This window comes from Marmota monax, unplaced genomic scaffold (genome assembly GCF_021218885.2).
Source record: "Marmota monax isolate L192 unplaced genomic scaffold, Marmota_monax_Labrador192_F-V1.1 WCK01_AAM20220418_F8-fsc00001, whole genome shotgun sequence".
NCBI lineage: Eukaryota > Metazoa > Chordata > Mammalia > Rodentia > Sciuridae > Marmota > Marmota monax.
The window spans coordinates 52251717-52323805 of NW_026693777.1; the positions used below are offsets into that span (position 1 = coordinate 52251717).

The following is a 72089-nucleotide window of genomic DNA, read 5'->3' on the forward strand; positions in this document are numbered from 1 at the left end:
TGTCCCTACATGTCCCCTGGGTGTCCTCAGCACCTCTGCCCTGTATTCCTGCCTCTTCTGCTTGGGAGTTACAACTCCTAACACCACACTGCATCACACCTACTACTTGCTCAGTATTTTGTCTGGTAAAGTCACTGACATCATGTGTATAGAGGTCCATTTCACAAGCTGGTCACCCACAGTATAAATGTGACTGCCAAGCAGAAGGGATTTATGAGGCAGTGGCTGCAGCACAGGGATGGAGCAGTCTGTTCCCAGCAATCTGTGGACACAGCCTTAGATGCCCTCCTTAGCACACTGTGAGGGGCACAGTTCTTTTCATTTCAAAGCACCCAGATCATAGATACTGGCCAAGTGTCAAAAGAAAAACCACAGGAGAGATATCTAGGGACATGGCCAGCACCCTCAGAAGGAAACAATCAACTGTCCTGAAGAAATAGAAGTACTGGTTGCACTATAATGAGAACCCCAAAATTCTTTTATATTAATAAGTTTTATTGTTTATAGTGTGCAGTAACTTTAGATTCTTGGAAATAATTAAAATAGAATATTCTAGAAATGTATAAAGTAATAGGATCGTAGGAAATACCTATGTCAATTCAGGCGTAGGTAAAACAACTAGTGGAAACTATGTGAAGCAAATATTTGGGGAAAATATAAATGCATTTGTTTCAAAATCTGAGATCTCTGAGGATACCTGGATAATGCCCTAAATTTATTTACTATTATAAATAGATAATGCCATTTTTCTGTCATTGATTATGCTGGAACACCCTTAGAGTTTAGGTTCTAACTTCTACACGTCTGTCATGCAGAAGACCCATTGTTCTAGAAGTCCTGGCCATCATTCCAAGTCTCAGGCACATAGTGCTCCAGAGCATCCCCAGGGTTAATATACTTAAGCACTTCCTTGTCCCTTCTCCAATCCATCATGTGACCCATTCTTCCTCCATCACTTCCCCTTATACAATGTGTTCTCTAGGTTCATTATCCCAACACTCCAGTTTTATTAAGTTAGTTTCCCTCCTCCAATGGCCATTCCATAGCTGCTGCCCCATCTAAGTCATGGGAAGAACCCAATCTGTAGGAGAGATGAGAGACAACTGAGGCACTGATCACAGATCCAGGACCTGGTGGCAGAGGGGGTGACCCAGTGAGTAGAGGTACCAGAGACATGGAATCTGAGTTGGTCACTTGGAACAAGGTCCTCCTTTCACTTTGTAACTTGCTGGTTGCTCTGTACTATGCTTGTCAGGGCCTGTATATTTGCAGTTCATCTGGGTTTGTGGCAAAGTTCAGGGCACTTTTTCCTAACCCATCTGTCAATTACAGGAGAACATCCTCAACTGTTTGCTCCACTTCCTCTTTATAGATGAAGTCTCCATATTGTGCACTGAAAAAGTATTATGAATTATTTAAGACCAATACATAAAAGGTTTTAGCCACATGGATGACATAATTACTTTGCTAATGTATTTTATTTTCCATGAAAATTATACATGTTTATATGATTTTCAAGCCCGAGTTGAATCTCCAGGACCAGTTGGTTGGATGAATGAGACAGAGAGAGGTCACATTGTCAGTCTGAGGAATTCAGCTAAGGAGGGTGCTAACTGGCTGTAAGGGAGATTTCATCACCAGCTTCTCCTGGCACTATCCAGCTGCTCTGCTCGGCCTGGCTACCTGTTTATCCTGAGGAGTGGGATGCATAGGGAAAAGGAAAGGGAAGGAGTAATAAAGATAAAGATGGGAGGTCCCCTGGGGCAGGCAAAGCAACCCTTCAAAGAAGGCACTTTCCTCTATCTGCCTTCTGTTTTGCCTCATGGTCTGATGTTTTATTCGCTTTTCTGCTCAATGCTTTCGGTAATATCTTTTCAACAGCCATGGAAAGATGCCACTTTTGAAGAATGTGTGTGAGAGTTAATCTCTTCCTCACTTCCCACCCCTCTGTGTGTGGGGTAACTCTGAGATCAGAGGGCAGGAAACCATAAGTGTGAAAGTGGAGAGCAAGAATCTACGAAAGGAGTAAGGTGCAGGGGGAACCAGAGCACCCACCCGTCAGAGCTCTGCTGAATGTCAGAGATTTAAAGCTCATGCTGGTAGAGACTAATGTTTAAATCTGACAGGTCAACCAGAGGGAAAGTCTGGTTTTTTGTTTCATTTGAATTCCATAGGCCAGATACAAATTTTGAGAGAATTCCCCATCTGACTCCTCTGCTTAGAAGAACAAGCCTAGACACAGAATTGAGGTGAGGGGATTAATCCAATTGGAGATTATAAATTGGTTCTCAACCATCTTACACCCATCAGAATAGCTGCTATCAAAACAAACAGAAAATGACAAGTGTTGGAGAGATGTGGAGCAATTGGAAGCCTGCGCTCTATTGGAGGGAATGTAAATTGGTTCAGCCATTTTCAAAAAACTAGAATTCAAATCCCACTTCTGGGTGTATGACTAAAAGATTTGAAAGCAAGACCTTGAATAGGTAGTTGTATATGCCCCGTGTTCATGGGGGCATTATTTACAATGACCAAAAGGTAAAAGCAATCTAAATGCCCATCGCTGGATTGGGGTCTGCAAAGTTGGGTTTGAGTCTCTCCTATTGAGCCCCCTGGCCTCCACTCCCATCCCCCAAGAACCATTTATCCATACAGCAGCCAGCCATATTGAACAGAACATAAGCCAAGCCATGTCCTCCTCCCGCTCAAACCCTCCAATGACTTTCAATCGCGCTTAATTTGCACATATATTAGTGGTGTTCTGGGAAATATTTAACAACTGGCTATCCTGGAGGGCAATCTAGAAGAAAGGAAAAGAGCCCGAGTTTGTATTAATTGCCAATTTTCATGGTATAAATACTTCTACAAACTACCCACTTGACATTAACCATTTCACAGAACTCCTGATTTTTTTTACCAAGTGGCTCTTGAGAGTTAGAATGACCTAGACCCAGTATATCCCTCCTACTTAAAATTCAGCTTCTTTCTATGGCCCTTGAGGCCCAGAGAGGTCTTCCCATCTTGCCAATGTCATCTTGTTTTATGTTCTCTTTGATAATGTCACTGCAGTCACACTGTGTATATAATCAGAGACTCCATGACTGGTCCCATGTGAGGGCTTCTCACTTGCTGTTCCCCCTACCTGGAGCTTTGTTCTCCAGGTTTTGACTGGTTGATTATTCTTTGCCCTTTTGGCTTTAACTTCACTATTTCAGAGAAACCATGCTTGGGCATTCAATTCTGAAACAGAGCCCCTCCCACATTACTATCTCATCATTCCCTTTATTTCCTTCATAGCCCTTAGACTACCTAAAATAATCTTGTTTATTATTTGTTTCCTTAGTTATTTTGTTTTGACATGTAAGGTGCAAAGGAACAGGCAGTTAGGGCAGGGCCTGCTGTGTAATATGTGTTCAATAAATGTTTGTTGGAGAAATAAGTGATTAATAGGACAAGAATAAATTACTTCTGTTGTAAGTTGGAGGTTGTTTAAGCATAGGAAGAAGTGCCACACTATTCTGGAGATTTATAAAATTGGTTTTAGATTTTTTTTAAGTTAACATAGTTTTATTTTGATGTGGCAATATGTATATATAGACCTCTTAAGGGGCAGTATTTTCTTCAAAATGAACTATTTGAAAGACCTCTAAGTCAGGAGGAGAGAGGAGGAGAAAGAAAAAGAAAAGATGTTCATTCATTTTCCTAAGGGCCACCAGAGCAGAAAGGACATTCAGCACCTTTGCTGTCCTAATATGCTGTATTCTTAATGATTTATAGTAATTCTTTCCTTGTCACTTGCCTCAAGGACCATGCGCAAAGATGCACGGGCCATTCCTGCATTGTCATGGGTAGAATTTCTCCAGAGTGAGAGTTCATTTCTCTTTGCCTGCTTGCTAGACCTGCATGAGTGGTAAAAGTAGTGACTGCATTTTGGGAAGGTGATAAACATGCCAGAAGGGTTGCTCTTGCCCAAATAGAGTGCAAATCTTAGCAGTGAAAGGAGATACTATTGAGATCTTAGTGATTCAATTAGTCTGGATATGAAACCACTCAGAAAAAGAGATTATTTCCAAATACATTGGCTTACTCAGAAGTCCAAGTAGGGAATAAGATAATTATTTGTGAGCCAAATGTGTTCCACAAACATCCTCATTCCCCCTGTGGCAATGTTAGGGCCACATGCAGACATATTAGTGTTTGGGGGGTTGGAGTGTTCCAGTTGACTTACAATGGATGCTCAAATCATCTTTTCAGAGACCAAATTGCATGTTTGACCTGAAAGTGAGAGTGTCATATGCATTAAATTACTATCAGGGCTTAAACACAAAGGGGGAAAATTGGTGTTATAAAGCACATTAGTAACTTAATGGAAGTTTTGGACATTACTATAAAGCTCCTCTGGCCTAATGCATACTTACAAATGGCTCTACTTAGGCTTGAATTGGTGAAGGGCAAACAAATAATCATCAGGATATGTACAGTGATGCAGAGAAGTCAAACTGGGTGAAATCAAACAGCTCCCAGACTTGCATCCCCAGGATCTGGCATTTACTGTGTGACTTTGGACAAAGTATTCAGCTTCCTTGTGCATCAGTTTCTGCTTCAGTGAAATGGGGACTTTTCTTCCTTCCTCACTGGGTGTGTGAGTGGATGGGTAGAGGGTACACATAGAACACTCGATGTGAAGGGGTTGATGTTAGAAACTGTAAGTCACAGGTCCAATGCAGGTCAAGGATGGGTATGCTTTGGCTGGCACTGTGTTTTAGGAACATTGAATTTGAAGGCCTTTACTCTCAGCATTCTCTTTCCCACACAGGTTATTCTTAGAGCTGCCCGATCATCTGACATGTTACCTGCCTGCCTCCTATGGACATTCTGATTTAGGAACACCTGTGACTGAAACACTGTATAGGTAGGACCAGTTTCACATGTGGGTGAAGTGCCTTTTAGGGGTATCTGGAAGGGACCCCCTCCTCCCCCTCCTCTTTTCCTTCTACCAGCCGTGCCTGCTGATGCTTATAATTCTCTTGTGCAATTCTCTAGGGGAAAAAGCACCTCTATTGAAAGAAAGATAACATTTTGAGGCTTAGCTTTGCTTTATAATTTAGGTAGATAACTTTAGCAGGCTAAAACAATGTTGAGAGTGGTTTTTAATTTTTATTTTTCTGTAGTTATAGATGGACAGAATGTCTTTGTTTATTTTTATGCGGTACTAAGGATTGAACCTGTGCCTCACACGTGCTAGGCAAGTGCTCTGCCACTGAGTTACAGACCCAGCCCCAAGAACAGTTTTTGATAATAGAACTGGAGACATTGGCCACATGTGTTGGATCGTGTGGGTAGGAGAGGGAAACTACCAAGCAGGTAGGCCTTGGCTACATTTTACAGGAGAATAAAAATAGATGAATGGAGGATTTCCTTATCTGTAAAATGGGGATAATACTTACTTCATCATATTTTGGGGAGAATTAAATAATTGTATAACTGATAAGTATCATAAATTCTGTTCAACTCATTATCAAGTTTAATTTAGCAAGCATTTCTAGAAGTGGAGGTCAGAGAGTCAGCCCCAGAGCCCAATTGACACTGGAGACAGAAAGGTCCAGTAAGCATTCTTTCAGTGGGTCAATGCTACACACTCATGTAGAATATTTGCAACTTGAACTGAGAAAAGTGCTGCTTAGAAATAAAAATAACAGTTTTCAACTGGCATTTCTCAACAATGAGAGGGCTTTCTGAATGTGATTATTTTCTACTTGGGTGAGATAAAAGTGTGATCTCAATGAAGGCACTGGAGTGAGAGTGTCTAGCACACCTGAGAGGATATGAGGGTACAATTGTCCTTAACATTTGACAGTGATAGAGCCCTTATATGCATGCATTTCACTGGCAATTTACACATTCTAGTTCTTCAGAACTGATGAAAACAGAATCGACAACACATTAAAGAGTGACAATTAAGTACTTAACAATGAGGCAAAGTCTGAAGAGATGGCAGGACTCTCAAATATGTGTCCATCAACCTACTGAAAAGCCAGTGGTATTCCAAGTTTCTTAGGCTAACCCTGTGCAAACAGATGGGGTTTTTCTACACAGGCTAAGTGGGGTGGGGGGCAGGAAAGTTCAACAATTACCCAGATGTTTTGATTCTAGGAGAGCTTGCTTTGATCATTCAAACCATGTTTCTCAGCCCCCAACTTCCAGATTCTCCCCAACATATTTTCTGTCTGCATTATCTATATACAAGTATTTCAACCTCTCATTTCACTGTATGGATATAGGCCTTGGCTACATTTATACATATAAAATACACAAGTGTTTGGGAAGTTCTGGATGAGTGAGGGAAATGGATCCAGCCTCTCCCTCTACCACGCAATTCTAACCAGAGGCAGTGTAAACAGCATGTCCATAATCATCTGGTGAATTAACATCAATACATTAAATCTCAAATTCTGGCTTTATTCTCAGGGGTTTAAATTATTTGGAGGATGGTCTAGATCTGACCACAGACATGCTCAAGTACCCAGGCATATTCCAGGTATCTTTAGACCATAGAGAGAATCCAAATAATTCCAAGCTCAAGTATTTCCTTCTTCACTAATGCACATCTTTGATTGTTAGAATACTTACCTCTTCTTAGCTTGTTTTCTGGGTCAATTGAAAGTATGTACGGGCAAGAGTGTCTCTTTGAAACTCATCTTGACAGCAAATATGGAGAGACTAGGGTGATGAGGATGGGGACAGATGATAAGAGAAGGAAAACAGCTCCTGCTCTCAAGGAACTTATACTCAGTTTCTACTCAGCTGCCTTGTTGCTAAATAGTAGGATGTGAGGGATGCTCAGATGGGATGTGATGGCTGTTGACGCAGTAGACATATTAACATATTTGTAAATGAGCTTAATTTCTCAATTTTTTAGTAACACCCAATAAATACACTGGAAGTGATCATAAACACAAGTAAAGTGGTATTTGGAAAATTGACCCATTTATTTGATTCCTTATACAGAGAAAATTCCAGGTGTACATTTTATCCATGGCTACATACAATGATTCAATAAACTAGATAACGGTTAAATTTCTAAGGTAACTATTAAATTTGAGGTAGGATTTTTTAAAAAAAAATGGTTTGCAGGGGTTCTACATCAACCATGTTCCTTACTGATTGTTGCCCTTGGATTTGGGGGCATGGAAGGAAAGGGAGGGAGACAATGTCAAAGGAATGAGGTAACAGGAGCACTCCTTAGAAGTCAGAACCCACTGGGCTGTAGTACCAGATACAGATTCAGAGGGCTTTCTCACTCCTAAATGACTGATGCTGTGGTAAGGGCTATGTGACTGTTTAAAGTCATCTCTTGTTATCCATGCTATTTTGGAGCTGAGCAACAATGCAAACATGGAAAAGGGATTTTTATTTGAATTTGGAATACGTCATGTGATTTCTACCCTTTATTACCTACCCCCTGATATCAGATGTAGAGTCCTAGTTATATTTTACCCAGGCTATTACTAAGTTAGCTTATATTACCTGAATCTATACCTACTATAGCAGAGGTATTTGAGACATGAATGGAGAGACTGGGAAAGGATATTCTTTGATTCAACTTTTGCCACAGTCAGATCACATGTGGATACATAATAGGTAACTGGGCCTAACTCACGAGAAAAGTCAAATGCTGAAATTGTCTAAGTATTTCTTCAAAGTGTCTGAATGTTGCTGTTCTACCATCACAAAAGAAAAAAAAGGAAAAAGAAAAAGAAAAGAAAAGAAAAAAGAAAGCTGTTTTATTCACACTAGCAGATGTGTTTGGCCCTAGGTACTCAGACTTGGCCTGGCTTTTCTAATCAATTCCAGTGCTTCTGCCCAGACATTAAAATGCTTTGGGGCAGGGCAGTGGAGATCCTGTAGGAAACCAGATGTAGGTGTAGTGGATTACTTATCTTTTCCAAAGCATATTTTGTGGAATTGGTCCTTTTGGACTGCAGTTTCTTCACTGACTACTTTCCCCATGGCCTCTTTTCTCTTGCATCCTGGTTCTCTAGTTTGGACGAGGGTAGATGTCCCATAGCTCCCATCTTGCTGAAGGCCCATAGGAGGTATGCCTTGGGCCCAAATGTTCACTGTGAGGATGATATTACCTGGCAAGGGTGAATGGTTCCCATGTGAGCTACTGATGAGAAATGCTCCAGAGTAGTCACTGAACAACCTTCTTTAGTGTTTGAGGCACTTGTCTGAATTTCTTGGGGTAAAAATCATTTCTAGCAGGTTGCTTGTTTCATCTGGGTGCAAGGACAAGTCATTTTTCTTCTGTATGTTTTCAACACACTTTCCTTGCAGTGTCTTCACATGGAATCGCCTCAGAAGTGTAACCAGGACAACTTTCATCATCACCATGGCAATGTACTTTCCTGCACAGCTGCGGGGCCCAAAGCCAAATGGCTGAAAATACCTGTAAGGAACCTATGAAAATGATCAGACCATTAGCCAGAGTGTTCAAGGCCAGAGTCATGCAATACAGTCTCTGATTTCACTCTGAAAACACTGGTCAGTCAGAACACTCTGTTTTGGGGTCTCAGCCATACTGCTTCTTCACTGATTTGAAGGACTGAATAAATAAACCCCTTTCTGATCTATTGTGATTCACCTTTTGTGCAGACTCATCCTCAGTCTCCACTTTTGCTATTCATGTAAATGAGCTGGAGTAAAGCAAAGCAAATCAACTTTTTACAGGCAATGCTGGGGTACTCAACTAGCTCTGGAGAGTACCCACAGCTCTCCTGCTGCTTTGCAAGTCTCCAACGCAAAGACTGTTTCTGTGTGATGCCATATAAGCCTGATGAAAAGGGACAAATGCAGACAAAACATGTCAGAACTAAGCATCTGTTTTTAGTTATGAAGAAAATTAATGAGGACCATGTCCGTCTGTCTTGTTCAAATCTGAATTTACATAGTGCCTGGCACATAGATGTTCAATACATGTTTTTTGACCAATTGACTGATTTACAGGATATTATCTAGATTGCCTATATAGAAACAGGATAAATTAAAGTACTGAATTAACTTCATGTTTCTATGATATATGCAAGTGGGAAAAGAGAGCACTGAATTATCTGGATAATTCAGGCTTAAAAATACTGTTGTGGCTGAAGTTGTCGCTCAGTGGTAGAGCACTTGCCTGGCATGCATGAGGTCTTGGGTTTGATCCTCAGTGCCATGTATAAATAAATTAATAAAATAAAAGATCCATTGACAACTAAAAACTTTTTTAAAAATTAAAAAAATACTGTTGTCTAAAATTTGACAGAATGGAGGCAGAATCTCCAATATAAGTCAAGTATAGAAAAAGCAGAATCTCTTCCACTTATTGAGTCTTACTTAGAATGAGACCTGCTGCTCATAAGACTATTTGATGAACCAAAGTCAGATCTTTTGGTCTCACTTAATTTCCATCTAAAGCAGAAATGGATTTCTTTTGCTTAAATAGTGCTAGCTGAATCTGGATGATGACAAAGTGATCAGTTTAAATGGAAAAGTAGATTCACTGGATTCAATATAACTTATCTCACTTTAGCAAAATTAGGGGCCTAGATTTTTCACATGTTGAGCCACCATGTTGCTCCCACTTAGATATTTTACAGAGCTGGAGACCCAGCAACCTTGGCTTAAGGAAGAACTTGATAGCCGTGTCTAAGCCAGGGAACATGTGTGCTCCGAGTGAGCTGGCAGACAGGAATGGGTAAGAAGAATGAAAAGCGTGTGGTGCAAACACAGACCCAGAGCAGATTCAACAGTTGAAACTGCCGAGAGTGGTACATTCAGTTTTAAGAAGGGCTCTTACATTCTTCTCAAAATTTTCAAGAGTAAATTCGTTAGGCTTGGGGAAAAACTCGAGTCGATGCATTCTTCCAATATTTAGAATAATGTTAGTTCCCTTTTTCACTGGGTAGCCGTCAATCACATCATCTTGTAAGGCTTTGCGCATGACCAAGTCCACTACGGGCTGGTACCGCAGGCTCTCGTAAATGAAGTTTTCCATCACTTTTAGTTTTTGCACATCGTCAATCTTTATCTCTCTCTCACCTGTGAGAGAAAAGTGGGCAAGGAAGGTAATGTAGTTTCAATATGTGTTGAGTACTGACACTCCTATTTTTTTCTATAGAACAGTTTACTTTTGACTGAAAAACAATTATGTCTATAAAAATTCAGATATCTAGACAGTTATCTTAAAACCTGGAAGATTTCATAGAAACATTGAGATTTCCTGAAAAGTCAGAAACACTGGACCCACATTCCCACAGGACAACAGTGGGCTGAAGATGAGGGGCCGATTACCCCTTTAAAGGGGGTCCTGTGGACCATATCTAATTCCCTTCATACACCATTCAAATCTGCCTGGCTTCTGAAATCTGACTTTTACACACAACTCTAAATTCTAGGAGTCATTCATTTCCTCTTTGGACTTGTGAGCAAACTCACAGCACAACCATCCCCAAAAAGGGTGCATGGGCTGCTGCACAGTCAAAGTGAGACAGTGGATTCAATCCATTGCAACAACATTTTTTCCTCTGGTTACTGTACAGTCACCTGCCCACATGTCTCCACATCTCTTCAAGAACAACCTTTCACAGTAGTGTGGCAAGAACTCCCCTCCAAAATAAAATAGGTATTTCAGATCAGTCCTGGTGGGACTGGGGATTGATGGGCACACTCACTGCCTCAGACTGGTATGACATTGCTCAAAGAGGCTTGAATTAGTCCCAGAGGTGGCAGAGCTTCGGCATTTCCTCAAATGGGCCACCACTTTTGAAGAATCAGAACTGGCCCAGGGTTCTGAGTCTAACCAAAGTAAGAAGCCCTGCCCCACATATATTGGTCTTTGTACCCAAGGATGTAGTGGAGTATGTTTAACTCGGGTGGAGAGGTAGAAGGGAGGATGATGGGGAAGGTGACCAAAGGCATCCACTAGGAAGCAAATGAGTACAGGAAGGAGGACAGACATTTGTGCAAGTGGCTCTGCTGTTTTTCTGTCTTTGCAGAGGTCTGCTGAAGGATCAGGAGAACATCAATAAGTACAAACACGTTTCACCTCTTGAGGAAACTGTATCAAAGTTATATTAAAGGCTTATGTATTATGGTCTCAAAAGCAATTTCCCTCTGTGCCTTGAACTCCAGCCTTCTCTTCACTCCACTGGGCTTGATGTGTCCTCTCCCTCCCACCAGCCCAAGTGTGCTCCTGCAAAGATTACCAATATGAAGGAGATTCCAAATAAGGACCTCTGTTTTTTCCCAGAAGGTGGTCTGATTCTTGTGACTGTGGCAATGCTTTTGTGGAGAGTTACTACAGGATGGTGCTGAAACAGGCAGGGCCATGGAAACAGAGGGGAGAAAGTAGAGGGAGACCTGGTGGCTCCCTGCAGAGGAGGAGGAGAGGCATCAGGGATGAGGGTGAGCCTCACTGGGTTGGAGTCCAGAAGGAAACTTTTCACTCCCTTGTCTTTGCTGTTATTCTCTCCTCTTCCTTCTGTCACCAATTGGAAGTTCATTTGTGACTGAGTTGCTTGAAATCCAGAAACAATGCTGTAAATAGCAGCCATTTTTCCTGGGTGGACCCACAAAGGCCTTTGAACTGATAAAGCAGGCATAGCATACACAATCCCAAGTTTTTGAAAGACAAATCCAACAATGAGTTAGGTTTGTATACACATAGAAAAAAGATCTTGAAGAATAAACAGCAAATAATTAACACTGGTTAGCTCTGGGAATGACAATGAGGTCAGGAAGGACAGTGGAAAGGATTGGGAACTAATCCTTTTAGTTATCATTTTCTACTTTACACTTCTCTCTGTTTTCTGAATTTTCCCAATGAGCATGTATTATTTTTATAGTAAAAAACAGAGAGAACCATCTTTTCAACCTACCTGGCATAGTCCAACTGTGATAGAATTACTTGTTTTATTTTTCTCCAAGTGGATTATAAAAAGAATTCTGTGTTTGACCTCCTTCTTAGGACATAAGAAATTGGCAATCAAAAGGATTATCTTTTAAATTCTATTATTTATTTGATAAATTCTTACCAACAACAGTCTGTATTTCCTTCATTATTGCCTCTTCAACTTTAGGGTGATTTGCAATGAGGAACAGCATGAAGTACACAGTGACAGACATAGTGTCAGGTGCTGCAATCAGCATTTCCAATACGCACTGGTTCACATTCTCTCTTGTCAGATCTCCACGTTTCTGAACAATTCAAAGAGGGGGAAAATTGAAAAAGTAATCAGTTTCAATAAAATGAGGGGAAGTGACCCTCAAGCTCAACAACCTCAATAAAATGAAATTATAGAAATTACATGTCTCTATAATTGACTATGAACATTTCACGTGACAATCTACAGCTGAACGATGAACAGTTTAGACAATTATCTACATGTAGTCTAGCCTCCATATCCTTGGGCTCCAATCTATGGATTCAACAACCACCTGGACATTGAGACTACTTGAAAAAACAATAGTGTCTGTAGTAAACATATAGAGACCTTTTTTCTTGTCATTATATCCTAAACAATACAGTATACCAACCATTTACATAGTACTTACACTGTATTCAAATAAGCAATCTAGAGATGATTCTAAGTATGTGGGAAGATATGTGTAGGTTTTATGTAAATATTCTGCTTTCTATACAGGACTTGAGCATCCTTGCATTTGAGTATCTGAAAAGGGTTCTGGATGAACTCCCTTAAATGCAGAGGAATGATTATATTGAAGGTCTTTAATATTCCTCTTTCCTGATTTCATATGCTGTATTGTGGTACAGAAGAGTTTTCAATTTTAAAGACCAGTTTTACTAGAATGTCTGCATGGGATATTTGGGTTGGGTTTATAGTACTTCTAGGGAAAATACTTAAAAGCAGACATATGCAACTATTATAAAAGGGAATCTTTACACACACACATGTACATGAACAGTCATAACATGTTGGGTAGGGAATTATGGTTAGTCTAGATCAGTACCTCAGCAAAAATCAATTCAGTGGCAAAATCCATACAGTCTTCTAGTTTCTCTGCTGTGGAAACCTTTTGCCTTTTTTCTTCTACCAAAATATTTATGGCATCTTTCAAATCCTTGCTGGAAAAAAAAAAGTCAAAATATAATCTCAATTTAAGCCTCTAGAAAAACATTGTTTTCCTGTGTGTTTAAACAAAATGTCCTGCTTCCCTTGAAGCCAGTGGTGTTCATGAATAAAGAAATTCATATTTTATTTCTTCACTAACATTCCTAAATTACATACGTTTATACTTTGTTAAGGCATCAGAGTTAACTAAGATATCTAGACAGGTAGTAAAATTAAAGCTGTGACTTTTTAGTTAAGGGTTAAACACTGATACCAAAGGCTACACTCAGCCATGTTTTGCAACTTCTGATTTGGTAGGCAGTGTTTAAAGTAAGAGCCCATGTATGTCTTTGGTTGGGGCAAGCACTCTTCAGTTTGTCGTAGGCGCTTCCATTTCCTGCCTTCTTATAGCCTCACAGCCCAGTTTTATTTGCCAGGCCCTGAAGACTATTGAGTATAAAATTCCTGTACTAGACAGTAAACTCAGGTGGGTACTATTCTTGATATTTATTCTCATACCTGTGACTTTTGCCTTACTGTAAGCACTAGGAATAAGTAGCAGCATGAATATGTGTATGCATATTGTGGTAAAGGGAGAGCTCCTTGGACAACCAGTGAGGTTCTAGCCCAGGTTACTCACTTTCTATGTAACCTACTTTACATTTCCGAGCCTTATGTTTAGATGAACAATAAGGTCACCTTGAGGTCTAAGTTCCATTCTTGTCTTAGTCCTTACATGTATGTGTTCATGTGTAAGCATATTGTTCCCTCATCCTAGGGGACAATATTCTGTGTTACGTTAAATGTACATATCTTTATTTCAAATTCTTATTGATATGGTCACAAATCAATAGCCTCTATTTTTAGTACAGTTCATCAAGTAAGAGACGAATCTTCCATCAATGTTCCTCATTTTAAAAAAATTTCTTTTGAACATCATAAGGAAGATATTTAAACACTTTAAGAGAGTAATTGTGTGGCTGTAAATGAGGATGCATGTATTGTGTATCTCTATGAGTATACCTATACACACACACATGCACACCCTTCCAGATATCTACCAAAGATGTATTCACATTCATTCATTCACCTACCCATCCATTTATTCAGCATATATTGGTTGAGCATCTTCTACATAAGGAAGACAGATATCTATTCAATTGGTGAGCTATGATGATTCTTTTCAAGTAGGCTTAGAATGCTGATAGTATTTCTACTGGAGCACTAGCCCCCAAATGGCCTGGAAGGTGTTTGGATGCCCCTACATTCTGAATTCATAAACAGTTCTTTCATAGAACTGCAGCCACTATTGAGCATATACTTCCTTCCTGAGCCAGAATTCAAAATTTTGCATTAGTGGACTGTGAATGCAAATTAGGATCTTTCCTATTCAAGTTACAAGTTGGCCCTAATAACTGCATAAATGTATGCATCTGAATTTATATGCCCTTCAAAACTGGAAGAATTGAGTTAAATGACAGTTTTCAGGAACTAGGAAATCTCTGACTTACAAGCATGTATATCGAGAATGTACCTGTGAATCAGTTGTTTGGAATTCTGAATACATTTTTAAAGACTAGGCTACCAGCCTAGACTATAAACACCTATTCCAAGGTATTATGGGGCTGAAAAGCTTTACATTTACAAAAACAAAACATAGAAAACAATACTACTATGATATTTGGAATTAAAAGAAGCAAAAATATAAAATCGAATAAAGGTAGAGGTAGGTGTCCATTTATCTTCCCATAAATGTATTTTTAAAAAGTACTGACATTATTTTAAGTGTTAGGTGGAAGAGATGAAAAGATTTCTCTAGGTCTTTGTTACTATAGGAGATATAAATTAGTGCACTAATCATTGGCAACTGTGATATACAGAGGAAATGCTGCTGAGCTCCTTTCTATAGACTTCTGAGAGAAATAAATATACAGTTTACTGCTTTGTTCTATGGCCAAGGCCAAGGCTAAACTAATAACTTAAAAGAACACAATGAAACTCTTTAGAATACCACCACCACCAAGTTTGATCACAGTGAAGAGATAAATCCTTTATCTAATTCATTAAAGTCACAGTAAGCTCTGTGAAAGAAAAGGAAATGTGTAAAGAACCAATTGTGCAAATCATTTACCTAATACTCACCAACCACACGAGACCATGCAAAGCAACATCAAGTTAGGTTCCTCCCCAGAAACTAATATTATTGAATTTCAAAATCCACAGAAAGGATAAAATTGGGTCTTCAAAAATCTCTGGGACATTTTAGAAATGAAGAACTTAAGATGGTTAGGGATGCTTAAAGAAGATATAAATATAGGAAAAAGGGAAATTAACATATTTAATGCCCACTCTGCTGTGCTTAGATCTCATTGCTCTATATATGTGACCTCATAAACCTGTATTCCCACTCTAGAGGGGTTTATATTTTACTTTAAATAACTCCCCAAGGCCATTTAGTTCTAAATGGTAGGAGAGGATACAAACTGGGACTTTCTGCCTCTGAATCACATGGGTTTCCCACTGGTGGTCAGAGGAGGCAGTGTTTGGTAGCTGGGGAGCTGTACTCTAAAAACCCATAATTAGTCTGTAAGCTTTGGGGCATTTGTCTAGTTTTCTACTGGACTACTTTAAGACTAAAACAATGTCACTTAATGACAGTTTCAGGACCTCCAAAACAAAAAATATATAACAAAAAAATCACACATTTTATTGAAGTTCATTATAGTCATTATGCAATAATTCTTTGGGGACTACTATCAATTCTTTGGTTTGAATTATGTTAAATGCATTCAGAAGCAATACAACTACAAATTGGTTCTGTGTTTCCATTTTTCCAGATATGAAAAGAGAGTTCTCACAGATATTAATGTTAGGATTAGCCAACCTTTCTCAAGTACACTGCAGTGTCCTTGTTCCAGAAATGAGCTCTCGGACCACACACTCAGCACCCTGGCTGAGAAGCTGGTTGGCCAACGGCTTTTTTTTTACTGTCTCATCTAACTAAAAACAGCCAAATTACTATTAGTGTTTCATTGGCAACTTAATCAAAAATCCCCATGGGCTCTAGAAATGTAAAACTTACCAAAGAGGCTAACAACAGCAAAGACACAATGGAAAATAAGAAACAAAAAAGTCCTTTCTGATTGCACTTATAAATCTTCCAAACTTGTGTTACTTACACAGGCTTTTCATATTTTTTGTATAGCCAAGAAATCTTAAAGAAGATGTTTGGCTTGAGAAGGAGAGCCTGCCATGCATCAAAATAACCCTGGATTTTATCCACCATGGCACTTTCTGAAAAACAAAAACAAAAATAGAGCCATTGAGCAAAATGTGAGCCTAAGAAGAGTATTTTGAGCAGAGAATATTCCCTACAGATTCTCCTTCCTGTCTGGGGCTCTAAGCTGAGCAAGGTTCCATCACCAGTTAACAATTTAGTCACATGAGTACCACTAGACAAAAACTAAACATTTTTCAACTATCAAATATCAGCCACCATGCTAGGTGCTTTACAAAGGATTGATTTAATTCTTATCATCTTACCAGGGGAGTAGTAGTTTTATCATTTTGCATATGAAAAAAATTGCAATTCATAGAAAATGAGACTTGACCAACATCATACAGCCAGTGTGACAGGAAGATCCTCAGGCTAGAGCCCAGTTCTGTCTGATCTCAGGATGATGCTCTTCTTCATTGTACCGGGTCCCAAAGGCAAGTTGAGAGTTTAACAGGTGCCCAGTGTAAATGGAAATAAACATATCCCCATATGCATTATGCAGGTTTTCTGACATCACATTCTGTACTCATGAGTTAACAGAGAGATTTTCAATTCACTTTACAGAACCCTTCCTAACAATTGAAACTTGGGAGAACCAAGGAGCAGGGCAGTGAGGTATGTAGAACAGGATGGAAAGGGACCAAGCAAGAGGTTGTGACTAAAATAGTTCAGAGTGAATGGAGGCTCCTATCCACCTGGCAGTCAGATGAAATTTCTATAGCTCTAATAAGGATCAGTTATAGCAGAAGAAATGAGGCTATGGGAGCTTGGGAGGAGAAACAGAAAGCTTACAGCTTGTCTACCTGCTCAAATGCCACAAACCAGGCCATGAGTGGTCTATCTCAGGTGGTTTGGGCAAATGCTAAATTTCATGTATGGTTGCTCTGCCTGGACTATTCTTCCTTCTGATCTGAACATGGCTCACGGCTTCACTCCATTCAGGCCACGTTCAGATGTCCTCTCCCTAGATGCCTTTCCTGATCACCTGTTCTGTACCAGCCATGCCCACCCCACTGCTCCCGCTTTGCTCTTTTTACCCTGCTTTGTTTTTACTTCAAGGCACTTATTACTGTCTAATAAATTTTCAATATTTACTTGTTTTATTGTCCATGTCTCCCTTAGAATGTAAGCTCCTTGAGGGTAAAAACTTCACCTGTATTATTTCTGTATCCCCAGAAACAAGAACAGTGCCTAGCATAAAATAGATCATCAATATGTATTTACTGAATAAAAGTGTGAATCAATGAACACTGGTGTAAATTAATTCAGGAAAAATCACACTAACCTGGATGTAACATCAATAATAGAATGGAATTAACATATTCAATTCAATTATTTCATTGCTTTTTGGTGAAAAAGTTTTAGTATTCACTTACATAACATAGTGAGGAAAGTGAGACATCTTGTCAGGGTTATTATAAGTATTAAATGGCAAGCATGCATGGAAAGCAATCTTTCATACTATTTGGTACATAGTAGATACTAAATTAATGGCAGCTATCATCATCATTTCTATCATTATCAGCAACAGCAGCAGCATCACCATCATTTTTATCAAACAGAATCAAGTTTTCATATTTGATAGCTTTTATATCTATATATATGTATGTACACACATATATACATGTATGTATACACACATATATGTACATGCATATACATACACACACACACATATATCATGCCCAAAAGAATGGTTAGAAATGGTTAAATATACCCGTTTTATTGGTGGTAGGATACGTTAATGACCAAATTATCTGCTAAGTCTTAATCAGAGTAGAATGCTATTTCTTAAAGCAATGAGGATAGATAGCAAAGAAAGGCTGGCCCCTACTTCATGGAAATTTATATCTTATAAGTGAACAAGGCAGAAACATTGGGGGATGGGGTGCCTTAGGAATACTTAGAAATGTTTAAACAAGAGAACTGTACAAAACAGCACATGTTTAGTTGGCTATCCCTCTCATCCTCTTGTTTCATCAAGGGCAGAATGTCAAATCACAAGAGTGAAAAGTTCAGTACCGTCCAAGGGAATCCCCAAGAAAAGCATATTAGAGGTGTCCAGCATGATGCGCCGCATGAGGGTCAACACGTCAATGTAGCCCGACATATTGGTGACCTCCTCCAGTCTGTCCAGGTGCCTTATGATGGATTCAGCACAAACTGCCACCATGCGAACAAGGCCAGGGCCTGTTAAAGCTAAAGAACACACATCAGAGAATCAGCTGTCACTCACTCCAGGGCTCACAAACCACCAGGCTATTTTGGCATTTTGTGTTTGGAGCTCAATTGTCCTCACTTTTGCATTCAATGATAGGTTAGAAATTTTCATACTCTTTTTTATACTTTCCCATATTTTCCTAATTTTCTACAATCATTCCCTTAACTTTATGGTTAAAAGTGGATGAATGGATATTATTTTAAACAAGCTATTTAAACTTAAGCTTTCCTTCATGCTCTGGCAAATCATTTGTGAGATTGCAAATGAAACATTTAATATTTGTGGTCATAGTCATGATCAGTGATTTTTCATATTTGTTTTATACATTTCCCCTTTAAAGACAGTTTGGATTTGGCCTGGCTTATAATTATTTTCTGTTTCAACAGGTGGCAGGATACCACTACAGAACCAGTGAAAATGACCCTTAACTATTTGACCCAAGGTGCTTCCTGTTTAATTGTACATTATAGTTGTAAAAATGCTAGCTTTTCAAATCACCAAAAATGTCCTTGTCTTAATTTCAATTTCTCTTCAAATTGCTTCCAGATTTATTTTACTCAACCAACGACTTGCTAAGTGATGCCTAGTTTGCTTTTCAATGTTTCCCATGAAACTGGAAATTCAGTGGCAACTGCTTATTAGTCAACAGTACACCAGGCCCTTGATACATTGTTTGCCAAATAGAGGCTGAAGGAAGGAAAACAGGTAGAGTGAACTGGCCCTGCCCTCCTCTTTGCCTTGTTCCTGACCACCAGGGCAGTGGCTTTGGCTTATGGGTCCTGATGGTCCATAATGAAAGCTTAAGCTCCTCTGTCCCTCTTTGATATGTTTTTTAAAGCTTCCTTTAGGAGTAGTCTCTTTTTGTAGGTCCTTTTATTATTCAGACTTGCTGTTAAGAGTCCTCCAGACAAGATAATAAATTCTGAGGAACTTTGTAGGTAACTCCAAAAGGTCACTTTCTCAGAAGAATGGAAACAAACAAAATAAAACAACAATACAACAACAAAAACTTTGAAGTGGCAACAGCCCATGCATCAAGGCAGACTTTGCACCTGAGAAAGGAGCCCTGAGGAGTGGTTTAGACATTTAAGATTTCCATACATGAAAAAAAGAAGATTGAGGTAGGAGCATTCTTTCTGATTTCAGGAAGAACCCAGCAGACAGGAAGGGCCAAGGCATTGTTCTCTGGGTGGCTATCACATCTGCAAGTGGAATAAATCATTCCTTAATGATTCACCCTTTGCATGGAAGATTAGCTTCCAAAATCACTGGTGGCTTTCTTTTTAGGGTGATACATGATTTGCCTCTGTGTCTAAGAGCTTGAAGCCACATTTCACACTGATAGGGAGAATGTAATATCATTTCTTATAGGCAGTAGTGATTATATTATTTAATTTCTAAAAATATGTTTAAAAATATTATTTATCTAGGCCAAAAAAATTGAGCAAGTAATCAAATTTCATCAACATGGACAAACTTTTGGTAATTTCAGGAAACATATACCTTCTTTCCACCCTCCTGCCTCTTCCACCACCTTCCAGGATAAACCCTTTCCTAAGGTGCACCTAGCTTTTTTTCTGTAGACACACCCAATAAGTTTAAAATTTCATTAATGTTACTGGTTTTGATACCAAAACCTGTGTCCACCTTTCTATTGTATCTGAAAAACCAACAAAGAGCCTAACTCCAAAAAGAGATTCCTCAAAAAAATGCTCAGGACTCTCACTGACTATAAGGAATGAGGCACCACAGTGAACTTTTTTATAAGCTCTTAGCTTCGTAGTTTGGGACATTTAATTTGGGTGCAACTGCAGCATTTTTATTAGAAAATCTGATCTTACATAAATAGGGCTAATCTAATTAAAAATTCACAAAGATGTTTTGATTAATTTAATTTGCTGGTACTACAGTTTCTTCTCTCTCTCTCTCTCTCTCTCTCTCTCTCTCTCTCTTTTTTTTTTGTGTGTGTGTGGGAGGTTTACTGGGGATTGAACCCAGGGGCACTTTACCACTGAACTATATCCTAAGCCTTTTTTATTTCATTTTTTAAATTTGAGGTCTTACTAGTTGCTAAGGCTGGCTTCAAACTTGTGATCCTCTTACCTCAGCCTCTCCAAAAGCTTGGATTATAGGTATGCACCACCACATTGGCCTTAGGTTCTACTCTTTTAACATTTCGTATACCTGTGGACTCCCCTCCATCCATCCTGAATCACTTCAGTAGCTCCTGACTGTTCTCACTGCTGATAATCATGTTTTTTTTCTAATTAATCATTCACTCTGCCAGCAGAGGAGTTTTTCTAAAAACACACATAGATCTATATCATTTTGCTAAAATCTTTAGTGATTCCTCAAAGCTCTTGAGATAACCTCAAGAGTTCAGAAGGGTCTGGTGGCTCCCTCCACATGACCTCATCCTTCCATGTATCCAAGCCAGGCACCAGGAATTATTGACAGGTCCCTGGATATGTCATGTTGATCTATCCTTCTTTGCTTTGGCATATTTTTTTGCTTACCCCTAGAATGTCTTTTGTCATACTTGCTTAATTAGTAGCTTTAACTTCTTTCAAAATTCATGGTAAGCATCCACTCCTCTGAAAGCTCTCTCTTTATCCCTTGGTGGCTTGATGGCCCATTGGTCTGTGCTCTGCAGCACTGTGCACACCTTGAGCATTACTGTCATCTAGGACAGTATTTGGTCATGTGCTGGCCTGCCCCTTCCCAATCCCAAAGTTAACTACTTTCCTAAATACTAGTTCACATATTTATTTAGAGTCAAATGACAAGGTAAAATAAAATTTATTCTTCTAGGGGATCTTAAGGCATTATTTAATATGTTCTTCACAATAGCACAAGAGTATAAGTTTTATAATATTTATCAACTTCTGTGAATAAGAGAACTGAAGTGCAGAGAAGCTAAGTGACTTGCCCAAGGTCATAGAGCTAGTTAGTGGCAGCACTGGGATTTGAATGAACAACCTATAACCCAGAGTCTTACACTTGTACATTAATCTATTCTGCAGTATTGTAAGGCCTGGGGATATTGATTTGCCCAGAATCTACTAATATGTTACAATGGAAAAAGGGAGTTGGCAGAGATGACTCAGTGAAGGTCCTTGAGAGGAAGAAATTATTGTGGATTATCCAGGTGACCCAAACTTATCATATGAGAGGCTGACTGAGGGAAGAATACTGACCTAAAGTCCACCTAGCTCCAGATCACATCACTGACAAGATTTCCAGGGCATACTTATCTTTCTTGATGCTTAATATTAATGTCAAAGGATGGGCGTTAATATTCCCAACAGTTTCCTTTCCAGGAAGACATAGTAAAAGAAGAAAGTCACTGAATAAGGAAGCTTGAAATCAGGTCTCCTGCAGGACTTGCTGTGCTTCCTGGGTGAAAATCATACCCCTCTAGGACTTTATTTTCTTAACTATAAAACTCAAGAGACCAGATGAGGCAACATACACAGTCCTTCCCTGTCCTAAAGTTTTCTAATTTTCTTCACAAATTGTTTTCTCATGAAACGTCATGATTGTTAACGATTCAATAACCATCAATCATGTTTAATCAAACATATGGCTGACACTGAATTCTTAATTGAAATGATCCTATGAATACCAGTCTCTTTCTTCTTCACATTCATGAATTTGCTTTCTATGTTCACAGGAAGAACCGAATTTGTGGGGGTTATAAATGTAGGCTCTGGTGTTACATCTTGGGGACTACGATTTACTAATGTTGGAACCTTGGAGAAGTTACTTAACCTCTCTATTCCTTAGTTTTCTCTTCTGGAAAATGCAGGTGATAAGAGAATTCATCATATAAGGTTGCTGTGGGATTAAAATATCAAGTGTTTAGAACAATATCTAAGATATAATAAAGGTATAAAGAGCATTAGCCCTTCTTCTCATTAGTATTATTTCAAAGCTGTGAGACAGCAAAATTTAAAATATAATTTAAAAAATTTTTTTAGTTGCTGATAGATCTTTATTTTTTTAATAAGTGGTGCTGAGAATCGAACCCAGTGACTCACACATACCAGGCACGTGCACTACCACTGAGTCACAGCCCCAGCTCCTAAAATATAATTTTAAGAAAGTCACATTCATAGATAAAATAGAAGTATGTAGCTGAGCCCCTGCTTACCTTTCATAAAAAAAGGTCGTACTGCTCTCCAGAGGTCTGGATTATTGTTAAATATGATGCCATTCTCATGCATACCAATGCACTGCAACCCAAGTTTGCTGCCAAATCGGGAGATGTAGTGACTGTGCTTCATTACATGGAACATACTTGAGGACCTGAAAAGAGAGCAAACCGCAGTGTTAATTCACCATGGAGAGAAATCATGGTGATGCATCTTGACTGTGATGGCTCCCTTAGCAAATTCAGGTGCAATGCCTAGTTCCTAGTATTCAGATTGAATGAATACATCTGTTGGCATGAGAGCACCATCTCCAATTGAATCAGTTCTACCTACTGACTCCTTGTCTGAGCATCACAAACAATAAAACAAACACCACATTGTTCTTTATTTCCTCTTCTTCTCTAACCCCAAGTCACCAACCCATTAACCACCACCAAAGTCAGAGCTGCAAGGCTGTTATGAAGAAGGATCCTCTGCACCACAAGAGTCAGGAGAGCTTCCAGCCTCCTGGTTTCCATTTGGCCCCACTTCAGACAGTGCCACTGCCTGTAAGAGTGAGTCACAGAATTGGAAGTTGCTAGAATTATTGAGGTCTTGTTTTGTTCGTTTGGAACCAATATTTCTGACTTTATCACCCAACCCCTAGAGTCTCCCATCAGGCCTAGTCCCTCCAGTATGGTATCATGGTAGGCTCAGAGGAGATCACCCTGGGTACTTCTGGCCCTGGGCTTGTTCAGAGCCTGGATGGGCTGGCCTGGAAGGCTCACTGTGCTGGTGAGAGAAATTATCTATGAGCACTGTGTCTCAATTTGTCTCCATAATGACTTATCAAGGTCTCAGGGTAACAGTTTTCTCCTAAAATATGGGATGTTACAAGTATAGGGATAGTGTAGTTTGCATGGTGCCCCATATGCAAATTCAAGATGCATAAAATACATTGTTATTTTCTTTATTTCAGATGTGGCTATTTTTTTTAAATTCTGGTGAATTGAATATTTATACAAGGTTTCATGTATTCAGTGCCACTTTGTCTCTCCCTCCCCACGTCTCTGAAATTTTGTTTCTCAACTGCAAATTCTACTATGGAGATTTTCAGAACACATAACCCTTAAAATTTGGGAGTGGCTACACATACCTGATTCTCATCTGGGCTGAAGAGGCTATCCTGATACTTGCTCTTCCCTCTCAAAGTTGACACTTGGCTCCTAAAGGATGACTTTACCTTAGTGAGCTTGTTCAGGTAATGCTTGCCAAAATACCTTCCCATAGAAGTTACTGTGTCAAAAGAGCTCTGCTCTAACTGAATGGATTAGGCTGTGAACTCCATATTAATCAAACACATTTGTGATATATTCCATGGTCCTACTAGAATTTTAAATTTTTCTCACCACTGAAATAAAAGCAGTGGTAAGAAATGAAAAAAAAAACATTATTATGTAATTAACAATTACTTTTCAGAAAATAAAATATTCTCCTGATTTTGCTCCAGAGAATATTCACCAAATGACTTCAAGTTTTGGACAAGTTATCCTCTTAGTAGCAACAAAAATGAAAATGAGAATCTAGATGTTCCAATATATATTCCAGCAAATTAATTTTACTGGCAGTTAAAATTGTGTGCTACATAGAAAAACCATACTAAAGGGAGGACTGAAATTCTTAGTAATTAAAATATTTGAAACTCTAACTTTTCTTATCTTCTCCTACCTCATTCTATAATTATAGTAGAAAGTAAGTAAATTTTATATTTTTTGTTCACAAATTTGTATCTAGAAATTCTAAGTACTTTGAGGACAAGCAGAATACTATTTTCCTGATCTGGCCCCTAGAGATTCTGGAAAGTACGTTAATAATATCAATTTATTTCTTTGAAGAATTTGCTCATCAATTTTAAAAAGAATGAATAAGAAACTTCAGTCAAAAACCCAACTAAGTGTTAGCTAACACTACTTTTTAAATCTTTGTGTCCTTTAGGGGGCGCCAACATCTCAATTATTTTCAGTCAGAAGCTCAGACTTGGCTAGTGACAAAGCCAATCAGGCAGAAGTGGTACCCAGAGCGCAGTATCTGTGACTGGCCACAAGAGAGCAATTTAAAACAAGGTTATTTATCAAAGTGAGGCTGGGTCTATCTAAGCAAAGTAAATTGGGAGAGTGAAGAAGATAAGGTTAAGGAAGAGAAAGGAACCCCAGCCCAGACTCCTCCTGGCCCTGGCCCTGTGTGGGCTGGCCGGTGACACTGGCTGAGGAAAGCTTCATATCATTGGGAAAGAGAGGATTTCTCAGCACTGAGGAGAAACAAACAGAGTTCTCAGGCTTAGAAGGGACAGTGGACAGTGTAAGATATCTGGTTATTTGGGTCATTCTTCTTCTTTAAACATGACTAAAGTCAAAAGACATTTCCAAAGAGGGTAAATCTATTGTCTAATCAAAATGAAAAGTAGCCAGGTAGTAAGCTCTTAGATGGCAGGGAGGAAATACCTCAATTTTTATTTTATTAAATTTACACACCTGTGGCCAGGTTTGACTATGGTGAGTGCTAGAAAGAGGAGAAGGCAATAAAGGAAATAATTGGAAACAAACATTTAAGAATACTTGCCCATGCGTACACTGCTCTGCGTCTGAGACACAATTTCTATCAGTCCTGTCACCTCTTCACTGTCCTTTGCCCATTCTAATACTAACCCAGCTTAAAGTCTAGGGTCGCAGCAAGAGAAATACCATTCTCATAACAGAGATCTTACCATAACCACCCTAACCAAGTGATCAAATCAAGCTAAACCCAGCCCTTAGCTTACTCTGTGTTTGCACAGATCACACAGTATGTGTGCACCACACTCATGCACACATACTCACACACTCACCCTGCTGACAGGTCTTAGTTAAATTCAGATGGGCCCTTAGTGCAGCAAGAAATCCAATTCCAACTCCCAAGTCTATTCACACTTCTACGTGACTATTCTTCTCTACCCTCACCCTCACTCCGCGCTGTTGGGTCTCAGATAGAGGCTCTATTCCTATTTTTCTTGAGGAAATAGAAGCAACTAGAGGAAATCCCCAGAAGCTACAACCACCAGGATCTGGGTCAACATATTCAGTCTTCCCCCAGTTACTGTGGAGGAAATTCTATGTCCCATTCAAGGCCAATCCTTCCTCTTGCTTTGGGGACTCCTTCACATCTCACCTAGCAAACCCTCTCCTTCTCCTGTATCAGCAATTTCACTCTGTGGTTGGTTGTTCCCACCACAATTTGCATGCTGTGATTTTCCTTATTGTGAACATGCAAACTCCTTCAACTGTGCATCCCTCTCCAGCTAGTGGCCCATCTCCTACCTCCTTTGTGTCAAACTCCTTGGAAAAGTTGCTACACTTGCTACCTCTAACTCATCACCCTCTATTCTCTCCTCTGGCCAGAGTTTTTCCCCTTACCATTCCACTGAAAGTGTTCTCTTCAAGGTTACCCATGACCTGTCTGGAAGCAACACTCAAGTGTCCATCCTTTTACTTGGCCCATCAGCGGTATCTGACATGGTTAACAATCCCTCCTCCTAAAATGCATTATTCACCTTGCTTGCAGACCCCCATTCTCCCTTGGTTTTCCTTTCTCTGTTTGGTCGTTTCTTCTCAGTCTCCTTTGCTAGATTCTGACTGCCTTAAACTGGATACATACTAGTCTCCCCTATCAACATCCACTCGGATGTCCACTGGGCATGTCAAGTCCAACATGTCTGAAGCTAGACATGATCTGGACATCTCCCCACTCCACACTTGTTCCTGTTAGCTCAGGTAATGATGTTCTCATTCATCCAGGCATTCAAGACAAAAAAAAAATTGAGCATCACTTAATTATTCTTTCTTCCACGCCCAACATCTAACCCAACAGCCAAATCCTACTGGCTTTTCCTTCAAAATGTGACCAGAATCTCACATCATCATCTTACCACCTCTCTTGCTGGATTCTGAACCAGTCACCATCATCTCTTGCTGAACAGGTCATTCTGCTCCCATCCCTTGTCCCCTCACTGCCAATTCTAAACAGAGCAGTCAAAATTATTCTGCTGAAACATGAACAAGCCAGATACGTCACTCCTCTGCTCAAACTCATGCAGGGTAAAATCCAGAATTGTTAAAATATCCTGTAAGGACAGACAAGCTCTTATGCCTAATTTTCACTTTAATCTCATGTCCTTTGTGCTTCCACTCAACTACTCTAATATCTTTGTAGTTTGGTCCTTGAATATTCTTACCGCAGGACTTCACCACTTGTTATTCCTTCTGTCTAGAATAATTTTTCTCTGGATTTCGATGTGGTTCACTTCCATACTTCCTTTAGGTCTTCATTTAAATGCTAGTTTCTCAGTGAGGACTGCCTCAAATTGTCTATTTACAATTATACGTCCATCTTCTTTCCCTACTTTTTTCTATTTAGTACACGTCCACCTAACAATCATGTGACCAAGCATCAGGTTTGTCCAGGACTGTCCCTGTTTTAGCACAGAAAGTCCCACATCTTAGAAAATCCCCTAATCTCAGGCAAATTGAGACTGTTGTTCACACTTCTGATTGATACATAACTTTATAACATTGATTGATTCAGTCAATGCTGGACCACATGTATGATGGTGGTCCTATCAGATTATATCATCTTCTGACATCACAGTCATCTTAGTGTAAGTATTCTGTATGATGTTTACACAATAACAAAATTGCCTGATGATGTATTTCTCAGAATATTCCCCTGTTGTTAAGTGATGCATGATCATACTAAATATTTTACTTGCTTAATATTGGTATATTAACAATATATTGCTTCACAAAGGTAAGGATATTTGCCTGATTTATTCCCAAAGTATAATATTGCTGATTCCCCAGAGTGTAGAACTATATCTGATAGGCAGAGCAAGTTCTTAGTAAATATTTATTTAATGAAAGAATGGAAAGCCAATTATGATTATTAAAACTTACAATCATAGAGTGCTTGGTATGTAATAGATTCTTAATGGATATTGAAAGAATAACTGGGTGAATCCCTTGTAATTTTACACATACTTAAGAAAGGTATGCAAATAAAATCCTAATAAGTATATTAATTGCTAGAAGATATACATATAAAACTTGAATTAGTATGTTAATTACTAATTCCCCTTTATGGTTGTTACTCAAAGGTTTCGGGTATTTATGACAGAACTAATGTATACATGCAGTGGACATATGATATCAAGTACAGCATCTGTAAACCCTCGCTTAAGTGTAGCTGCCTGGGAGCTACGCAGGGGAACTGTGCATACTTCATCCACAGATGACCAGAGAGAGACCTTATCTCAAAGCCCCAGGTTGTTCAGGCAGCATGACAATAGCACTCATGCCTGACTTCCTTCCCTGAAGTTCTGCAGCCCCTAACACTTTGGAGTTAAGCTGGCTGGAAAAGTTGTATTGAATGCTACACGGTTGGAATGACTACAGACTTCAAATTTTAAAAAGAAAAAAGTAATATGGCAAACTATTCACTTAAAAATAAAAAGCTTTCCGAGGTCCGATGGGGTCTTTTCAAGAGGTACGGGTAGTTCTGGAAGGGACTTGAAGAGCAGGCGGGGAAAGGAGATGGGGAAAAACATGTCCTATTCCTGAGGGGAGCTCAGCCTTTAACAACAAAATTGAGCGGCTCTGAGGCAATTAAGGAGAACACAAAGACTCCAACAAGTGAAAAGCCTGAGAGAACAGGACAAGAAAAGACTCAGAGAGCTGGGGGAAGGGCAGGTAGGCTGTGTCCACGCCTCTGTGTGAATCAGTGCCTGAGATGGTCAGAGTGGCTAAGGTCACTTTCCTAATGAAGATAGGCAGGGTGGCCAGATGCCATCCTAATGGCAACAAGCATCCTACTTCAGGGATTGTCTTTGGACACCCAGGAAATGTATCTGGTGACTTCAGTGTACCATCTGAGTATCTCCTGAGAGGGATTTCTGCCTGATTCTCCACTCTCAAATCCATCATTCTTCACTCCCAATCTAGTCCTATGGCACCACCACTGGCTGGACTCAAGGGTAATGCAACAAGACAATGTCACTTCAACTGTGCTTAGCCGTTTCCCCTAACCCACCACAAAAGCCCTCTTGTACCAGAACCTTCTTCCTCTTCCTTTCTCTTTAAATGGGAGGTTCCCAAGCTCTGCAGGCTGCTGAGGAGTCTTGAGGAGCTTCAAACACCACTAATGTCTGGGTTCCCACTTCAGAGATTCTGATCTCAAAGGCTTGGGCATTGGGCTTTTAAATCTCCCTGAGAGACTCTAATATGCATCTGGGATGAGAAGCCACTGCTTCAGATGCTGACCATGAGTGGACCCCTATTGGATAAATATTCTGAGGGTCACTTCACCTGCTTGTCAAGGGAAGCAGGTGTCAGGGAAGGCAGACATGCAGAACTGAGGAGGGCTGGAAGACAGCATGCTGAGCTGGGGGCTGAAAAAGCAAAATGTTTCAATCCCCAAACCAAAGGACAGCAGTTCCAGGATTTTTTTTTTTTTTTTTGAGACAGTAACTAGTTTTAAAAGTGACTGTAAGTACTGATTTTTTAAATGAGAACATATTACGATATCAAATTCAAGCCAGGTATGGTGGTGCACACCTATAATCCCAGCAGCTCCAGAAGTTGAGGCAGGAGGATCAAGAGTTCAAAGCCAGCCTCAGCAACTTAGTGAGATCCTAAGCAACTCAGTGAGACCCTGTCTCTAAACAAAATATAAAAAAAAGGGCTGGGGATATGGCTCAGTGGTTAAATACCTTTGGGTTCAATCATTGGTACCAAAAAATAAAAAATAAAAAGGATATCAAATTCACTCAAATTTGACTGACCAGAGCTAAATTGACCAGGACAAGTAAAATCAAAGAGTAATTATGATCTATTGAATATAGCAATGGTTCTCAAATTCAAGTGTGCCTCATAATTACCTGGAAAGCTTGTCAAAACACGGGCTATAGGATTCTACCCTCAGGCTTTCCTTTTTAGTAGGTCAAGGTGGGTCCCAAAAATATGCTTTTTTTTTTTTTTTTTTTTTGTACTGGAGATTGAACTCAGAAACACTTTTAATGAGCCATATCCCTGGTCCTTTTTTTTTTTTTTTTTTTTGAGACAAGGTCTTGATAAATTGCTTAGGGCCTTGCTAAGTTGCTGAAGCTGGCTTTACACTTGTAACTCTCTTGCTTCAGCCTCCTGAGCTGCTGGGACTATAGGTGTGTGCCATCACACCTGGCAAGAATTTGCATTTTTAACAAGTTGTCAGGTTGTTTGAGGCTGCTGGTCCAGGAAGAACATTCTGAGAACCACTATAGCAGTGTTTTACAATGAACCCAGGGCAATGACATGTCTACCTGCAGCCATTTATGTTTAGTTGTATAAATGTGGTCTGCCTTAGCTATTCTGGAAAGGGCTTCAACACCAAACTGAATGAAACAAAAAAACCCTGGCAAAAATTGAGGTATTGGACAGATCCAAAATAACATTACCAGGTAGTCTGAAATATTTGGAAGTACAACATATTTTCTCCCACTGCTTCCTTTTTTCAGAATCTGTTTGAAAGAATTGGGCTTTGAGGATACCATGATATTTAATGAAATGAAATACATAACCTTGGCCTGAAAAATTCATGCAGTTTCCAGAAATGCTTTACTTACATTTTGATCAATAGTTTATGTATTGGGATGAACAATTCCACCAAATTACTAAAACGCCTTGGTGAGTTTTCGCTTGTGGGTAAAGCTCTGTCAGGGATTGTAAATTAAAAAAATTATCAGTGAGACACTGTTGGCAGATAGCTTTGTTAAAGTGCTTGTCAAGTTATCTGAAGTTTAGTGAATTCTGCCTTCTTTGAAATGCTTCACTTTTTTAAGATCAATAAACAAGAAAACTAGTGCACAGTTGATGTATATTTGGTTAATTCTAGAGTGAGGTCAACATACTAAGGTAACTCAGCAAACACAATGATGCAGGGAGTTAGGACATTGTTTCTTAATGGGTGATGCTGCTCCTGACTTATTTGGAATTGCCAGGCCAGGATACTGGCACACAGTCTTAGAGGGATGGCAGCACCTGAATGGTGCCATAGCCTGCTGTCTGCTGTTTCCGAGGACTCTGAGACTAGTGTTAGAAATACTCTAGAAAACTACTGGTCAGATCCTGCATCTCAAGTTTTGTTCTAATTTTTTATTTTAAATTTCTTGAGTGTGTGTGTGTGTGTGTGTGTGTGTGTGTGTGTGTGTTGTTTAATGCTTACTTGTAGAGATAAGACCAAATTTTTAGAAAAGCAGAAAAGATAATGCCTCTCCCTAAAGTCTGTTTTGTCAACACCACATCGTTTGGATTCTGAGCTTCCACATTCACTGCTCAGAAGTTTTGAATAATTTCCCAACTTTCCAGACTTCTTTATCTATGTACCTCTGGCTTCAATCCAATTATTCTGTTTGCATGCAGTATTACCTAGGAATTACTCACCTTCGTTATAGCAGTAAAAACATAGCCTTACCAAGATATCAAGGAATCAAAATTACTTTTTTTTTAAATAGCAAAAACTTCAGTCTTGATTTTAAAGTATGCAAAATGATGATGATGATGATGATTATCTTGGGTTCTGGTGATTGAACCCAGACCCTTGCACTCTACCACTGAGCCACATTCCACCCCTGTGTCTCTGATTTTATTAACAAACTTACTTGCTGATAATGAGTGTTTCTTCTCCACCTATCCAGACTCTCATGAATTCTCCATACATCTTGTTGTAGTAGTTGCAGGCACTGCCAATCCCCATCCACAGGAATCTACCATGGGAAATGAGGGGCCCAATTCCCATACAGTAGCCAGGACCTAGGATAGTCATCAGAACATTGTATTTTAGCAAACCAGAAATAGTTGTTCTTTTATATCTAAATGTTCCTTTTTGGGGAGGGGTGCTATCTTCAATGTGTTTTGTTGACCTTTAGAAACATTATCACATATGAAAGGAAAGCTGCTGAGCTAATTCTAGCTCAATGACCTCTTAGGGCCCCAGACCTGTGGATAATGAGAGTAGGTGAGCAAAGTAGCTGCTACTTGTTGCATGCCTTCTTTAGGGCTATTTTAGGGGTGACACATAATCCTCTGACTAACACTTTAAACATTGAAAACCCTTTTACAAAATTTGAGAGATAAATGTTCTTTATATCTATCTGTGATTCACTAAGAAAGCAATTTAAAATGGAAACCAAGACAAGCTTAACCTGGGCTCTTCATCCCTCTGTGAGTAAAAAGTACTTCAGGAGCCCATTATCACACTAGCTCCATTTGGTCTCAGTCATTTCAGTCTCAATGAACTGGAGGATGTGTGCTGATCTCTTCCCAAGTTACACAGTGCCAATGGGTTTTGCATACAAGCTAATTTGTCTCATTGGTAACAAGTGTGGAACCCATGAAAAGTGCCAAGCAGGAGAACTATTTGGCAGTTTGGTTTTGTCTGAAAACTTCTGGTTTTGAATGCCCCAGTTGACAGAACGGATATGTCAGAACTGGGCAGTTTGGAAATAATCCTTTTAACTGAGAGAAGCAAGATCTGCAAAGATAATGTCTAATCGAAAAACATTCACATCTTCTTTTTCCTCTCAAAAAAAGATTCAGTTTAAGAAAAGAATCTTAGGCTAAATCTCATGATGCAAAATAAAGCTAAGAATTGAGGGATTAGGCAACAAGTCTTCTCAGTGTCTAGACTTCTCAGTGTCTTGAGTCCCGTGATCTCGTTTTAGGCAAGAGCAGTGGCCACTCACATCCTTCCTTATATAGTCAGGGATAAGATTTCAAAGAACCCAAATCCAGGCAATGACTGGGGAACTTGATGTTGCTTACAGCAGAGAACAAACTTGGTCATTTGACTTTACTGGTTTTGGCAAACAAACTAAATAAAAACATTCAGGATGGTCTTAGGAGTTGTAAAGTAGTCATTTTTGTAAATCTTTCTTCTTTAATTCCATTCTGTCAGTTCAATAGTTGTGAAGCCAAAACATGCCTGACTGTATAAGAGAACACCCTCACCCCTCAGGGCTAGAGCTGTACAATAATCTAGATAATCAAAGCTTTCAGTGGAATTATCCAAACAATTTTTAACCTTTTACTTTGCAATGACTGAGTTAATAAGAACAATACTGTCAGCTCTTTTCCCCTTTTAAGAAGATCTTTGTTAATATCTATAAAACCAAAATATTATCAAAGGGTCATTAATCTTATGATTATTTTAATAACACTATATATTATATAGTAGATGATTGACTTTATTAAAATAATTCCATATTAAAATAATTCCATTGAGTTCTTTAAAAAGATTTGAACAAATAGATTTGATTGAACATATATTTCCCTAAAATGTCATCAGATATAGAAAACTTTAATCAGTTAAAATAGGTAATAACAAACTATATTACTGGATATTTATAGCTTAGCCATACTGCATGCTCAGTGTTTCCTTAATGAATTTTCAAAATTCATAAATTCAAAATTCATAAATATATGCAGATAACATAGAGAATGAAGTTTGAATGCTATTCTTATTTAAGATATTTTACATTTTGATAAAAAATGGAAAAAATATCATATAACACACATTTAGTTCACAAGAGCCAAATAGCTACTTGAATTTGAGTAGAATTATTCAGCATTCACTCACTCAATATGCAAGTCCCATGAGAAACAAAGACATACAAATAAAACACTGCTCTTTCCATCTTTTATCTAAAGGTTGGTGCCATGAAGAAAACCTTATTATCTGGGAGCCACCAATCCATCTGAATGTATAACAGTGAGCTGGATATGGTAGCACACCCCAAGAGTCCCAGCTTCTCAGGAGGCTGAGGCAGGAAGATCACTTGAGCCCAGGAGTTTAAGGCCAGCCAGGGCAATATAGTGAGACCCCCATCACTTTAAAAAACCAATTTGCAAAACATAAAATTTCAAAATGAAAACATTTTAAGATATAAGATATGACTGTGGAGAGCTGTATCTACTGAAAAAGGGAAATTGCAGTAACCCTGAAGTTGAGGCTGAGAACCTTAGTGTTTTAACCCTGCTGAAGAGGAAAATGCTCTGGGAGGATAGAAACTTGGGTAAAATATTAGGGGAATATTCTGATTGCTTCCACATTACTCTGCTGTCTGCTTTGGGAATGCTTATCTAGGCATGCAGTGATTGCAGGAGCCTCTTTCACACCCTAAGAGGAGTAGTAAATCCTTCACTGCATTTTTGTGCAGAGACAGCCTCCTTGAAGCCAACAGCTGGGATTGCTCACCCGCTGCTCTAATCAAGAGCTGTTGTATTCCACACCTCAGAATATACCCCAACAAACCTGTGTATACATGTGTTCACAGCCATGCCATCCACCAGACTGGAGATGCCCAAAGTGTCCTTAACAGTAGAATTGGTTTTAAACCATGAGATGTTCATAGACTCAATACCACACGGCCATGACACAAACTTCAGCTGCATGCCACAACATGGATGAATCTTACAAACATAATATCCAGCAAAGGAGCAAGACAGAAGAATAAATACATGAATGCTTTGATTGTTCAAACACTTAAGACTAGGCAAAATTAAACCATTTTGTCTGGGTATATAAAATGAGGAGACCAAACTATTAAAAAAAAAAAAAAGTACGGGAGTGACTGTCACAAAATCCAGGAAAGTATTTACTTCCAGGAATGAGAGAGTGACTGAGAGGGCACACGAGGAACTTCTAGAATGCCATTAACATCCTATTTCTTGTGCAGGACCATGATGGCAAATCTTCCATTACACTGTGCACTTTTCTGTGAAATAGTTTCTTAGTGGGAAAAAGAACATGTTGCCATGTCCTCTTCCAAGTGCCCTGCTCTGGGGATGTGGTGCCCAGAGCAGAGTGTGGAGGGAGAGGACCCACATTCAAGGTTAGGATGGCTGTGTGTCCTTGGAGAAGGGAGAGCTGCCAGGTGCCAGGTTTTGAGAGTCCTGGATGGAGATCAGTGGCCTTAGGGCATCTCTCAGAACTGAAGCCTACAACCCTATCCCCCACAGAAGTCTTTCCTCCCCCAGATTCTCACTGCCCCCTCCTTGGCACTATGCCATCTAACTGTCGGCCATTTCCCAGGCCAGAAACCACACCTCTTGTCTTCACATGCCCTCCACCCTTAAACACCTGACCTGGGAGAGCTTCTCAGAAAACACAAGAAGCCTAGATGTGAGTCCCAGTCTACTAACAGTACAACATCTGCCCTCTTTGAACCTCAGTTTTTTGATCCACAGAAATAGGCATTAACATCAACCTCACCAGAGTAATTTATAACTTAAGGTCTTTTAATCGTTTTGCCTTCTGAACTCCCTTCAGTTTTTGACAACCCTGAGCTTCCCCGGAACCTGTAAAACCAAGAACCCAGTGATCCCTGATGCAAGGGAGCTGGCAGGAGGAGTTCAGGAGAACAGAGCAGCAAGAACAACCACCCCAACAAGGACCATTTTCTCATCTTCCCACTCCCAACCAGGAACCACCGGTTCTTAGTCTGTGCCACTAGAAGATTCTAACCAGACCTCAAGTTAGCACAAAGCTAGAAACTCCCTGGTCAGCTAAGTGCTCATCGACATGGGACTGAGGACCTCCCAGGCATCCCCTATGCTCTCACCTTCCTTCCACTGGGGAGCTGACAAGCCATTTCCTTCTCTGGGCTTTCACCCCTCACTTGTAAAACTCCCCGGTTTCTCACTCTTGTCATAACATGTCACCTGGCAAGGCAGATCACTTGTTCTGAACCTTTTATCAAATGAAGGAGCTGGGCCCATCTTTGTGGCTCTCAACCCTGTCTACCCATGAAAAGTTACCAGAGGAAAGTTTTTAAAACATCAGCCTGGGGCCCCACCTCTGGCAGAGCAGAGGCCCACTGTACTATCAATGTGATCTAACTGCCAATGCTCCTGGCCCAGAAGTGAAGGACAAAGTGAGATGCCACCTAGCTTTCTGACCCAGGGCTTTAAGCTTCCAGTTTTTACACTTATTCTGCATAAGATGAACTTCAGACTCCAGGGTTCAAGGGAATATCACCGGTGCTTGCAACAGGAGAATCTAGGGCAGTTGGGTGTCTTTTTTTAAATGCATTTTCCCAGGCATGGAACATCTGATTTCAAAAGTCTGGGGGAGGACCTGGGAATCTGGGCCTCATTGCTTCTTCTAATAACTAAAAGAGAACCTGTGGCTTACTGGATGGGCAGACAATGCTGACCTCTCTCTCTTTGCAAGCTGCACTGATAATAAGTGGATTAGACTTTAACACCTCAGCCTATGTCAGGGAAGAGAAGGAAAAATCATTCCACCCCCCTCCCCGCCATACACATTCACTTCACTCCTACCATTCATTGACCCTGACTTAGGAGCCCACTAGGTAGAGGAAAAATCCAGTGAAGAAGAGGCACATCCAGAGTGGGAGTTCAAGTCAAAGACCAGGAAATCTTTCTTCAGCTCTAAGCCTCCTCCTCTGGAGATGACCCAGAGGCTGGAGAGCAGAGAACAAAATTAACTAAATATCCCAATAAATTTGGCATTCAAGTAACCAGGCTGAATCAGATGGAAAAACAGGCAGTTAACTGGGACATTTTGAAAAGAATCCAGACATGCAATATTTTGTACCAGTCCCATGTGCCCATTTTCAGTTACCCTGTATTGAGGCTCAACACACTTAGAAATATGTAATTACTATGCTCTTGAAACTGTGTTATTGGATAGCTTATGGGATTGGGAACAGGTGCCTGCCAGGAGGCATTTACATTGAAAACTAAAGCAACAGTTCTGGTAATTCTGAATTAATCTGAAAATTAAAGCAGTAGTGGTGGAATGGTAGGATTTTTCCATTGGGATTATCTAGATAATTCTATTATTCTTTACTTTTAATTGACCCATGGGCCTTGTTAAAGATTCCATCATGTTGTGATGTGCCTATAAAATGGTGGTGGCCGCCATTCTTCTTCCATTGCCCAGGTCCTATTCAACTTTCATGGTGATGCCACAATCACTAAACTGCCAAGAAGAGAAAACAAAGAGAAAGGAGAAATGCAAGAAAGGGAGAGGGTGCAGGTGAGGCAAAGTAGGAGGGAGAAGGAATGGAGAAAGAAGGGATTCCAGAGACACTTCAGCCATAGGGCAAAATTGGAATGGATTTAAATATATATTTTTAAAAATTAATAAAAAACCTGGAATTCTACCTTGCTCCACCCCATCTCAAGCTTGCTTTAAAAAGCACTTATGTCAAGTCTATTTTTCCAAAATAGTGTGCGGACTAGATGAGTTTATCTAAGATATTTTTTAAATGCTTTCATTTAAAATGTGCAAATAATAGTTATAAACCTTTTAACCTCAGTCCTCATTTGCTCTCATGACCATGGTCTTCAGAGATCTTACTAGGGTTTGCTCTTTGTCCTTTTGCAAAATTTTCTTTACAATCATGAATCAAAAGCCTGAAGAAACAATATCCTTAGACAAAGAAATAAGCAAGTGACTTACCTGGTATTGAAGATGTGTTCTCATAATTCCAAATCAAGAGAAGAAGGCCCATGAGCAGCAGAATCAGCATGGTGCCGACAAGCATGACTTCTGGCACCATGCCAGTGACATTATAGTGCATTGGATTCAGCATTTCCAAAACCATCTTGCTCTCCTCAGCTTCAGACACAGCAATTTAGAGCTCTATGGAAATCAAAGCGGCAGAAAAGTTATTAGAGAATCCCCTAGCTGGAGTCTATGACTCCAGCTGCTTCAGAGAATGCTGTGTTGGGGAGATCGGTACTTTGTTTTATAATGTGATTGGACTTTAGACAAGACAAATTTGTGGTTACAAGTCAAAACAAGCAAGCCCAAGAGAGATCTTTTGGCTTGAAGTGCAGCATTTCTGACCTTGGTAGAGTCTCAGGTTCTCTTATACGCGTGGTCTGATAGAACCTTATCATCTTGCCCTTGAGTGGGTAGAGTGATGCGCATTTCCAATTGAGAGCCAAATCTCTTACCAAAATACAAGAAAACAAAGCTCATTCCAGAAGTGGGATCATTCTGTGACTTCATCAGCAGATTTTTGCTTAGGCAATCTTTTCTTCCTTGAAGCCAAATCAATTTAAAAAACAAATAAAACAATCTGGCAATCCCTTTCCTTAATCAAATATTACTTTCCCAACTAGTGAGTTTCTATCGCAAGACAGCAAGACCCAGACCCACTTCTTGAACATCATTGAAATGTTCTCAGAGCCTCCCATTGGGTTGTCTATGGAATCCAAAGTAACTCATGCAGAATGTCTTTCTCTTGTGACTTTAATAAGGATCTAAAAATCTCCTGCACCATAGCCTGATTAAGCAGTGTCCCTGGAGTCAACATCAGAAGTAGTGGGGAAAAGAAGAATGGGAGGGGAAGAATAAAGGCAGAGGACAGACTGAGTAGGATGCCACCTGTAAGAGACTCAGGCCACTCTGCAGCCTCATCCCAACAGGGCTAATCCTGTGTAACACAATCCCTTGTCAGTTTGATTGCTGATTCTGCTCGTGTTCAACAATCATCTGCTGTGGAGTCTGTCTTTACAGCCAGGTTTTATAATACCTTTACTCTAGAAGAGAGTTTCAGGGGTGGTAGTTAGTAGTTGAAGAGGCCTTGGTTGAATAAACTCGTATGGTGAAAAGTCACCATTAAATCCATTTTCCAGTAGCAGTTGATATGCTGCAAGGTTTGTCTTTTTTTAGAAAGTATCCAAATCTGGGGCTGGGATTGTGGCTCAGTGATAGAGTGCTTGTCTAGCACATGTGAGGCACTGGGCTCCATCTTCATCAGCAGATAAATAATAAATAAATAAATAAATGGTATTGTGTCCATCTACAACTAAGAACAAAATATTAAAATAAATTAATAGAATATTATTTAAAAGAAAGTGCTAAAATTTGGTGGGACTTGCCATACTCTGAAACAGACTTTGGCCCAGTTTTACCTAGTAATAAAAGTTTAAGTTCATAGAAAGGGCTTCTAATTGGATGTCAGGGACTCTGTGAATTCCCTGAAATGTACAAAATGTCATGTCTGCTCACATGCACTTTTGAAGGGAGAGAGCTACAAATTTCATCAGATGCTTAAGGAAGATGTAATTTTACCTCTCCCCTGATCTATAAAAGATATTAAACATCCAAATACCAATTTCTGGCAACTACAAAATTTTCACAGGATAGTTAAATTTACTTAGTTGCTTCAACATTTTTTTGATTCATTTATTATTTCACCACTTAAATAATCATTAACACTTAAGTGCAAGGAACTGAAAAAGTCCATGCATATGTGGGGTAGTTTTGTTTTTTAACACGAGTTGGCCCTGAACATTTAGAATTGTATCTGTTATCATCTGACTTCTTTATTAATGAATAGCTACTTTGAATAGCTTGAGGTTGTTTGTTTGTTCTCTTTGTTTTAGGTTTTTAACTCCCAAAATGAAATTTTTACATCATTCTGAGTAAGCTGTGAATTTCTGACAAGCAGGAACTTTGACATTTCTATGTCTGACAAAATGTGAAACCAAGGTTAAAGGTGTAAATGAGGAAACTGGTTATAACCAAAAGGATGAAGATGTCTGGAGGAAATGATGCCAGCAAAAACCTTCCCATTAAGGGAACTTTCAGAAATATTTCACAACATTGAAAGTGCAAAGTATAAGGTGTTGAAAGCTCATGCAGATCTATAAAGGATTATGATACTTTGCCAAGACAAAAAAAAAAAAAAGAGAGAGGCTCTGTGGAGATACAGAGAAGAAAGCAACACTGTCCAAATATCCTTGATCACTTTTTTTTAACTAAAAAAGAAATTAAATTACACTTTAATTTAAAATTAAATGTAAATTAAATTAAAAATTTGCTGTTTCTAGTGTTTTAATTTATTGCATGCTTGTTTTTACTACTTTTTTAAACTATATATTTAAAACATATGATAAGAGAGTCTTTAGTGTTTGACAGAAAAAAATGTTTTTGAGAGATTTTTTTAAATATTTACTTTTTAGTTTTCAGTGAACACAACGTCTTTATTTTATTTTTATGTGGTGCTGAGGATCGAACTTAGCACCCCCAGCATGCCAGGCGAGCGCGCTACCGCTTGAGCCACATCCCAGCCCAGACAGAAAATTTTAAAGGTCAAGGAACAATTTTAATTACAATTAATTGTAATTATAATTTTTCTCTTGATTTTTAGGCTTGCATCCAAGTTTCAGCTTGTGTGGGCAGGACAGGGCAAGTTGAATGAGCATGGTGCTAATAAGGAGAAAGAAACATCAGTAAGGAACAGAGAGAAGGTTGGAGACCCAGACCTCAGAAAGCAGGAAACTGTACAAGAAGCACCAGGACTGCAGATGGGGGAAGGGACACCGGTCTTCACTGCCCTCTGAGAGTTGTCTTGTCAGGTCTTGCCATTGTTATCTGCAGGGCAGTCTCTGTTGCTTAGGCATCCCATGCTGGCTGGCACTGGGGTTTTGGCTATCTGATTTCTCTAGGCTTGTGATGCTGTGCTACATGTAGCCACAGATGTCTTAATACTTCCACTTAATACCCTGCCATTCTCTTACTCAGAGTCCTCATCTTGGTTGGGGCAAAAGCCTGAGTATTCAGAGCACAGCCTAGGTGTCCTGGTGACCTTGGTGTCAAGACACATCAGAGCCCCACAGTACCAGAATGTACTTTTTTTTCTATTAAGAAAGAAATTAAATTACATTTTAATACCAGAAGGGATTCCCAGATACCCTGGTACAACCTATGAAGGGAGGGGAGGCAGGCCCTGAACTCACAAATGTGCAACCCAGCCTGGTCAGATTCTACCACATCCTACCTGTCAACATGGAGTAGGGGTGGGGCATGTTCAGCAGGAAATCTACCCAGCCACCTTGAGTCTGAGGGCTGGAAGCCAAGCCTGCCCTCCTTATTCTCTCTAGCATTCCTGGGCCGTCCCTCTTTTATGCCCCCACTCTGGGGGGAACAGAACCCAGCCATGTTGGTTCCCCCTGATTCTCCCTTTTCTTTGGGTCAGTTCCCTAGGGGAACTGACTCCTAGGGCTGCCATTAGAGGCCAGAGACATGTGAACTTGGCCCATTGGGGCTGACAGGGTCTTAAAGAGGGAGATTTTTAATGATTGATTTTTAATGGATGATTTTCCATGTGAGGAAAAACTTCCTGTTGGGGGCAGGAAGTGGTATGGCTGGAGAATATTCTGTTTCTAGCAGTGAGGGGACTGCTGAATGATACTGGGCAGGACAGGGCAAGGGTTGGATGAGCATGATGCTAATAAGCAGAAAGAAACATCAGTAAGGAACAGAGAGGAAGTTGGGGACCCAGAGATCAGAAAGCAGGAAACTGTACAGAGAGCACTGAGACTGAAATGGGGGAAGGGACACTTTTGTAAAGCCTTATAGGCTGTGATAAAGATGCTTGAATTTGTCCTAAGAGAAATGAGAAACCAGTTAGGGCTTTAAGCAGGGTGTCAACAAAATCATATTTGTGTTTTGAAAACCTAAATCATATGGCTGCAGAAGAATACAATGGGGATGGTGGGTCTTAGAGTGGGCAAAAAGAGACCCGTGGAGAGTCTTTTGTCATTTTTCAGGTTGGAGAGGCAGTTACTTAGGACATGAGTGGTAGTAGAAACAGAGACAAGTGGACCAGACAAGAGACATTTAGAGTTAAAGTGATGTGATTAGGTCATGATTTAAATGTAGTGAGGTGTAGAGAGGATAATGTTTAAAACGGCTCTAAAATTTCTATACTATGCACCTGGAGGGATGGTGATACCGTTCTGTGAGCCGAAGCCAGTGTTGTGGTGTGGGAGGGAAGCTCATTTAGTGTTTATGGAACTCATTTTGAATTTATGAAACTGTCGAATCATCCAAGTTCACGGGACATAGAATCTGTGACTCACGGGGGAGGTCTGAGCTGAAGATATATGGAAAGAAATTAAATCCTGGGCTATGGAAGACACCAGTCAAGGAGGATGCGCAACCTGAGGAGTGTGTCTCTATAAAATTTAATGCAAGAAGGATAAACCCAGGAAGAAAGATGAATTTACAGAGAAGGCAGGAAAGGAGTGGCCCAAGGAGTAGCTGAATACCAGCAGAAGCAGACTGTGGCTAAGTATGAGTATCCTTGATGACAGGAGGCTTGGCTGAGATGTTACAGTAAAGACTAGCAGAGAGGGGAAAATTGAAGTCAGTAAGTATCCAAAGGGCATGAAAAAAATCTTTTTTTTTAAATTACAACAGTTGCTATTTTTTAAGAAGGACAAACAGTGTGGATAGAGTGTCATAGTCCCTTGAAAAGAGTGGACAAGACCTATTGACTGTAAGCTTTGGTCTCACTTTCTCCAGGAATGTTTCACAATGTACAGCACGTGTTATGGCTCAGCCTTCATGATGTCTTCATGGAAAAAGCCCAAGCTTATATCTCCATCTTCCAGAGGAGAAATGAGGCAAGTAGTGAAGGTGGGAGGGGGCTGATCAACAATCTATGTGACCTGAAGGTCCATTCTCTTAACCTAAGCTGTACTTTATGCCTTATCTCACTACTGTTTATTTCCTTTCCTGGATCCTGCAATACCAGTCTCTCCGTATTCTCCTTCCACATCCCTAGCCTCTTCCCTTCTTCTCATAGCTTCTTTTCCTTACAAACCAAGCAGCTCATACCACCGCTTCTGTTTCTTTTTGACCCATTTCCTTTCTCTCCCGGATTCTGCCTCACCAAAACCATCTCTCAGAAGTGACACATGGCCTTTCTACTGTCCCATCTGTACCTTCTCAGCTTCTGTTTTTCCTCTTGATTTCACTCTGTGGCTTTGGAGTCATTTGTTTGTATTTGCTTGTGTTTGTCCTCTTGTGGCTGTCGAGGTCAGCTTTTCCTTTTCTCCCATTGCTCCTGATTATTCCTCTACACCTATCCTTATTTCTCCTTCAGCTCCCCAAACACAAGAATTTCCCCAGCCTAAGTGCTTGCCTGGTGGACACCACCACTTAGATGTCTCACCATCTCCCCACAGTTAGGTCTAAACCCAATCTGTCAACTTGCCCCAAAGCTCCTCCCCTAAAAAAAAAAAAAACCTTCTTATACATCATTATCCAGTCTTCCAACTTCAGAATCTCAGTATTTTTCTTCCTTCTCCCCACTTCCTTTCCTAGTGATATCTCTTCTCTCCTATCTCAGTCTCTCTATGTCCAGTCACAAAGTTCTAGGTATATTCCCTAAAATTGTTCTCACGGTGCTTCCCTGAATTTCCTTTACCTTCTGCTCCCATATCTTAAATTTTATAATGAACCCAAACCTTACCTTCTACTCAGTCATGATCAAAGTATATTCTCAGTGGCCAGTTGAAGGCAAACTCATATCTTCCTACTAGACTCGTGCCAAAAATTACCTTACCTTGAATTCTCTGACATCCAATTGTTTTCAAAATCCTCTTGTGAAAAATCTATTTCTGGACCCTCAGCCCCCTCTCAGCACCCCAAACTATTGCCTTCAGGGGCTGCACAGGTGATGTGAATGTGGAGGTAGTGGACAGACAACCATGTTACATAGACAGCACAGCCCTCTTCTTAAACCAGGCCTGCAAAACATTTCCCCATGAGTCCAGTCGGCCTCCAGCTGTTTGCAGCCTTACCTCAGTGTCTGAATCAACTGCCATCACCTTCAAGGAGCCACACATTGGGACCACATATTTGTGCTGCCTTTGTTTAGTAAGGCTTTACTGCCGGGCCATAACTGACTTAGTGGCATTACAAGGTCAACCATATAAAACTCACTTTTATCTAACAAAGAATGTTGTCAAGCAAAGTAGATAAAATCATTTTTACTTACCAGAACTGGATGTATTTTTGTTAATTTCCTCAAATCCTTTTAGGAAAAAAAATGGGTCATTAATACATTAAAGTATACATCCCTCCTTTTGTTCCCTCTACTTCTAGAAGGTAAATTGCCCAAAGAATGTGTCTGTCTCTCTCCTTTGTGGCTGTATCCCATTTCTAGAATAGGGTCCAGGCCCTCATGCATACTCACTATAAACCTATTGCCTGAGTTTGCACTGTTTGCAACTTTGTCCCGTTTGTGTTCCCTATGGTAACCTCTCTGAGATTCTTCCCCTTGGACCTTAACCCTTTCACTGTCCCTCACAATGTGGCAAGGTTGTTAAACTCAGTTTTATCCTATCAGTCCCTTGCTACAAACTCTTCTTTGCTTCTAATTGACTGTAAGGCTTCCAAACTCATCCTCCTCATCCTCATTTCTTGGCTCTCTCCTTCAACATCTGACTCCCCATGGACCCACAAATATCCTACCTGCTGGGTTCCTCCTCCCACTGGCTCCTGCTCTTCCTGGTCTTCCTGGTCTTCCCTACTCCCTGACCTCCCAGGAGAGGTCTGCTTCCTCCTCTCCTTCTCTGAGCCATCTCTTACCTGCTATAAAAATCCTTCCTCCTTTTCTCTTTGACATGGGTCCTGGGGTACTCCTACTTTCAACTGCCAAGGCACTAGATAAATCAAAGTCATTGAGGGCTTCATTAAACAAATATTTATTAAAGACCTTGTCTAAGAGTGGTACTACATTCAGTTCTATTTCTAGACATTGAAGGTAGGAAGATGAGCAAACTAAAAGTGCTCTAAGCCAGGACATCTTAGGAGAGCCATGGTTCTCTAGAACAACAGGCAGAGCTGCCCACAAGCTTCTGCATCATAGAAACATATCAGATCTTCTAATAATACAGTTATCTCCCTTTAAAAATGAACCAACTACATGAGATTCAGGGGAAAATGGCTCATTGTCCATGGTCACGTCGAAGCAGGGAAGGTTTATCAGTGATCACCTCTTGGGATCTGCTTTCCATGCCCTGGCATTGAGGTCATGACACTAGAGCCTCTGGTCATTCTTTCCAGAAACCTTCTAATTCCTGGGAATTTCTTGAGCTAGGACAGGGGAGAAATGAAGGGAACCAACGAGGAAAGCCCAAGTCAATAGATGTACAGTCGGCTTGAACCACCTTCAGGGCAAGTGTCTTTGTCCACCCTGTACTTCCAGCCCCTGGTGCCATCCTTCAATAATCCAGTGTGTGGAATGAATGAAAAATCTAGGAGGTGCCGCTAGGAGACTTCAACCCTAGGCTTCCAACTGCACAGGGAAGACCACTAGAGGTACATGAAAGACACCTGCTGCTTAAACCCACATTTCACGTGAACGTGCAAATCCAATGCTCTCAGGCAGCTGTCAGGCAGGACTGGGGCTTTCTTACTCATCTTTGAGGTCCCCAAACTTCTAGCACAATACCTGGCATAGAAGAACAAGTCACATATTTGTGGAAATGCTCACTCCCATCTTCACGAGAGCTTGCTGGCCAACCAGCAGCAGGCCTGGGACTTAGGTAAGTTTCTATGGTGTCTTTTTACCTCAGCTTTGATCTTTGCCACTCCAGTGGTGCCTCTTGCCCCTCAGCAGAATGATCCATGGTTGTCCCAGTGGGCTGTAGGAGATGCAGTCTCCCAGAAGAGCTTGCTCCAAAGCCCGGTTGGCTGTGACTGCCTTATAGGCCTTCTAGAGCTTGATTGTTCAATGCTTTTCAGGCCACAAGACAAGGTTTGGTAGTATTTGGGGACCAGAGGCCCTTCATAGGCCCTCAGGTCAGGTTGTATTGGGGCTTCCCAACACCCAAACCACAGTTTTTCTCACTAGGAGTCCTGTCTAGGGAGGAGGCAGAAAAGGCCAGGAAAAAAAAAAAGTCATTTCTCTAAAATGTTTTTCACCATTTCACTTTTTAATTCAGCTTCATTAGACTTACCATGTTGCATGGCCCAGTGGAATTTTTTGTTGTTTCCAAAATTTTGGCTTTTAACTTGAAGAGGGAAAAGGCAGAAGTGACAGCATCACAAGAACAGGATTTGGGGTCAGAAGACCCGAGTTCAAGCCTCAGTTCTGCAGCTAACTGGTCCTGTAACTTAGTTCACTTTCCAAGCTGCCTGGACCCAGGCTGGGTAAGTGAACCCTCCCTGTCTCAGGATGCTGAGGCCAGGGTAAGGTGAAGCCCCATGAACCTCGCACCAGCAGTGGGAGTCATCATTCCTCAGACTTTAAAATCTCCATGGCACAAGGAATTGTGTGATTTTGTGACTTTGGGAGCAACAATGGAAGGTCCCCATGTGGATAGACAATCTTTAGGGCAACCCAGATGCCACAGAGGCTATGGAATCTCTGGCCAAGATCCAGAGCCACATCTAAGCCTTGGTGTCCAAAATTTATCACCTCTGCAGTGGGGCGTATTTCTCCACTACCACAGCATATGTTCCTCTGGGACCACAATGCACATCTTTTGTCTGATGCCCCCATAGAGGTGACCACGAGTGCCCAGGAAATGTGAGAGGATGAATGAGTGGTTAGCATCTTAAGCTTTCTAGGCCTATGTTCATCAAAATATGATACATGCACATATCCCCAGAGCGATGTTTTCAGTATCCTATCTGTGATTCCAAATGTCAAGCTCCAGCAATGCAGAGGCCCATAGCTACCACCCAAACAGTCAGATAGCAGCAGCATCATTGGCCTTTTCTTGTGAGCTTATCTATTGTTTAATGAACAAACTGTGAGGCCACAGAGATGTCCTAGAGCAGGGCCACTCTCTGGCAAGGAAGCCACTGGCTGACCCCAAAGTGTTGGGGTTACTTAGCCCCCTTGGACCTCTATTTCCTTATCTACGAAATGAGTGGATAGGGCCACATGACTCCTTGTAGCTCTGACTCTGATGCCCAACATCCTTAACCTTCATCAACTCCCCACCCCCTGTCCCCAGTCCTTTGCCCCCAACCTTCCTGAGTTCTTTTCTTCTTCACTCCTGCCTTATGCCAGCCAGTGGTGCCTGTAGGCCCAGAGTTAAGCCCAGGGGTCAGGGAAGCTGGGGTCCAAATGACTGACTTTGGCCTCCATCTTTAAGTCTTCTCGTTCTCTTTATAGGCCCAGACCCATTCTGAGAATCTTATAAATCTGTGTAAACTGTCTCTGAGGAAAATTCAGGAATCGACATGCAATGCATTGAACACAATACTGGGTTCCTGGAACCCTCGAGATCTATTGACAGGGCCTCTGTGAAGAATTCCTCAGTCTGGTTCCTTTCTCCACTTTCTGCCTCAGGTGCCCAAGATCCTAGAGGCTCTTTTCAGATCAAAAGCATCTTCACTAATTAGTATTGTTTCCAGGTTGTAAGTGAATTAAATTTCTCTAGAGGATTTTCATTTTAATTGGACCCCAAATCTACACTGAAGGCTTGATAATTAAGTGATGAATTGTTTGGCCCATGGAACCAAAGAAGAGGACCATGGCTATCTCAGCCTGACACCATCCAGGGCTGTACTTTAGCTCTTCAGTAGATATCAAGGCTGACAAGATGTCTGGGCTTCTGCCACAGCAGGTCTCATCTCATGCATGCCCAAGCACATTCAGGCTACTGTCTTCAGTCCCCAAACTAAATTAATCTGCAACATCCTAGCTGCTCTTCTAGGCTCTAGGAAGATAGAAAAATGAGGTCATTGCCTTTCAGGAGTTAACTGGGGCAATACAGCACCACCCATACTTCGATAGTAAAAGTCAGATGGCAAAAATATTCAACCAGAAGTAAAAGCCACCATGGGAAGGGAGGAGAGAGTGGCTTTCTGGGAAGGTCAGGCATGTCTTTGTGAGCAGATCTTATATTGCAAGATATCATATTGAGAGAAATGCACTGCAGCTAGACAGAATGTGAAAAGGTTGACAGGAGAATCTGAAAGCTAACTGCTCCTGTGTCCCTTCTCATGCCATTTGCTTTCCTGGATCCAGGTGGGCTCTCTATCACTGCATTCACTGCTATAGCTCTGTCTCAGTTTCTTCATCAGCAAAAGGGAAGACATGTAGTATTTCTTGATATAGTTACTATGAAGAGAAAACGAGATTAAGAGCATATTAGGGTCTTACCAGATGCATGGCACACAGGAAGAGTTCAATAAAAATTATTATTAGTCTTCAGTCTATAAGGAGGAAAAAGTTATTAAAGGACAGTCTTGGCAATAGCTAAAGGAACTGTCTCTGGAGTGGAGTTGTATCCCCAAGGTCACTCCAGAGTTGTGTGCTATGGGGCCAAAGGAGCCAGATAGTCTCTAAAGTCCCTATAGTTCTGTGATTCTATGGCCCTCTTGTCACCTATATATCTAGCGATGCTGAAGTGACCAGAAAAGAATTGTGGAATAGTTGACATTTGCCTCCAGTGTCCATCCTCACCCACAATGTTTTCTCTGAATCCATTTCCCCCCATTTTCTGTCCACCCACTTTCCTCTGCCCAGTCAGAGGAAATTGTCTCACCAAATGGTGTCCAGGGGATAACCCTTCAACTTGTTCTCTCTCCTGGGAATGTTTTCATAACAGGTGTCCAGAGCAGGTCCTTGGAGGGTATGAAAGAAATGTGTGGCACTTTCTCCACTCTAGGGCAGCCTGCAGGCTGGTAGGAAACAAAAACTAACATACGTGATGCCATTGACAAGTCCAAGGAGATAGTATCATAGAGATGCAGTTGAAGCAGGTTTCGTGTGAAAGGTGCAATTGGTTCTGGCCTTGAAACGGTGGTTTGGATTTTCCTGGTGAGTAGAGGAGTGGGCTTTACAGACACCAGGCAGAAGGAAACAGTAAAGCCATTGGGGATAATGAGACTGAAGAAGCTGGGTGCATTTTGGGAAGCATCTGTGTCTATGGTAGAACTGTGGAGGCAGCACAGACAGTACAGATGATGTGGGAGATGCTGTGGAGGTGCTGCCTTCTCACTCCACCTCTGGCTTCTGATTTGTTCATGCACTTCCATGCTGCGCTACAAGAAACCTAAAGGAAGTTTTGAGAAAACATAGTAAACTATACTAGCTAAACTGCCTACAGGTGCTAATAGCAGAAGCAGGCATCTTCAGAACAAATTTATGAGCCTTGAAAAGATTTTAAATTCCTATCTAGTTTAACTCATTGTCAGCAATGACTGAGCTTGATCATCCATTTTTTCTCCTACATACTTGGTTTCAAATGATCTTCTACTTCGTTCCAAATCAAGTCTTTCTTCAGTGGGGTGAAGAATTGGTCCCACTGAGATATCTGTATGTGGGGTTTTTATGTTTTTGTTTGTTTGTGTGACTACTGATAATTCAGTAGTCCTCTATAGTTCTGGGAAATTCTTGGTTATTATTTCTTTGGAAGTAGCCTCTCCTCCATCCTCAAGTATTGACCTGAAAAAAAATTGGTCTTATGGACCCATCCTTCATATTTTTTACTTGTTTTCTTCATATTTCCCATCTCTTTTCTCTTTATACTTCATTCTGGGACAATTCCTTAATTGAATCTCCTAGCTTGTCCACTGCTATTTGTTTGTGCTTTCAACCCATTCCTCAGACTTTTACTTCAAAAAATCAAAATATTAATGTCTGTTATCTGATCATTTTTACGGATAGCATATCTTCTGGCATCTCCAGTGCTAAGCCAATATATTCTGGAGTCCTGTCTTGATTGGTTTGCAAGTCTGCTTCCTCAGGTTTGGACTCTTTTGTAGTATTGGCGTTCACAAAATGTTTGGTGATTCTTAATTATGAGCTCCTTTTTGTAGCTGAGATTCCATGTTAGTCAGTTGGCTGCCTCTGTTCACTTTCTGGGGGTAGGAGGAAGACAGGATGAATGTTATGTGGGTTTTAGTCCAATCTGTTTTCCAGAAGACTAAAGAGAAGTGGGACACACCACTGGTCAAAGTATTTTAGCAGTTCGAATTCTAGGTTTGGATATATCCTGTGTTTCTAGCTCCAACCTTCTACACCCACAGCTTCTTTGGACAGAACTGCCATTTCAGTTACTACTTGGTAAGGGGAAGGATGATGGATAAGAACTCCTGGAGTCAGTTCGTCAAGCTGTTGGTTGTCTCGTTTCCTCCTGCTCTCATAATCCATGTAATCCACTATTTACATATGTGGAACCCTCTAGGATATTGCCCCACTTTTTTAGGAATTCTTTTCTCTTGTGTAAACTATTATCTCTTTCCGTTACCAGATTTATCCCATCAGTTTTTATGCTTCCAGAATTTCTGCACCAAGGAGGTTTCTCCCATCTTGGTTTGTTCTGTTGTGGATTAAAAAGTATACTGTCTAGCTATCAATTCCAGAGATTCAGGGTGAGAAAGAGGCTGGAGCTTGTGCTTAGTCCACCATCTTGAATTAGAAGTTCACTGAGGATATTAAAAACATGGTGCCATTGATTTTGGACAGCAAATCCAAAGGGTGATCTCTGGTAATATAATTGAAATGAGCAGTCAAGTTGCACAGGAGATTCATCATGTCAGGTTCAGCCATGTAATATCAGATGTACTAGTTACTCTCAGTCACATGGCCCTGAGAACAGACCCTATGACAATAATAGCACCATCACTGATGTCTGAAGGTGCTCTAGACCTCACCTGGGGAGGGACACAAGAGTTGGTTGGATAGGGTGAATAGAGGAAGCATCAAAAGATAAATATTGACAAGAGACACAGTTGAAGGCCTAGATAAGCAAACATAGGCCAGGCCAGGAAGGTCCAGCCAGAATAAAGAGAAGCAAGCAGAAATGCAGGCATATAACAATGTCTCCCAAGAAAATGGGTATGATAGAGATTATTGCCAGACATGAGAATTCTAATAAAGTAATCAAAATTTACATAGCAGGATGAACTTTCAGAGAGGCAATGGGCAAATATTTAATAAGTGATAGGAACAGTTTGAGAAAAGCTCAGAATGATCTTTGGATCATGATCATTTGGAGCTTGGAAATAAGACTTGATCAGTATTGTTATAGTTATATGGTATTGTCTTGTTAATATAGTTGTATTATTGGGGAGTAATTCACTCTATGGCCCTGCCCATACTGTGTGACTTGGCACAAGTGACTGTATCACTCTGAGCTGTCAATTTCCTTGCCAGTAAAATGGAAATGATAATACCTTCCTTGCCTTGATATAACTTAGATGAAATATCCATAAATTGTAAGATCATTTAATATAAACAACTGGCATAATTTTGCCTGAGGCTCACTCTAACTCTCCTGGAGTTTAGGAGAAAGAGTTAACAATTCAGCATTCCTTGAAAGAGAGAAAGCAAGCCATCTCTAGACCCTGGCAAGCATTCCAGGGGTTCCTGCAAGGCTCAACTGCCACAGCCCGTGGACATACAGGTTCCCCCAAGCAATCCATTCCTCCCCAAGGGCCTTCTGTGCTAAGTACCATGCTAGATGAGGGGAACGCAAGGAACACTGCACCTTACAAGGCTGTGTCTCTAGAGCTCATGATCTAGGGGTGAAGGTAGGCCTTGAACTGGCAATTATAAAAGTGAAGCGAGTTTTATCAAAGGGAGCTGTGGGGTCCTGTGTGAGTATGAAACAGAAATCCTCTTCCAGAGCCCCCAGATGAAGTTAGGTGACCTGTTCGGTAGGTTCTTAAAGGTGAGGAAGTACCAGAAGAAGGAATGGCAAAGGGGCGACTTGTTCCAGGGAGAGGGATCAGTGTGTACAAAGACCCTGATAGTGAGGAAAGCAATGCTCTAGCCAAATATAGGAAAGATCCCCTTTCCTCAGTGATGCAGGCAATATTCCAGCTATGGGGAGCAGACACTCTGTGTCCTGAGGTCTCTGCCACAGCTGGGCAGTCCGTTTCCACAAGGTTTCTTGACCATGAGGGATAAAGAGAGGATAGCCCTGTATGCAGGTGGGCTTGCCTGAGTTTGACATTTTCACCATTTTTCATTATCAACATTGATGACATGGGAAACAAAGAAGGGCCTGTCTCCATAAAAACCCAGTGAAAGTGACTCAGAGGAATCTTAACAGAGTATTTGAACAGACTTCATTTTCAGTTTATTGGGTTTATGAGTGGAGGGAAAACTTTCTGATATTCTGCTCCTCAGAACTGGGCTAATGTTAGGAGGCCCTTAATTCCCAGAATATCAACTAAGTCTATTTCCCAAGGTTAGTTAAGACAAAATTTGTGACTTTTCAGCTATTGATCCCAATTTCTACATGGAAGCTGTTATCAGTGGTCCTAAGAAATCAGTCAGGGAGTGCAGAGGAAAACTTCCACTTGAAGTTCAGACATGACCTAAGGAATGAAATTACTCCTGTACAGGCTCCGTGGAGATAGCAAGCTCTTCAAGGAAGGATGAGTGATAAGTCTGCTGAGGTGCTCCCTGTTCACACCCACACCAGTGCTACAGGAAGCTGTCATTTTCTGGTGCTATGGAAACTACCCTACTGAAAATTATGCTCTCAACCAACTGATAAAGTTGCCCAAACATTTCACCTGAATTTAGAGTATCCTTGCCCAATTTTACAGGAGCCCTAGCTTTGTTCACATAGAATCAGACACTGAGAGTGTTTTCCACCAACAAACACTTTAATGAACAAGGTGATATCTGTACTACTACCAAGACAGGATCAGAAGTGGGCATTCCTGAAGAAGTGTTTAAACACTCATCAATAATTTATCAAATAAGCTAATCATTGACTCTAGAGTTACTGCTGTCCAGCCCCACCTTGGGAATATCTGAAACAGATCAAATCAGCTGCAAGCTCAGCTATAAAATTTTTAGAACTTGGGAAAACTATACAAGTTTTTTTTTTTCCAAAGAAACCAGAAGCTGTATTTATAAAGACATTGGAGGGTTTCTAATGGTTATTCAGCTGACCTGAGTGTTTTGGAATTGGTGAATATGTGAGGGGAAGATAAGACACCTTGGCACATAGCCCATGAGCACAGCAGGGGAGGGGCAAGAGAGAGGACCATGCATGAGTCCTTCTGGGTTCTCCTATAAACATTCTGATCCAGTAAGTCAGTAAAGTGTCTGGTGTTCAAAGTGGCATGTGGTAAATCCCAAAATATACCATTTCATAGGTCTGTAACCTTGGTTGGGCAAGTTACTTAACCTCCTTGAGCCTCAGATCCCATAGCTGTGTGATGGAGGAAACACCTGCCTCCCAAGGTTGTGATAAGGATCTTTGAGCTCATTTCCATCAAACTCCCAGTGAAATGGCTGGCACATACTGATTCCCCAAGTACACTGACTAGCAGGCACTCCCCAGTAAGCCATAGCTACCCTTCAAAAACCAAAGGTGTCAAGACAGAGAAAAATATTCCACTCAGAACTATGTTCTGAAAAAAGGAGGTCAGATGAGCAGGTAAGCATCGGGTTCCTAATTATGGCTGATCTGCCCAGGACAGATTCTGGCACCATTATTAATAGAACCCCCTTACATCTCAAAAGTGCCCAGTTTAGGCAATAAAGTTAGGGTCACTTAACTCTTGTGACTTGTTAGTGTGGTTTCAGCAGCAGCCACCTACATCTCTCTACCTGCAGTATCAATAATACAGTCGCTGCTGCCATGAGTAATTATAATGCTCACCTTCAACTGAGTGCCAAGCTTCTTAATTACGTCTAAACCTCACAATCATTCCCATAAGCAGATTTTACTTATAGTCCACTTTGTAGATATGGCTTGGAAAGATGAAATGATTTTCTCAAGAGTTCATATTTCACCCAGTACAGAACATGGGGTGCTGGGTGCAATGTACTACTATACTTCAGGGTAGGAAATAACAACAGGCCTCTGCTGATCTCCAGTCCAGGCAAGGCAAAGAAAGCATGGTGAGGGAGAGGTGATTCTGTAAGGGTGAAAAGAGTCACCGGGAATTCCCCATAGTAATGAAACTGGTCTTCCATGACCCTCAGGGCCTCAACCATGAACACCTCCAAGAAGGGTGAAGCTCATAAAACTGGGAGCTCTTGATTGGGCAACTAACAGGAGATCGACCTCCATGCTGTGGTGTGAGGAATATAAACAGTCCTCAGCTTCTCGGACATTGTGTTCCATTCCAAGAGAACCCAGAGCCCAAAGGTTAGTCCCACAGAACACCATTCCATTGCAATGTTTTCCTCCAAATGTTATCCCAAAGCACTAAACCATGTAACACAGCAGCAACAAACAAAGATCAAGAAGTCTTTCCCCAACTTTTCATGGTGTCATGGAGAATATAGTAACTTTTAATCTGTTAATCTTAATGCTACTTACAGATCACAACAGGCTTTTTTGTGTACATATGTATACATATGGATAAATAAATGTACACAAATCCATATATTTACATGCATGCAAGATCATAATAAGAGCTAACATTTATTGAACATTTACTCTCTGCACTGTTCTAGGTACTGTTCTGAGCACTTTGTGGATAGTATTTTTATTTAATTCTCATACCAACTTTGGGAGGTAGGTGATATGAAAGAAGTCCAGAATATAATAGCAGTGTGCCCCAGACCAGCCAGCTGTTGAGTGGTAGAGCAGAGCTCAGATCCACAGTGTCCAGCTTGGAACAGTGCTCTCATCCTCTGTTGCTTCTTGCCTGCTCCTCTCTCCTCTTTTTTTGCATTTAACATTATATTTATATTCTACCTACTTCCAAAGGACTGAAGTTTCCTTGAACAGGCTTCTAGGCAGGACCCTACCAGTGGATAGGATTCTTTCCCTCCTTTCCCCAAGGGCTGCACACTTTCCAATCACAGTCCCTTCTCTACAAAGTGTGAGGTTTCCCCCATCACCTCTCCCTCTGTTGCTTTCCTTCCGTGTCTACAATTATAGTCAGCACTTGGTGTACACCCTTGGTGATATTTCTATTGTGTCTTTATTACAAGGTAGCCTAGGTTCTTGTTTAATTTTTAGGCATGTGATTTCACTCTCCTGTAAACTACCCTGGACCTCTCCTCTAGTTCCCTTCCTGCAAGCTCCTATTAGCCAATGCTGCACATTGTGATTACAAAAAAGCCTCCATCTCTGAGAGGATATCCTTTGGAAGAGCCTCCTTCAGCGAGCCTTGGCTGGCTGGCTGTGTTCCCTTATCCCCATACTCTCCCCTGACTCAGACTTCTCCCCCAGTCTCCCTCTCCTATTCCAGTTCCCCCGGAAAGGCTGACAAAGGAAGAGAGCAATATTGATCTGTGCTCTGAAATTTTAATTTAAAGCCTGTTGATATTGTTAACAAAGATTTATAAAAACTAAAAGGATTATAAGAGTGATTTGCTTTTTTAAAAAATGCAAATTGGATTTATTCAATTTGATAAATTTAAATCCAAAACACAGGGGAGTAAACTTAAGTGGATGACTAAATATCCAAGGAACCAAAGTCAACTATAGCAAATAGTGCTCACGACAAATTTGACAAAAGCTTGAGAAAGTGGGAAAGCTTAGGGAGCTGTGGGCTATGTACTTCCCCCTGCTCCCACCACCCTTTACAAGCTGTGACAGTTTGGGCAGATCACCAAATCGTTTTTCCCAGCCCCAGATTGTACATCTGTAAAATGGGGCTAATGACCTCTGCCTCCAACCATCCAGGGGACACAGTGACTGTGAGAGGAGATAATGGGTAGTGAAAGCACCTAGAGTGTGGACAAGTTCTGGGCAGAGTTGGGACTCATCGTGATTATCACCAAGAATCTCTGTCAAGTAATCACCAAAAGCCATTTTTTTTGGCCTAAAAATCAATGGTGTGCTCATCACACAACAATAAGTTTGTGGCCTATACTATATTTAAAAATAATTGTATGTCCATGCAACACTTTGGCTATGTTCAAGAAAACACAATAGAATGAGGGAACCCAGGGACAAACTATGTTCACTTCCTCAGTTTCAAGGGAGATTTTGGAGGTGAATTGGACACTGCACGCAGCTCTGTTTTGCTCTAAGGAGAGCAAGAAAACTTTCGTAAAATTTTCTTGTAGAGTTGCCAAGGATTGGGGTCGGGGGAACAGGGAGCACAGCCCACTCAGGGCCAGAGAAACCAAGAAATGGTGGCACAGTTCTCTAAATGGGAAGTACTCAACCCTGAAACTAACCTGATTCAATATCTTTAAAAATAAGCCCAAAGAGGCATTTATACACAATGGAGTATTACTCAGCACTAAAAAATGACAAAATCATGGAATTTGCAGGGAAATGGATGGCATTAGAGCAGATTATGCTAAGTGAAGCTAGCCAATCCCTAAAAAACAAATGCCAAATGTCTTCTTTGATATAAGGAGAGCAACTAAAAACAGAGCAGGGAGGAAGAGCATGAGAAGAAGATTAACATTAAACAGGGACGAGAGGTGGGAGGGAAAGGGAAAGAGAAGGGAAATTGCATGGAAATGGAAGGTGACCCTCATTGTTATACAAAATTACATATAAGAGGATGTGAGGGGAAAGGGGAAAAAATATCAAGGGAGAGAAATGAATTACAGTAGAAGGGGTAGAGATAGAAGATGGGAGGGGAGGGGAGGGGAGGGGGGATAGTAGAGGATAGGAAAGGCAGCAGAATACAACAGACACTAGTATGGCAATATGTAAAAACGTGGATGTGTAACTGATGTGATTCTGCAATCTGTATATGGGGTAAAAATGGGAGTTCATAACCCACTTGAATCAAATGTATGAAATATGTCAAGAGCTTTGTAAGGTTTTGAACAACCAATAAAAATAAAAAAACAAAAATAAGCCCAAAGAGGGAGTGACAGTTCAGATGCCAGGGCTGCAGCAGACTGAAAAGCTCTGCAGAGATGAAGAGAAACGCCAGACAGATGGTGGAAGCTACAGGAAGCCAGAATGAGTGGGCAGAGAAGAGTTCGCTGAGGACTTTCAATGTGGGCAAAGACAAGTAATGCATTTGCGGGGGGGGGGGGCAAGTTATGCTTAGGATTCTTTCATTTACCAACTTTTCTAGAATCCCAAACCCCAATTAAGTGCAAGGCATTTTTTTAGGGGGGAATTCTGATATTTGAGGGACAAAGGCAGGTAGGAAGGACACTAAGGAATATTGTTTCAGCCTTTAAGAAGCTTATGATACGAGGGGAGAAAGACATGAATTACAAATAAAAAATAGCAAGGCTTTATGTGATAACCCTACTAGAAAAGAGAATGCACATATTAACCAGGAAGAACAGCAGAGCGATTGACTCTGATCAAAGGAGGGCCACAGTAATCAGGAACTGCTCCCAAGGATGCAGTCTTTCTGGTGTGGTAGATTCTGCTGGCACTCCTGGTGACGGCATAGGATACAAATTCAGACATATTTTGAGTGTCTTCCCAGAAACATTGATCCTAAATGACTGATGAAGCCTTAGTCAATATTGGGAAATCTTAGGGAACGTATTGATTGTGAAGAAGTGAGGAAGGGCCCTAAACATGAAGAAGTCTGTTTAAGGCAGCCCGGAGCATATCCGAGTTAAACCACCCTATGATGTGCATCTATGTGACTAAAAAGGGCTGGTCCTGTCTAAAAGGTTGCAGTGCTAAAGCAGGCACACACAGATAGCTTGAGTAGGTCACCAGCTGAGCTATAGAGACATTACCTTGGTTTTCAGGATGTAGAGTCATTTAGAAGCTCAGAGATGGTGTCTCGGGCTTAGTCAAAGGAAAGAGCAGGGTTTTGGCCAACTAATTACATGTCAAGGAAATAAAGGCAGTAAGTATGCTTCTCTGGATTTTCAGGATATTTTCTTCAACAGTTCTAGTTGAAATTACCATTTCATCACAGATGGCACAATGCCTTGATATAGCCCACTACACTAGCACTCGTTACACACAGCAGGCCATGACATTGGCCATCTGAACAAAGCACTGAGGGGTAAAGAGGAGGAACAGAGCCACCATCCCTGTGGCAGTTAAGAGCATCTTCACAGAGAGCACAAAAGGGGAATAAGATTCTCACGAGAGAAGTGTGGAAGAACAGCATGGCTACAAGGGCCCACAGATGGAGATGGTGGGTGAAATTCTGGGGTCTTCAGATTTGAGCAAGCTCTCATTGCCCACCAACTCACCCCCATATTTCAACTGTTATTCTATCTCTGAAAGTGTGGCTTCTCCCTTTTCCTGCCTAATCTCAGTCCCACCTGTGAGCTAAGGCTTTCATCAGCCCTGTTCTGGAACAAAAACCAAAACAAAGCCCCCTTCCGCCGTTCTCTCCTTCCACCAATTCTCCCTATTTGCTGCTCACAGCTGTCCAAAATTTATAGTGCTCATCAGTTGTCATTTCTCTGCTCGAAAATGTGAAGACCCCCTTCACTCCTCAGTACTAGGTTTTTTATATATTATTATTAACATAATATTCCTCCATTTCTGGCTGAAGAAAATATTTGTACTTCTATAATGAAGGAAAGATAGGTGCACACTAAAATATGAAAAAAGACTGTAGTGACCTTTTGTAATTGTGTTACACGATGCTTTTATGAAGGTAGAGGTGAACCCACCAAGCAGGAGTTGATATTGAAGCTTGATCACTCTTGTATACTGACCCCGTAGAAGAACACACTGTCTGCCCACAGAACTTGAGTCTAGAGCAGGCACAAACTACAAAGATAATCACCCAAATAAGTCCTTCTGTTTGTGATTAAAAAGGCAAAATTTCAGAAAAGAATTAAGCCAGGGACCTAACTTCAGTCACTGTAGAGATGGTATTTAAGGCCATGGAGAAGCTGAAATTGCCAAAGGAGAATGTAGTATGAGAGGGAATTCCAAAGAACTCAGGGGTTTGACATTGAAGAGGAGGAGGAACTGCAAGAAATCCTAAGAAAGGACAATTAGAACAATCCTAAAAAAGACCAAGAAAATTTTTAAAAAACAACAGTTTTATCAAAGGCAAGAGGAGAGAGTGTCTCAAAAAGGAAGATGTAGTTAACTGTATTGAATGCTGCTAGGAGGGCAAGTCAGATGAGGGCAGGATATTGACATTGGCTAAAGCAAGAATGCTCTTGGTGGCCGCAGCAAGAGCAGTTTTGTCAAAGTAATGAAATAAGAAGGTGAATGAGAAGGAGGTGAGGTGGAAGCAGTGACTGTGTATGACTGTCAGAAACAGTGGCTGAAAATAATGGGCAGACTGAATGGGGGTAGCCAGAGGGCTGCTTGACTTTGTTTGAAATGGAGCATTCTAGCACATATTTGAGTGCTGAGGGGGAGAATCCGTACTGGGGAAGAGGTTGAAGATTGTACCTGCTGGAACAGGACCCCTGATGAGGTGGAAAGGGATGGGACCATCCAGGGCACCTGTGGAAGGGACTGGCTTTGGCTAGAGGAGGGACATGTGCTCCACTGTAATGTCACAGGAGGAGAGGACAGGTACAAATACAACTGATCTGTTTTCCCTATACCAGTCTTCTTTTCTGGGAATAAAGAAGTTGAAAACATTCCAGCTTTAAGAAGAGGAAGTGATGGTGAGCTTCTAGAAAAGCAAGCCAAAAGTTCTGGGAAGCACTGAGGGCTCAGTGAGCTTGGAGAACATGAAATTAGAGCCATGCCAAAATTGGAGTCCAGTTGTATCTCCAGTAATCCTGATTGTTCAGGTATAGGCATGAATAAACCCAGGGGCCTTTGCCAGGCAAGGACAATTGAGAGGGAAACAAAGGATAAGTGGTATTTTTAGGGCACGACAGGAAGAACCACAGACTCTGAGCTAGATCCAGATGGAAACGAAGATAGAGGGAGGTTTATGGACAGGTCAAGAATGGAGGGACTATAGGCTCGAAGTCTCATCGTCGAGGCTGGAACGAGTGCAGTGAAGGGACTTGGGCAACTGAGCTGGAAGATGGTGGTGAGAGTGGGACTCAGAGGAGGTGCCCTCTCTGATAAAGACAGGGTTCCAGCTGCTACCACACAAGTGTGTGCTAAGTGCAGGGGAGGAACATCAGTAAAGTTGCAGCCATCCTGGAACAGGATGAGCAGTCAGGGCATTGGCTGGATCAGCCACAAGGACATTTAGTTACTTAGAATGCTAGTAAGAGTCGGGTGGAGAGCCAGACCCTGGGAAAGATGCTCCAGCCTTCAGTGAGTGGGCGGGAGACTAGGTGAATGAATGGTTGGTATGAGCCTCTGTGAAGATTTTAGCTTTTTAGATGAAAGAGGGAGAGACAGTCAATGAGAAGCAGGGGGCCTGCCTCAAAGACACCAGCACCAGCTCCCAATACTGAAATCTGGGAATTTGTGATGGAAAAACCCACAAAGGACAGGAGAGAAAACAGGATTGTGAGGCATGAGCCTGAGTTTAGTGAAAAGATGGAGCTGTTAGGATCATGGAAGATGAAGAGTCTGATGTGGCTAAATAAAGAATGAGGGAGGGCAGGGAGAAAGTAGTAGCAGTTCTTAGAACAGGAGGTGGGCTTGCTGACAGCTGGCGCACTCCTCTCAGTGACGTCAAGTTTGCTTGATAGCCTCAAGTTGAGTCCAACCAGTATTTATTTGGGAACTTTATAAAAATCAAGACAACCACATTAGGATGGGTATGGTTTCTAGACCAGAGTCCTAAAGGACTCTTTGAAGATTCTTTTATGTCACTTTAAAGTGTGCAAATGATAAATCACACAAAACAGTTGTAGGATTTGGCCTCCACCTTTACAAAATAATGCATAAGTAATCAGGCATCTGAGCCAATTACATTTTCTTATGTTAAATCTTATGCTGCTTTTCCAGCCTCATCCCCTGCCACTTGTCCAACACTTTTTACTCAGCTATAAGAAACTATCCTAACTTCCCACACACATGGCCCCCATTCAGGCCTCAGATGGTGGTATGCGTGATGTTCCTCCACCCAGTACAGCCTCCCATACAGTATCCCACCTTTCCTGGGGCTTGAGGCAAGGCAGCCAGCATTCTGTGTTCTCTTCATCCCCAAAGAAGTTGACTTGCTCACACTTTTGGATATTTTAAATAATAAAAGTCCGTATTTCTCCTCCCTCACTATGTCAACCAAGCATATTTCATTGCCTCAGGGAAGCAAAATGCAGAAGGGAAAAAAAAAAAAACATTTTCCTTGCTTTTGATTTTCAAATCCAGGCCCTACAGCAGTAAGCAAGAATTAGCCACAAAAAAATAGCTTGGGGAAAAGGAATGGGTGTTAGATATAAATCTCCTCAGGCTGGAGGGAGAAAGAGAGATGAGATGAGAGGTGGGCTGCTGGGGAAAGAGCCTCTAGGAGCTAGTCTCCTCTCAGGGCTCTCTGAGGGATCTGGAGTGAAGGATTGCATTGCTACTGTATTTCTCAGTTCTTATTGGAGTCCCTGTCATTAACCCACTTTATCTGCTAACTTTTCTCATGTTGGCTTATGCCATGCATTAAATTTGTCTTCTTTGCGATTCTATATAATTTTGGCTACTTTAAACAATACAAGTCCATATTTCATACCTCTTGTGAGAAAAAAAAAAAAAGGGCAGATGATGTGGCCACCTTAGACTCACACTTCCTTATAGCAACATTCAGCTGTCCCTGAATGTTGAGAGCCGAAGCCGAAGTGGCCCCAGCAAACTTCCAGCTGATTGGCTCCTCTGTGGTGATGCTCATTGGGCTGTTTCCCCGCCCTTTCAGACCACATAGCCGCTCATTGGGGGACTCTTTTGGCTCTGCCCACACGACCCAGCCAATCTGCCTCAAGAGCGGGAAAATTGAAAATGACCTAAGAGTTCTGGTTGAGGTTCTCGCAGGAAGTGCCGGAGGTGGCAATTGGGCTCTCCGGGAGCTCGCATGGTGCGGCGTGCTGCGTGGGTGCTAAAAATAAAGTTTGCTTGACAAGTGGCTCGTGAATTGTGCCCAGCCAGACTGCAGCATTTGGTGGCCCGTACGGGGAACGACTGAGGGTGAGTGGTAAGGTAAACTGCTCACCCCTGAGGGCAGGGTGAGAGGATGGGTAGCCATCTTAAGATTCTTCTTTCATTTTGTTTCGCTTTTGTTTTAAGTTGCCTGTCCCTGGAGATGGGTGAGACAGAAGAAAAACCACTCACATCTGAGGAAAAACTATTTGCGTCTGAGGAACAGATAGGGAGAAAGGATGGATGGACATTTCAGGAGGATAGAAAGGCTGATATAATGACTTTTTGTTCCATTTTTGTTTCATTTTGTCTCGGTTTTCTTTTGCATTATCTTAGTGAGGGGTATCTTCGTCACGGAAATATGGAATTAAAAATTAGTAAGAACCTAACCAAAAGGGCAATAAGTAAAGTGCTAGAGGAAGGAGGTATCTCAGTAAAATCAAGAACAGTTAGGGCATACATTAAGACGATACAAAGGTGTAGCCCATGGTTCATTAAAGAGAGGTTGTTAAATATATCACAATGGAACCATCATGGTGAAGATTTTAAAAAGATACAAAAGGAAAGCCCAGGAACTCTGCCAATTGGCACATTACCATTATGGACGTTGGTACAATCTTGTTTGCTTAGTCTAGGAGAAGACGTCTTAAATCAAGTAAAAGAGGAAATCTCGAGTTAGTCAGACAAAGGAAAAAGGTCTAGAGGAGGAAGGGCTATCAGGGGAGAAGTTACAATAGGAGGCTGCTACTAACACCTTTCTATCACCAGAGGGCGTAAGTGTCCAACCAACAGCTCCACCTATGGAGACAACATATGCTGGGAGGCCCCCAACCCCCGTAGTTGATAGATGGGATCCTGAGACAGGACCTCAAAGATTAGCATGCTCTGTATTTGAGCAGGCAGAAGGGCAGCGAATTCACCATGCTTTAGATTTCAAAACAGTGAAGCAGCTAAAAGAGGCTGTAACAACCTATGGTCCTCAAGCACCCTTCACTGTAAGCATGGTTGAATCCATTACCAATTTGAACATGATGCCAGCAGATTGGACTAGTATGTGTAAAGCTGTGCTAAATGGAGGACAATACCTGTTATGGAAGGTTGCCAATGAGGAATTTTGCACGGAGACGGCTAGGCGAAATGCAGCAGCCAGTTATCCTCAGAGAAATCTAGATATGTTGTTAGGAAAGGGACCTTATGAGGGTCAGCAGCAACAAATTGCATTGCCATATACTTACAAATTGCTGCAGATGCGGTTAGGGCATGGAAGACTTTACAAGGACATGGAGATTTACAAGGTCAATTATCTAAGGTAATACAAGGAGCTAATGAACCTTATGCTGAATTTGTAGATAGGATAAGCCTGAGTTTTGGGGGATACAGAACAAGCAATGCCATTAATTAAACAGCCAGCCTATGAACAAGCAAACAGATGGTGCAAGGAGGGCATTAGACCATGGAAACATGGCGATTTAAACACATATATTAAATTATGTAGAGACATTAATGAACAAGGGCAAGTCTTGGCAGCTGCAGTACAACAGGCTTTAGATGCCAGGCCAAAAACATGCTACAATTGTGAACAAACAGGACATTTTAAAAGGAACTGCCCCATAGGAGGAGGGTTTAACAAAACTAAGTATCAAAGGGGTAGAATACTGGGTATTTGCCCACGATGCCATAGAGGGAGACATTGGGCTAATGAATGCCATTCTCAAACCACCATAGAGGGTACTCCATTATCAAAAAACAAACAAGGACCAAAAAACGATATCATGGAGAAAGGCATCAGGCTCCATTGCCAAAAAACAGACATGGGGGCCCAATGCTCTGGGGCCCATGACCACAAATATACGGGGCACTGGAGGAACCCAGCAACACCATCAGGGTAGTGCCCAGAACACATTATCCATTAGATCCCTCACTAGACAAACCAGAGGGAGCGCAGGATTGGACATCTGTGCCTCCGCCAGAGCAGTACTAACTCCAGAGATGGGAGTTCAAATCATTCCCACAGGGGTAAAAGGGCCTTTTCCCCAAGGAACAGTAGGCTTATTCCTGCGGAAAGACATATGTGTCCAAAAAATGTACATAAGCCCAAGGTACTCTGGAAGGATATTCTAACAGGACAATGGAAAGGTCCTGACCCAGTGATTGTCTGGAGTCGGGGGTCTGTTTGTGTGTTTCCACAGGGAGAACAGCAGCCGATTTGGATTCCAGAGAGATTAACTAAAGCGATTTCTACAGACCAAAAAGAAGATGATTTGGCTCAAATCCATAACAGCTAATATCCAGAACTCCAGTTTGGCTATCCTTACATCTGCGACAGTGGTTCTCCTACACCTGGAGGCTAATGAAACCAGGATGCTTTTTTCAATATCTATTTTATTACTGCCCTTTCCCACATCATGAAATTCTATTTTGTTTTTTTGAGCTCATACAGACCTAGGTTAATGTTTTGCTGATCAGTTCTATTTTTTGACTATGGAGTTTTTAAACATTGCAATGGAGATTTCACCTATAAAAAGTTACAAGGCCTTTACTATTATGTATTGTATGTATTATATTATGTGTGCACACTTGTGTTTGTGTTGTTTGTATGTGCGTATATCCATATATCATATATGACAAGCGCTCATGAAAAAAATGGATCCAAATATTTTTTTCTTATTCACGTGATTTAAATGGTTTAATTTAAATTGGGTAAACAGCTGTTGAGGATTGTTTTAATATATGAACAAAAAAGGAGGTTAACAGATCTGTTTGTTTACTTTCACCTTTTCTTTTCATTATATTTAATAATTCTGTTCAGGATAATGTAAATTGTTCAGAAAATTGCTTTATTTTAGTGCCCGATGGAATGTTACATAATTTTTTCTTTAGCCATCATTGCCAGAATTCCTATCTTCATCCCAGTGCCAGTGAAGACAAAGATAAAACCAAACTACAGCTTCTGCAATAGCTATCACAACAAACTGTATAAACTGATGCATCAATGAATAATGTAACTCAACAAGTGATGCTCAATCAAAAAGTCTATTTGCTTTGGGAGGAAATGGACATATTAATGGATTCCTCTGCTTTGAACTGCTATGTATCACTTGTATGCATTGTGAACTATCTGTTGGTGCAGCAACTTGTGGTAGTGCCAGGGTATTTTTGCTGATGATGTCATCGGTGGTACAATTATTCCAAAAGGAGCCATCAATTGACTTGGTGTCTTGGTATTTTGTATCCTCCTCCTTTCTGCTTGTGATGGTCATTCAGCTAAAATTTGGGGGCCAACAGAGGTGAGGCAAAGAACCTCACCCCCCCCACACTGGTACGAAGGCCTATCCACAGGTGTGGCTGTAGGCTGGACTGGTAGTCAATGACAGGTAAGATCCAATTGCAATGGTACCAACCTAAGACAGGAGGCTGACGCCTTGAGGTCAGCTCATCCGATGACGGGTAAGGACCATATGTAGTATTGGACAACCTAAGACAGGCACGGTCCCTAAGCCACATGCTTGTTGTTTAATTAAACAGGGAGGGGGAGATGTTGAGAGCCACAGCCGAAGGGGCCCCAGCAAACTTCCAGCTGATTGGCTCCTCTGTGGTGACGCTCATTGGGCTGTTTTCCCGCCCTTTCAGACCACGGAGCTGCTCATTGGGGGACTCTTTTGGCTCCGCCCACGTGACCCAGCCAATCTGCCTCAAGAGCAGGAAAATTGAAAATGACCTAAGAGTTTGGGTTGAGGTGCTCGCGGGAAGTGCCGGAGGTGGCGGTTGGGCTCTCCGGGAATTCCTAGAGAGCTCGAGTGGTGAGGCGTGCGGTGTGGGTGCTAAAAATAAAGTTCGTTCCTGCTTGACAAGTGGCTCGTGAATTGTGCCCAGCCAGACTGCAGCACCTGAACAATGACTGCTCCCTCTCCACCAGGCAAGCAGTCTCCACTCATTCAATGCCAACCATTTCCCATGGCTTATTGGACTCTCTTTTGAGTGTCACCAGCCTGGCCTTCTTAGCAATTCAAGCTTCGTTCCAATGCCCTACTGCCCATGGTATCGGGCTATACAGGCTACCCCGGTGGTCTCGATAAATCTAGCAGCCACAGAGATACAGCAAATTAGTTTTCCCCCAAATTGCAGGAAATGGCTGGTCTTCTTTGTGCAAAGGTAAAATAAATCTATGTTCACATGTGCACCCCAAATACAGCAGAGGAAAGATTTGGTGCTCACTTCACAAAAAGCTGCCAGACTGGGAGAAGATCCAGAGGAATATGTGATAATCCCCGACATCCACATTTTATACCTAGTGTATTATTCTCCTTAAAAAAGCACTTGCATAGACATGGATCAAGCAGGGCAAACCCTGGCGTATCCTCAAAGGTTTAGCCATGTGCCCAAGGTCTCAAAGCTAATTAGTGACAGAGTTTGGAACCCAGGCTGAGTGCCTCTCTCCCAGCGAATGCCTGTGAAGATTATGTCACTTCATCCTACCTATAAGAAAGACTGGGTGGGAGTCCTCCCATGGGGCAGAAGGAACAACACCTATCTCCCCACCCAGATGGAGATGGACAGGCTTCTGCCAGTCATTCTTTAACCCTTGGACTCAAGGATTAGCACAAAATCAGGCTCTGACATTTTTAACAGAACTTTCCAAGTTTATTTCTACTTCCAAATCATATAAGTTTAATAGATTTGTAGAGTATTCTTCCTTTAAAAAAAAAAAAAAGTCATACCTGCTCTTGCCCTTTTAGGGCAAATTTTCTCAAGCTGACCTGGACTATATGGAGGAAGCTGGGGGCAAAGAACTGACAAATCAAGGTGGTATCACCAACCTAAGGAGGGCATGTGGGAAGGTTCCTAGGTCTCATCTTCTCTGCGCTTTCATTGCTGCTGGGTCTTTGATCATTGCGATACCGGAAGGGCAAGGCACTGAAAGTGAGCTTTATGCATTTTGCTCCTTTCTCTAGGACCTGGCTATTGTCATGACTACTCTTTTCAAAACATCATTGGGACCTTCACCCCTATTCCATACTGGAGATGAACTCAAATGGGGAGGCTCTATCCCACACACTTCTCGACCTGGAGAGTAAGACTGCCCTACATTCCATATTCTTCATTACAAGGGTCTGTCATTGCCAGGCAGGGTGAATTGAGCCAAATCTTTCCCTTGAGGATGTTGGAAGCTTTCAGCCCTTCTACTTATAGTCACACACAACTAGAGCACTAGAGCACTAGGCATTCCACACTAGGAGTGCCTGTGCTCATCTCAAGCAGTCTGCTCTTCCACCAGGGTGACCCACAGAGTTTGTGATGCCCAACGCAAAGTGGAAACATGGATCCTTTCATTCAAAGACCAGGGGAAAAGCCTTTCCTTTCTTCTGCGGTCTTTCTCTTCACCTGTCACCTATAATTATTATTTTCTATTTAATGCTGTGCTCCTTGGATTCAGGGATGCCCGTAGGGCAAATGCAATCCTGTCAAGTGACCCCCATCCTGGGACTCAGTCCCATGGCCGTGCACCTACCCCTGACCCTCCCAGCATCTGGGCCCCAGTGAATGCTGGGGAAGAGCAGTAGAGTAGTAGCTGGCAGCAGAGAACCTGTCCTGGGAAGAAGCAGGAGAGTGACCTGGTGTTGAGCACCCACTATCCCATTAAACTTATATGCAAAATACATTGAATTTAAAGTTTAAAATTTCAATGTGGCAACTGCAGACCTTTAAACCGTGAGCACCACCCATTCTGAGCCCCAGGCTCTATGTGATTTCTTTGGCCCCCCACCCTGGAGGTCAGCCCTGTTTGCTCCTCTGTCTCACCCTTCTGGGGAAAGATCCTCCCTATGTAGACCCAAGGAGAGCTAGCTAGAGCACTCCAGAGGGCCCGTTGGCACTAACCACTATCCCAGCCTTCACCTCCTCGGACTGAGGAACAATAGATACTAAGTAGATAAATAGGGCTGAAAGCACCAGACTTACTTTTCCCTGGATTTTCTTCTAAGGCACTCTTCAAATCTTTTTATTATATGGGAGGGTTTCATTTGTAACATCAGACTTCATCTCCTCCCATCCCATTGAAACCACTTGATTGAGGCATAATTGACATACAATAAACCTCAAATATTTAAAGTGTACTCATGAGTTTTAACATATATATTTCACACTTGTGAAATCATCACCAAGATTGAGATGACATTTAATATCCATTGCCACAGACTACTACAGATCTGCATTCTGTCATCATTTAATGAGTTTGCACTTCCTAGAATTCTGAATCAATGTAATTATACAGTCTACACTTTGTGTAATTTCTTTGTGTAGCTTGAGCATATTGTTTTTGAATTATTCACGTTCATATCAATTTGTCCTTAATACTGTGGAGTGAGTACTCCATTATTGTATAGCTTTGACCATCATTTACCCATTCACTCTTTAGTGAACATTTCATTTGTTTTCCAGGTCTGGCTGTTTTAAATAAGGACACTATGTATGCTAGTATACAGATCTTTGAGTGGACATATGCTTCATTTGGGTAAAAATTTAAGAGGAATGACTGTTATACAGTAGGTATATGTTTAACTTTTTAAGAAACTGCAGAATTATCTTCCAAGGTTCCACTGTGTCCCCACCAGCAGTGTATGAGAGTTCCAGTCACTCCACATTCTCACCAACACTTGGCATGTGTCTCTGAATCTGAGCCATTCTGGAGGCATCTGATTGTGGTCTTACTTTGCATTTCCTTAATAACTAATAAGTTTGTGTGTTTTTAAATGAGCTTATAAGGCCATCCATATTCTTCTTTTGTGGGGTATCTGATCAAACCTTCTACCTTTTTTTCCCATTTAGAAAAATTGGCTTATTTGTCTTATTGACATTTAAGAGTTTATGTATTCTGGGGTAGCCCATTTCAGGCAATACAGGACTCTTCCAACTAGCAATCTGGGCTTGGGGATTCCCGGTTGCTGGCTACAGAACTACACTAAGATCTGAAGCCTTTTCCACACAATTCTTTTTTTCTTCTCTTCTTTCACAGGGTACAGACCTGTGCTAGTATCTGAAAGCTTCCTTACAATTTACTCCTAAGTTATTTTTTTGTTGTTGTTGTTTGGGTACTGCTATATTGGAATTGTTTTTATTTCATATTTTCTAAATGTTTGCTGCTAGTGTATAAGAATAAAATTAAATGTTGTTTAGTAATCTGGAATTCTGAAACCTTGCTAAATTACTAGTTCCAGTTTTGTCTCTTCTCCTTCCACTCCCCCTGCCCCCTGAAAAATTCTCATGGATCCCAGAACTTTGGGAAGATTAGGGCATAGGTAGCCATAGCTCCCTATTAGCATCCATCTTCCTGACTGGAAATCCCTCATCTTCAAAAATAGCTTCCAGAAGTTTCTGAAGAACTCCATCAATTCAAGTTTTAAAGATGAAGAAATAGAGGTTAAATCTCTTCGTTATATCTCATATTTGATTTCTCTCATCTGACTCCAGAGTTCATGCTCTTTCCTCCCACCTCAAGCTGACCAAGGGGCGACTGATTACAAAACAGGTCTCTGCTGAGGCTCAGTCTTTAAACCGACTGTCTCACATTCATTCACTCCACCCCCAGGATGCCTGCCACTCAGTCTGGTTTCCCAGCTTCCTCTTCCACCCAGATTGCTTTCTGAGGCTACCAGTGACCTCTCTTTCACCCTGTCCGATGAACTGTTTGCAAATCTAAGCATTTTTAAAATTTATCCCTCTGCTGCCTTTGCAGAGAACATCTCATTGGAACTATGTGACCCCCCATTTTGCTTCTGGTTCATCTTTAAAAGTCTGGTCACTTTTTTCTGTCTCCTCTTGTGATGCTGTCATGATGCCGTGAGAAGATTCATCTCATTTATCACTCAGGTCCCCCAGTCTGCAGACTGAGGTTTTCTGCTTTGCCTCTCTCTACACTCTTTTTTTTCCTCCATTTTTTAGTTGTAGTTGGACACAATACCTTTATTTATTTTTTTTTTTAATGTGGTACTGAGGATCGAACCCAGGGCCTCGCACATGCTAGGTGAGCACTCTACTGCTGAGCCACAACCCCAGCCCTCTATACTCATTCTTAGATATGCCTTTTCAAGCACTCCCAGGAACATTCAGGACTATTCTCACCATGGCTTCAGTTGCCAAAGGTCTGGTCACCAGGATTCCTGGCTTTTCAGAACAACCCTGTTGACCCCATGAAATCATTACAATATAGCTTGGAAATTCCCATACGTTAGCAATTTCAGATTGCTCCCTTTCTCCTCTATCCTCAGAAGAGCACAAATCTTTTCTTAGACCCCCCCCCCCACCCTGTGTCTTGATTTGTAGTTTGGGGGACATATTTAACATTTCCAAAGAATAGTCCCACTTGGATAGGTACACATACAAAATCTAAACCTTGTGGACAAAAAGCACAGACAGCATAATTCGATAATTTTGTCTTATCGACAGTTAGGAGTTTGTATACACTTATGAAACCATAACCAAAACCAAGTTAACATTTAACCTCCATTAAACAGGGAGCCAATCCCCAAATCTGTACTTTCAGATTTATCACCATTCTTTTGGTTTTCTTTTCTCATCCATCTAATGACCAAGCCTAGCCGCCTATTGTTTTCTCTGGATTAGTTCTTTTGTAGCTATTGCCACTCTGGACTAGTTCAAGGATTTCATAAGCCTGATTTCCTAGTTTATATCATCTCCCTCCATCCCCATCAGGGTCAAGATTGCATGGACAAAAATATTTTCTTCTGTATGTACTCTTTTCATCACAGGTGTTCAAAATCTGGTGATATTATGAAACCAGGACCCTGCGTTAGCAGATGTTGTACTGGGCTCTGCATTTTCTATCCACTAAGTCCAAACTACTTTGCCTTGTCCTTAGGGTTTTCTATCAGTGTCATGTACTTCAAAGCTCGTTGTTTATCTTATTCCTTCAGCCAAGAAAAGAAACACAAGGTTTGCTGGTCCTTTTATGTGACCTGACTACTCTTTCCTCCAAGGGTTTGTCCATTTTATTCTACGTGCTCTGAAAACCAATTTTCTGCCGATCTTTTATTTCCCCCTCATTTTAAACTCCAGTCCTGTATTTCTTCTCTAGCCTTTCCAACCCAAATCTCTTAGAGCTGACTGCAAGTTTCTTGTTTTCTATGAAACTGAAGCACTGAAGAGCAGAAGTTCCCACACTCACTGTGAATAAGTATCACTAGACTGTAAGGTTCATCTAGACAAGGAGCATGTCTTAATTAACTTCATATCACCAGCATCTGGTCCAGCACTCACTGCATCATTTGAACAATGTTGTTGCTCAATAAACAACAATACTTTGTGGTGTGGCCCCCTTGGGCAAGTTCTTTTACTGCAGAGGAATTTGAGCTTTCTCACCTGGAAAACAGTGCTCAGGATACTGACATCACAGGTTTGGAATAATAAATAAGAAAATCTATGTAGAGGTCCTAGCACAGAACTTGGCTCAGAGAACTCAACACCTATGAGTTCATAACTTCTCATTGCATTTCTAGAATTCTCATCAGAATTGTCAGATTCCTGTAATTGCTCCTCCACAAAAAGGTATTTTTGTTAGATGCTCTTCTGTGGCAGTATCAATCTCAAGAATGAGAGTTGTAATTATCTACAGGAAAAAGATTTAAAAAAAAAAAAACTGGTCTAACAGGAGGAGGATCCATTCACTAGAACTACTGCTTACAGTGAGTGCCCTTTGTTATTCTTGATGTGGGGCTTGGCTGTCATGATTTCAATCACATAATATACACTAATTTATCTTCTTTGAGATTCCATAAGTGTATAATCAGTCTGAACAGTATGTTTCATAAATGTTTCTGGATCATTTTCCCCTCCCCTTCCTCACTTTTCCTACAGAGGAGAAACTATGGTCAAAGGGCTTTGAGCTCTCTAATGTGTTCATTTTAATATTAAACTCTGCATATTTGCATTCAGCAGGGAGAATAAAGATGGTTAATCCTGGAGAGGTTTCATACCTTTAAATCACTTTTATTGATTTAATATTTTTATATATTTTTGAGTGCTACTCATTCATTCATTATGCCCTCAATTTATCTTCCTGCAAAATAGGGGTCAGAATTTGCATTCTCCCCTTCTTTGTAATAATGATGATTACGACAGAGGAAAGAGCACTGGACTGGGAGTCAAGAGAACTGAACTCTACACTCTGATTTGAGTAACTGCACAGATGAGAAAATCAGCTCAGCTCCTTCCCCCTCCAAAATGAGAAGTCCAATTTAAGCAGGCTCCAAGTCAGCTCCCATTTAAGAATGGTTTGCTTTTTAAGAAATGAAATGAGCTACATGGCCCTCTTCTTCAACCCAGAGTTATCAGATGAAAGAAAACTTGTTGCGAACTACCCAGGCAGGGGGATATGGCATGTGCTGTCCATGGTAGGTATGTGGCATCAATGTGACAGCCATACATATCACTGCACCATGAATCAGGCAGGAACTCAGGGTGAGCATGTCTGATTGGAAACAAGAACCCTAGGGAAGTAGAAGCATGAAAAATACCTGGACACTTTTGCATGAGCATTATTAATTTTTGTACACGGATGGAACCTACTACAAAGTAGGCATTTATTTCAAACTTCCTAAGCTATTTATCAGTCCTCCAACTTATTATTGGAGGAATTATCCAGAGGTA

The 72089-nt window shown here is 41.1% G+C and overlaps 1 protein-coding gene across 2 annotated transcripts; it reads right to left on the minus strand.

Annotated features, from left to right (window-relative positions):
- Positions 1-6965: 6965 nt before the first annotated feature.
- LOC124104408 (aromatase) lies at positions 6966-37677 on the minus strand. 2 transcript variants are annotated; one of them, XM_046461358.2, is made up of 10 exons: positions 37294-37414; positions 34117-34274; positions 31466-31616; positions 22764-22918; positions 18412-18588; positions 16292-16406; positions 13012-13126; positions 12075-12237; positions 9839-10080; positions 6966-8460 (listed from the first exon to the last, which is right to left on the minus strand). In XM_046461358.2, exons 3-10 carry the CDS (start codon positions 31600-31602, stop codon positions 8212-8214), a joined length of 1353 nt encoding a protein of 450 aa, XP_046317314.1. In that variant the 5' UTR covers positions 31603-31616; positions 34117-34274; positions 37294-37414; the 3' UTR covers positions 6966-8211. The 2 variants fall into 2 exon arrangements, with proteins under 2 accessions (XP_046317314.1, XP_046317312.1); XM_046461356.2 differs by lacking the exon at positions 34117-34274 and having other exon boundaries at positions 37294-37677.
- Between the last annotated feature and the right edge of the window lie 34412 nt (positions 37678-72089).

Coding starts and splice junctions, on each gene's coding strand:
- LOC124104408 (XM_046461356.2), bottom strand. CDS start 37,438: ATGGTTTTGGAAATGCTGAATCCAATGCACTATAATGTCACTGGCATG. Junction 31,617..37,293: donor GAACACATCTTCAATACCAG/GTAAGTCACTTG, acceptor TGACTATCCTAG/GTCCTGGCTACTGTATGGGA. Junction 13,127..16,291: donor AAAAAATATGAAAAGCCTGT/GTAAGTAACACA, acceptor TTTTTTTTCCAG/CAAGGATTTGAAAGATGCCA.